This window comes from Solanum dulcamara, chromosome 7, assembly GCF_947179165.1.
Source record: "Solanum dulcamara chromosome 7, daSolDulc1.2, whole genome shotgun sequence".
In the NCBI taxonomy this organism is placed as follows: Eukaryota; Viridiplantae; Streptophyta; class Magnoliopsida; order Solanales; family Solanaceae; genus Solanum; species Solanum dulcamara.
The window spans coordinates 10,564,534-10,632,875 of record NC_077243.1 but is presented as its reverse complement, the minus strand read 5'-3'; the positions used below and the strand labels follow the sequence as shown (position 1 = coordinate 10,632,875).

The window sequence follows — 68,342 nt, the reverse complement described above, 5'->3', positions numbered from 1 at the left end:
AATCAAAGAGGCGAATTAAGCCTAAATAGACATGGAAAGGTAAAATGGTCAAATATAGGCATGACGATTAATCAAGGTTATTATTAGGATAAACTTGTAAGCACCATGCAGGCTACAAAAAGTTCCGAGCATAGCCACAACCTTTAATAAATTGACAAAAAGACTCGACATTGGCACTTAATACTAACACTTGGGAACCTGATTACTCATACCGCCTTTTCATTGGAAGTGCTGCACACTGCAACTTTCACTCCATTACCCAGAGCCTGATCAATCAACCTGTACCATTTAGTTCGAAAAACTTAAAATATGGAGAAGAACAATCATAAGGGAAATCTATTCTGACTCTTGAAATTTTGCCAATATATATACGTTCCTATAAGTCTAATGATAGTGAGTTTTTCATATTAAGATTCTATTGAAGGTCGTGACTGATTTTGATTATTATTCTATAGCAATATCAAATACAACAGATACAAGAGTCTTCAACGCTGAAAACCTCGGTGCCTAGACCCAAGGAGAGAACTTACTGCAGGCTTGTCATATCCTTGAATAGTTGTACTAAGTGCTCGAGACAAAAAGAAGAAAAGCATGTCATCCTGGGTCAGGACTGCATAAGAATGTGTTCATCTCAACTCATTGACTACATACATGATTAATCTGAATTACTGAACCTTCAGCCTCCAGAATGCAGGAGAAAAGCACATTACAGCAGATCAATTTCCTTATGACTAGTTTTTTTTCTGTGGTTACTAATGAGAAAATATGCATGGAGTCAACAACTTGTAGAGCTTACTTTTCAACACCTGGACGAAGTGGTAGCAATTTCTTCTCAATGAGAGCCATAAATAATTCGGTCTTTCGCTTGTGAAGTCCTGCAATAAACTCCTTTCTTTCTTCTTCAGTTTTTGGTGCATTTTCTGGCCAACCCACTTTGTTAAAGTAGGCTGTCATCCTAATATACCCAAGTCAACCACAACAAAATCAATTCATGAAGTCTACACTGTAATTGGAAACACTAGTATCTTTATGGAAGAAATAACTTTACCTTTCTTTTCCACCTCCAATTTTAAGCAATTCTCCATACAAATCAACATCCCAAGTTACACCCAATTCCTTCTGTATATCAATGAATTTTACGATCAAAGGTCATCAATTAAAAATAAAGAAATTAGGGAAAACGAAACTCATTCCCAATTCTGTAAAACACCAATTGATCATTGAATTAGAAATTCTGCATGAATTCAACTGTTCAGTAGTGTAACTATGTAAGGGTACAACTAGTAGCGGAGCTAGTAGCTTTGATCCAAATTATTAATTTAGAACTCAAGACTAAAACTCCGAACATATAAGCTTCAAATCTGGTTTCATCTCTACATACAATAGATTCAAGTGAGTTATAAAAGTATACCTCAGCAAAGGTATCATTGAAAGATATACGGTGACCATCTTTCTCAGTATCGACAAGTACACCATCGCAGTCGAATAGCAGTGCCTTTGGGAGGACTGAAGAAGCAGAACACATCACTACTCCATTACGCCTACTCTTCTTGCTACGAAGAGTAACTGATTTTGTTGTGTCAATCGAAGAAATCGCTGATGATGATGATAGCCGGGAGCTGTTGGTATTGGGTAATGTGACTGTTGATGGTAGAATTGAAGCAGCTCTTCTTTGTAATGAGTGAATGGCTGGAGAAGAAGAAACAACTCTCAACGCCATTGGAATCGTTTCTTCCACTCGAATTATTTCAGAGTATAGCAGCTTCATTTGGTTGGAAAATAACGGTATTCCAACCAATGCGTTATCCGCCCCATGACCCCACAATAACATGAGCCCCAACTAGTTTACTGGATAAATTGACAAGGAAGTAGCTTCGTTTGAATTTTTTCTTTTTTTAATTTATTAATAGCTTAATTTAGCTCAATGTTTTATTGTGAAATTTGAAGAGAAAAAAAAGTCATTTTTATTTTTAAAGTAAAAAAGTAATATTTAAAAACCAAGATTGTATTTCGCCATGAATATAAATTTGTTTTAAACTTTTTATGAGTAATTTAGAGTGAAAATACATTTTTTTTTGTTGTTTTTCAAATTCTTGAAAATTTTAGAAAGTTGATTTTCGAATTTTATGGCCAAATGTATTTTCGAAGTTCAACTCACAAAAAAAATATTAAAAAAATGCATGGTCAAACGTCTTCTTAGATTTGCTATATCGATAGGATTACGCTAAATTGATAAGTATTGAGTACTATTTCTTCATTAATTAGAGATTTGGGATACAAATTCCTTAAATATGGTGTCGTTGTTATTAGGAAGGTTTTACCCTAGTATAAAACTTCCTAACGTGATTTCAAATATAATCAAAAATAATAATTAAATTTATCTTGTGTATGACTTATTAAAGAGAAAACGTTCAAGTTCAACTTTATTCTCCAACAACAACTTAATAACATTTAGTTTAGAATGTTTAGGATATAATTTTATGGATTATAAAAATAATTCTTTATAACATTCCCTAATTTTTAATAAAGTGAAAGAAAAAATTGCAAAAATTTAGGTTCCACCGAGATTTGAACTCGGGTTACTTACAAATTAGATGACATGTGTAATCCTTTTTTTTGGGCCAAGTGTAAAATGGGTAGTATTTTAAGGCTCAAATATTTCGATCTTTCTACAAAATGGAGTATACTACTTTGATATTAATGTTGAGAGTTATTTAAATCTTTTGATATGTGCTCTGAGATTTTTTTTTTTTTTTTGAATCTTTATTAGTTTTATAGTTGGAGGTGTAAGGTCATTTTTTATTACTTTCTGATATTTTTTAAAAGATAATTATTTTATTGTTGTCTTCAGGTATTCATAAAGCGATTAAGATTCGAATTTATCCTTTTGATTTATTTTCTCAAGTAAAAATGTTATTTTTTTTCTTCATGAAAGGCGGAATTGGAAAGCACTCATCTTGGGATGGACTTACTACTTAGATGCTTTCATCAGTTATCCGCTCCGCACTTGGCTATCCAACCATTTATATATAAATTATTATTTTGATCTTGTCAAGACTTTAGAAGACAGCATTTTGGAAATTTTTTAAATTGTTCCAACGAAGTTTTCATATTTTTATTTCTCGTATTTCATACTATATACTTTTGCTTCTGTACATTAAATACCCAAATCCTTATATTGGAATCTCTCTAATCTCACTATTATCAAGTTGTGACATGTACATACAACAAGTCTTATGTGTATAAACTTGATCAAATTTGATTTAGCAAAAAACATGTCTGGAAAATGATTGTACATAGTTAAAAGTGTATAGTCCGATGCAAAGTTGGGAATTCAAACATTTTCCCCTTGGTTTTATGTTACTAAAAATATTTCTCATCGATCATTAGCTGGCATTAAAAACGTTTTATTAGACGGTGTAGTATTTGATTGTTGTTTCTTTGTAAGGATCAAGCAAGTAAAATAAATAAAAAGAAGAATAAAAGTATGAGCAAAATTGTGATAGCGAAAAATCTCAGTATCTCAGTTAATTTATTATCTGAACTAATTATTGTGACACGTAAAATAGAATACTAAAAAATAATCATAATCAAAATACAGGAATGAAAAGAGTAGACAAGGAATGAAAATAGATCCTTGGTCTATGATACAAAAATGGGGGAAATTTAGATCAAATTCAGATTTTTATCTTACTTAACTAACTTAACCTTGGGTTAATTTACTTTTTCTAAAGGGAAGAAAAATTTTCGAATCCCTAATTTTAGTCTGAGGTATAAGTCTGACGAAAATAATATTCTACGACTAGCAATTCATTTATTTTCAAACCAATCCATTTACTATCTATTATTTGATTGACGAATTCTTTATATTGGAATGGATGAAGGGTCAAATGATTTGGTAATTCCTCATATGAATCGAGAGAAATTTTCATCAATATGAGTTTAATCTCCTAACTTGTAATTCTCTCTCCTATTTCCCCTTTCCTTACCCCATTTAAAGAAAAAGGAAAATAATAATAATAATAATAATTGTGATAGCCAATTAAAAACCAAAAAGCATTGAATCATAGTGGTTAATTACCCAATTTAGATGCTGATATGATTTACGTGGTCCTCCTTGTAAAGTAAATATTAGAAGCTGGCAATTGCAATTTTTTTTTCCAATTCGGTGTTCGGAGCTTGTGAAACTCTGAATAAATTCGGATTACGCCTTGCAGGTTCATTTAGAGGTGACGCTTCCAACAATATTTTTTTTATTTTCAAGATTCGAATATGAGACTTCTAATTAAGAATAAAACAGTCCTACCAATCTATGTTGGTTGGCAACTGCAAGTTGCATAGAGCTGGCTAGCCAACTCATTAATTGGATACATATTGACATTTTTGGTGCATTCAACTTTAACAAAGGAAGTGCATGAATCCAGGTTGGTTTGTTTGTTTTTTATGAATCCAAGTTTCAATTGCACACTCCTATCAAATTTCTTACGCAATCAAATAATTTATAAGTTTAGTAAGAAGTATTTTTTTATGATAAACATTAATAGTAATTGATAATACACCAATGGGTTTTAGGTTGGAAGTGGATATTGGCAATCCACATGACTGGTTTCACTATGCTTTTAGGTTGAAAAAATGCATTATCCTTATGGAATCCAGATTGTGTTCACATATATGTAAGTGGTCCCTTCGAACTTTATTCATTCCATATCCGTGACCAAACATAATTTAACTTTTTCTACACTAAAAGATCAGTTCCTTCATTAGTTGAACATCCATGTTTCTTCCCCATACTAAAAAACGCAATCAAATTAGTACGGTTTACTTCACATTCTTAATAGTGTTCAAATTTTAAGAGACAGTTATTAAATAATAACACTTATTTTGAGAAAGAGTGAATTTATCTAAATGCATATTTAAAGAAATGGAGAAAAAATATACTCCATAAAGAGGAGTTCGATCTCCGATGGGAGTGTTATAAGTCGTGTCATAAGAAAATCATAAACTAAAAAGGAAAGAATTTCAAGAACTTGTATAGTTTCTATTGTTTAGATGGTGTCTCTTCCAACATTCAACTAATCTATAAGAATTTAGAGATACATAAAATAATTATTTAACAAGTAACGTAAAAAAATCAAATCAAATCACAATAACTGAATTGCTTTACTTTTCTACAAGTTGTTCTTCTTCCTAAAAACCACTTCTGTATCCAACCCAAATCCATCAATGCGTCTCACCTCAACCAGCTCAGACACTTTGAATAATTCCTTTAGTGGCTCCACACTGTACAAATCATTGGCTGAATATTTATCAGCCCGTCTAGATAACGACACGTGTAACACGCAAATTCCGCCGGGCTTCAACGTCCGTTCGATTTCTCCGACGAATTTCCATGGATAAAGCGCATGATCAAATACATTCGAGAATTCTAAGTCAAAAGTCCGATCATCAAACGACTGATGATGGAAATCGCCTTTGATTACTAACGGAGGGTAAGGCACCAGATCAATACCGACTGAATCGTTAACTCCGACCCGTTTCAATGCCGCTACTTCCTGGCCTACCCGTGCCCCAACGCAAAGAGCTTTCGAATCGTTAGATAGGAAACCTTGAAGCTTCAAATTGTCGAAGAAATCGGAGAAGACTCGAACCTTTCGGTCCCAATCTCGGGTCGTCCAGATTTTTCGGAGTTTCGGGTTGAGCGTCTTGTTGAGCTGGCGCTCGATGTATGCATCGTATGATGAATATCCGGGTCGGATTCGGAGGTCCGGTGGAAGTAATAGGGTGGGTTTGTGAAGAGAGTGATGTGGGGTTTGAAAAGAAAGGAATGCTAAGAAGGAAAGACAAAGAAAGAGGGAAAGGATGAAAGGCTTGAGAGCGAAGGGTAATTTCTGGAGATCTATCTTCATACCTGCATGATATCGATACGTAAAAAGTGAGTTCTGATTATGGAGATTTTTATTTTATTTTTTTAGATAATGTGTGCGTAGCTATATGCAGAATTCTCTGGTTTTGGGTTATGGGGGAGAGGGAAGACAATTGTGTGGAACAAGAATAAAAAAGCATACAGTTGTGATGCTTTTAAGAAGAGTTTTGCAATCCCATATTACTTGGGGAAAAGGTTCTAAATATACATACAATTAGGATTTGTTTTAATATATGGATTCGCTTTATCTTTTGGCTCACAAAGCTCTCATTATTATTTTTCGTTTCAAATAAGGTTTCTTACGAAAATGTACCCCCGCGAATAACTAAAATAGCCACATATATTTGTAATGTTTATAAATAATGTATAATTGTATATGTATATGAATTATGATATATAGTTAAAACAATTCATTTTCAACTAACTAATTTTTTTCAATTCCTACCAACTCAATCCATTATCATCATAACCCGGGAAAAAAAAGAGAGGAAAAAGATGTATAGTAATAATGGTATTGACTTTTTGATAGCTAAAAATATGAAGTTTTGAAGGATATTTAAAGACTGAAAATATAATTAGTAAATAATACACGTTTTTGTCTCAGGTTGTGGCTTATAGGTTCATTGTTGAGTAAAGTGATCAAATCCTACTTGGATGAATTTGACAGCAATTAACTTTGTGAATTTGGCCGGCAATTAAGTGGTTTATTTTGTTTAATTTTTCCTTTCAATAATGTCCCTCTCAATTTGTTTATAGGCTCCAACTTGGCAGATCCATTAAAGAGAGGGACCGAAAGATGCTCAAAGGGCAAATGTAAAAATCCAAGTAGAATACCTCAAGGATACGTTTGAACTTTTTCCATATATTTTTTACCTGTGCCAGTTTAACTATTGGTGTTCAATTTTGTTTGAACAAAGCTTTTCAACGCAAAATATTAGAAATCGTACATTATATATTTGCTAACTTTTTAGATAAATCATACACTACAAAAGGTAATTCGGTAGACTAAAGATAACATTATTATAAGACTCTATCCAGTGAATTAACTTGTCTATTGGGCACTTGTTAAGATACTTTAGACTCTGATTAACCAATTCTACTGATTTAAGTTACTAATGCAAAAGAAATTACCCAGCCACATCCTACTCAAAACAAAATAAGAAACATTAAGAACAAAAAGAAAGTGAGAAAGGTGACATATATAATTTCTGTTGCCTCTCCTCTGAACTGCGTCGCATAAAAATGAAACTGATCATACCTTAAATTGTTCCAATATTGCACTTCACCTTTTGTTCAATCGCTTGGTAATGGAGTTTTTAAACCATGCATGCCCCCAGTTTGATCCAAGGACAAGAAGCATTGCAACAAGTCCGACCACTAAAATTCCATATATGATTACAACAGCAAATAAAGATGGAAACAAATTCATATAAATGACTTTTACCTCTCCCCTGCCGGTATATCCAGATGCCAAACAACAACTACACACAATTCTGCACACTAAACAACTTGGGACACCGAAATCATTAACCCGACAAAACTGTAAAATCAACACACCTTGTCGTTCCTCAATTGGCTCCGCTTCCTTTTCTCTCAAGAGGAGCAGTTCCTACCGTATAGGATCTTCAAAATGTATTTTGACCTGTAAAAGCTAATACAATCGACTTCCATCTCTCAAAAAGGACTCAACAAGCAAATGGTACAAAGCAAGTTAACAATGCCGAATTGACAAAATGATTGAACTCAAAAATGCAGGATTATTGATAATGATCTGTACTAACATCCATATGGAAGACAGCAAGGGTAATGCAGTATGCATTTACCGCTACATTAGATGAACGCAAGAGGCCTAATTTTTACATCAAGAAATATCCATCATACAAGAAACTCAAAAGAAAGAGGGAAGGACTTGGTAGTCCGTGTCCATCCACCACTCCCAAATAAAACAGACTTGGAGAAGGCAACAACGAACAACATGCAGAGATCAACAAGCTTATGTATATGATTTTTCTCATTAAGATGCATCAGATAACCCAAAAGATGGTAACAGCCAGCCTCTTTCTTTGGCATGCTCCAAATAAAATGTGAATTTATCCTTTGCATTCGGGATATCAAGAGCCAGATCTTCAAGCCCATCCTTGATCCTCCCAAAGCCTTTAGTCATCTGGTTTATGGTGATAAGCCCCTCGTTAAAGCATGCTTGCAGCAAATCCAGCATCCTGTCATTCTTCTTCTCCATTGCCATAACCAAAGCTTTCTTCACCACCTCATGATTGAAGAATGGCATTCCGAGATCCCGTATGCACTGGCAAGCTTCACTGAGAACACCACTACTTTCAAATTCCTCCAGGAGCTTTTGTATCTTATCCTTTGCATCCTCCACAGCCCAGCCAGTCCCACCACCCCAACACCTCAGGATCCTTTCTCCAGCATGCCGTGCAGATAGAAGTGATTGAGCCGTACAGACAGTCTCCGCTCCAGTGCTGCAATTTGGTGGCAGCTTGTTCGATATCTCCTCCAAATTCAGAGGAGCAAGGACATCATCTATTAGAGCCCTAGCAAGGAAAAGAGCAAGTTCATTGGAAGCATCTAAAATGTCAAGTGCTGTATCTTCTGAAGATTCCAGTAGCATCACAAATCCATTCACTATGTCTTCAGCTGAAAAAATCTCAATATGAAGTGCAGAAAGCAAAACAGATGCCATTTCCTTTTCCTTGTTTTTCCTGTCCATGGCAAGGGTGATTAGCTTCTTTAAAAAAATGGGGTTAAACTCAGGTTGTCCCAAATCTTCCAGACTTTGGATTAGTTCTGGAATGTCATCCGAGAGAAAATATTCGTGGATTATGCTTACAATTTGTTTCTTGTATTGCTTCAATTTTTCATCATCTGGACCATTTGCTTGCCCATCTTCCCCTGAGGCTTTCAGAGAAGATGCATCAAGCCATCCCTCAGAGATTGCCCGAGGAACAATTGACTGGAATGACGTTTTTGCAGAAGGAATATCCAGAGAAAGATCATCGATGCTCTCAGCCATCCTAGAAAAGCCCTTCACCATTTGACTGGAACTTACAAGACCCTCTTCTGCAGCCTCCTTTAAAAGTTTCAGAATAAGTGGTTCAGCAGACCGCATCTCCACGGCTAAAACTAAAGCTCTCTTGACGACTTCATGATAGAAAAATGGAACTTCCAATTGTCTTATGCATCTGCATGCCTCAACAGTATCTCCACTCTCAACATATTCCCTCAACAGATCAGCAATCCTTTTCTTGACTTCCTCAACAGTGAAATGGGTGCTGCCACCCCAGCGCCTCTCAACAAGTTCTGCATGATGTGGAGCTGAGAGATAGCGCTTCTCAGCAGTTTGCAACACCTGAAACCCCTTAGAGGATTCAGGTACCATTTTTCTGACTCTAGCGATAAAAGCTGGTGGAAGAATGTCATCAACCACAGCACGTGCGATGAATAAAGCAAGGATATCAACAGTATCTGGTATGTCCAGTGCCAAGTCATCAGCAGACTCCACAAGCATGTAAAACCCCTGACTGATCTGGGTAGGGTTGATGACATCGGCATAAAGAGCAGAAAGAAGAACTGAAGTCATTTCCTTCTCCTTGTCATGCCTATCCATGGCCATAGAAACAAGCCTCTTAATAATATACGGATGATACTCAGTAGAACCTAATTCCTTGAGATCAGAAGCAGCCAGTTCCACGTCAGCGGTGCTGAAGTATTCCTCTATAATTGATACTACAGATTTCTTGTAATCATCTAATGGATCAGAGACAGCAGTTCCTACAAGCTCATATGGCTCCTGTTCATTTAGAGCAAGGTGCAGACAGCATTAATATTAAACCCTGATAAAAAAAATTACTGAGGCAGTATCCTACTACATTGATTAATCTAGCAATTACAGGTAAAACAGACTAGATCAGGAATCAATCGGTTCAGGAAAAATGGAATTGCCAGATGGAAAAGTAAAAATTTCTTTAACAAAGATATGTATTTTGTGTCCTCTTCCCTTCATATGGTATTATAACTCCAAGGATTTAAAGTTAAAATACTGTTCATAACCAGTAATATTCTTAGCCTGTTTTACTTGTCTCGGTGATGAATGAACTAACGCGGCATATCCAAGGGGAGGTACAAGGAGATATAAAATTAAGAATGAAGATATTCAACACAAGGTGGAAGTGGCCTATATGGTGGTGGTGGACAAGAAGAGGGAAGCAAGGTTGAGATGATTCGGGCATGTGAAGAGGGGATTCACAGATGTCCGGTGAGGAGGTGTGAGAAGTTGGCCATGGTGGGTCTGAGGAAAAGTAGAGGTAGGCCGAAGAAATATTGGGGAGAGGTGATTAGACATGACAGACCTCCAGCTTAAGGTCGATAATCAAGGTAGAAGGTTAGTAGGTAGTCAAACATTGTCTAGTTTCCTTACTAGTATTATACTATTGCTCTCCTATTGTCTTACTCTTCGATATTTATTATTACATGTTGTTTCCTTTGTTTTGGTTATCATATTATTTGTTATTGCTAATTTTTTTTCTCCATTATTTTCATCATGGTTTATTCACTATTGTATTCTCTTTCCATACCTGCTATGAAATGCTTCACTTGAGCGGGGAATATATTGAAAACAATCTCACTACTTTCATAAGGTAGGGATCCTCCACTTGTGGAATTACACTAGGTACGTTGTTGTTGACCACTGCTCACTACCATTAAATTTAATTTTAACTGACATAAAGAAAAACGTTGACTACATACTTCAAGGGAAATATTGGAGCCTTGGCTTAGCGGTCAAGTAGGTTCCATAGTGGAAAATGTGTTTCGAGTCTTTAGGATTCACAATTATTTGGTATTTTACTTATCAGTAAAAAGCACATTTGGGAGCCACAACAAATCAGTAGTTGGGGAGACGGATGTAAATAGCCAGGAAAGAAAGCAAATTAATAATGGTTCATTGGGAATACATCATGTAGCACTTAGAAAAATAACTTTGCAATCATGATATTTAGACTAAAATTGTTTTTCCTTTGCATTATCTTTCTCATCGCCGATTACCTTCCCTCATTTTAAATTCCTTTTTAAAATTCTAATCCGCAAGTGCATAGTGTATATATTCTGAATGGTTTTAGAACTTGAGGGATGGTTGTGGTCTATTGTACAATGTAATATTACCAAAAAATTATTTTCGTACTCCAATAAAGAATAATGTCACGTGCAATTAACCAAAGTAACTTTCATTACCTAAGAAGTATAGTAAGCGGCAAGACTCACCTCACCACTATCATAGTTGGGATCATTTCTATCAAGATGAGATTCAACATCAATATCGAGCAATTTTCCCCAAGTGCCTTTACCACCAGCACCATCTGTTTCTCACCATCAAATAAAGATAAGCCTTCAGTAGAAGGAGAAAGAAAAAAATACATGGAAAAAACATACAAGCTGCATGCTTTCGCATTCAAGAACACTGATAAAGTATGTAAGAGAAATTGAAGACATCAGTCAGTTTCCAGGCTTCCTTTTTTGAAAAATTCATAGGCAAGGATTTCGGAGGATGAGGCAAGACAAGGAGTATTACCAAAGCCTAGGCTAGTACCTCACAGATCTCTCAGCGAGAGCTGCACACTTGTCAACAAACATGAGAGAGAGATGGAGAGAGATTGGGGAAGACGGAGGGAACCACAAAGAAAAACTCATGCGCCTGAAGAACCTAATGTCAGAAAAATGCTTGCACTATCTATCATGTACCCTTGGGCAAGGATGTACTAACAAACTTCAGCTCTTATTAGTTAGATTTTTGTGTGGTGAACATAAACAGTTTTTTGGCATCAACAGAACACACTGCTCACATATCCACGAAAATTCATAAGAGGTGTCCCCCCCCCCCCACCCACCCAAAAGTATATACACTACTCCGCCTGTCCTCCTTTATTCAACGCCATTTGACTCGGCAAAGGTGATAGAGCTCTACTGCCCTTCTACCTCCCTCGTGTCCCGGATATTACACCCATTTACAAGTAATTAACTTGATATGTGTATTATATTAGTAATAAAAGAAAATGTTGAACGACTAATTGAGCCGAGGTTCTATCATAAACAACCTCTCTACCCCCAAGGTAGGGGTAAGATTTATGTACACCCTCCCCTCCCCAGACTCCACAAAAGGGATTACACTTGATATGTTGTTGTTGTTATTGAAGGACTAACTGAAAACTTGCCAAGATAAGGAAAACATCACCTCAAGTTCTAAAAATGACTTGTCAAATGAATTAAAATCCTTGAAACTCGTTAAAAATCGTATGTGAACATAATTGCTAGTGCAATGGTGTCAAAATACATTGGAGATGAGAAAAATTACTCGGTATTTATAAAAGCTCGGTTTGAATTTGAACCTTGATCTCCAAGTAATTTTCCACTTTATTGATCACTAGGGAACAATCTTGAGCAAATGAGTACTCTCCTGAATTATTGATATTGTGTAGACTGTGGAGTATATAGGGAACATACGCAGAATGCAGCATGAGTTCAACTGAACTCATACAATATAGGTGCTTAGAGGAACATAGGCAGAATGGAGCTTAAGTTCAATTGAACTCAGTTATTTTGACATGAAATGAAAATATACACCAAGTGAAAAGTACTAAAATTTTAACAAATATAAGATTTTGAGCACGTGGTTTAAAAATGCAATGGGCTAAGTGATAATACCTTACAGGTTGAACTCATCAAATTTAAATCCTTAATCAACCTTTCACAGGGAACTCTTGGAGTATTCACGTGAAATGAAAAAGAAGTGTTGCCTTATGTACAATTCTCTGCACTGTGGCCTCTTTTTGAACTATAATAGCCTAACCAAGGCGTGATTGTTTTACACCTAAGAGCAAATTAAGTCCATTTACAAAGTACATTAATCCAGAAATAATGCCAGAAAAGTTCCAAATTTTCCTAATGCATCCCTTCAAAAGGGCGTGTAAATTTCAATCAGTTAGACACACTAACTTCTTTCATCTTAAGCTCAATAAGAAGCACCAGGATGTGGTCAGTTGACTGGGTATTAAAAAATTCAATACAAAAACTTAAGAAGAAGTAAAAATTGATTCATCCAAAAAGTAATAATACTCACCCTTCTTAACCCGGATATGCTTCCCTGAATGTGTACGCCTTACATGTCGGACAGCAATACCAGCCGTGGATGCCTTCCCACCGCCTGGTGCCTTCACATGATGTTCCGACAAGAGAAGAGAAGAGGATTTAGCACCTGGAGATTTCATTGTGGGTGACTTTGGAGAAGATGACAAAACCTCCACATTCTGCGGTGCTATATCCAGCATTTCCCTCTGTTGTTCAGTCAGAAATCCCTCACTTGAGTCCATTTCACCAAAACCTGCACATATCAAACCATCAACTCTCCTCTTAACAAAATCAACACAACTATCGAGAATCCTGTCTTTTTCACCTATCCGTCGTAAAACAATGAATTCCTCTGTTCCTTGGCTCTTGATCGGTGAGCCAAGAGAGGATACAAAATCGAGAATCCGATCTTCAAAACAATCTTCCAGTATACTGATTACACCCTAGATCAGTGAAGCAGAAGAGTAAATTATTATGTTTTGTATGTATAGGTTTTGTGGATTTAGATTGAGAAGCTGAGTTGAAATGGATGAGAATGTAAAGAGTTATTATATAAATAGGGAGGCTATAGTCTAAGATTAAAGGTGCACGTCATCATCCACGTGTCGTTTCTATTTCTGGAGCTCCATTTCAGCCTCGTACGGGTTAGGGTTTGGTTATTAGGAAGTTACATTGATGCCCTTACTTTACTCTACATTGTTCATATAGCCATATTGATAAAGTAAAAAGAAAATAAAAATGTGATATTGGCTTATCGAACTTTGGCATTTGGCTTGGACAAGACAACAGTTCTAATGCCTCAATCCCCATTTCGGAAACTGAAGTTATCAATTATCGGAAAGAAAAACAGATTGGTCGACGAAATGCTGCATCCTCCATTTTACCAGTTGAATACTTTAAAAATTTTCCTGGTTTATATGTTAGATACATTATCCATTTTGTTACAAGAGTTAGATAAAAGGTAAGTGTGATTTTAATTCTCTCTAAGACGTTTAATCATTCTATTTTTTATGTAAGTCGCATGAGCCTTGGAGTAAGGGCCATTAAGGGACAAAGGACAAGGTTAAAGGGCTCAAGAGCAATCGCAGCTTATTCATCGAGAAGCCACTCGCGGCACACGGACTAGAAATCATAACTTCTGATCTTGATCTTACGATTGCAGTCAGGAAAGGGGGCATTTCTAATTTGTGAATTTCTAATGATCGCCGTGTTCTGCATGCTGGATCTTCTACTAGCGCCTTTGCCCTTTTGTTTTCATCCTAAATTTCTTTGCCTTTTGGGAATTTTTGTAAAAGAATGCTGCACTTTTGGCTCCAGACTCTCCTTTATGGTATCATACAATAGCTTCCTCACGAGGACTATGTTCTTCTTCGTAGTTTGACAGCTCTCAGTAATTGTCCATGATCCAGTTTTTCTATCATGCCTTACTGTTGCAACTTAACTCAATTCTATGTATTATTTTAACTCAATGTTTACAGTCTTCTAGATTCGAACTCTCTAATCTAGCAATGATCATTTAACCTATTAAAATCAAAATCCAAAGTTTTTCCTTCTTCACTTTACTAAAGCAATTCACTTTTATTTATTTCTTCAACAATATAGCACATGAACTCATATTAGCGCTCTTGATTAAACAAGATAACTCAGGTCAAAGTAGTCTCTGCAAAACTACAAACATGCAAGTTAATTACGTAATGACCTCAAAAAAAAAAAAAAACTTCAGCAAGCACAGAATTATGTAAATTATCTGTACAAACATCATTCTGGAAAATAGTAAAGATTAAGGTAATGCAGTTTGTGTTCACTACAGGAGAGGAACACCAGAGCCCCAACTTTTACATCAACATCCATCATTTAAAAACTACTAATGAAAGAGAAATCTGAGAGGATTGGAAAGTCACTGTCCATCTACTCCCAAGTAAAGGGTACGAGCTACACTAAGGGAAGACAATAACGAACAACATACACAGATGAAATGATCTAATGTATATGAATCTACTTATCAAGATGCATCTGGTAACCCAAAGGAAGGTAACAGCCAGCCTCTTCCTTTGGCGTGCTCCACATAAAACGCAAATTTATCCTTTGCATTGGGAATGTCAAGAGCCAGATCATCAAGCCCATCCTTGATCCTCCCAAAGCCTTTAGTCATCTGGTTTATGGTGATAAGCCCCTCATTAAAGCACTCTTGCAGCAAATCCAGCATCCTATCATTCTTCTTCTCCATTGCCATAACCAAAGCTTTCTTCACTACCTCATGATTGAAGAATGGCATCCCAATATCTCGTATGCATTGGCAAGCTTCACTGATAACACCACCACTTTCAAATTCCTCAAGAAGCTTTTGAATTTTATCCTTTGCATCCTCCACAGCCCAGCCAGTCCCACCACCCCAACATCTTAGGATCCTCTCTCCAGCATGGCGTGCGGATAGAAGTGATTGAGCCATGCAGACAGTCTCAGCACCGCTGCTGCAATTTGGTGGCAACCTGTTCGTTATCTCCTCCAAATTCAGTGGAGCAAGGACATCATCTATTACAGCCCTAGCAAGGAAAAGAGCTAGTTCATTGGAAGCATCTAAAATGTCCAGTGCTGTATCTTCTGCGGATTCCAGTAGCATCACAAATCCATTGACTATGTCTTCAGTAGAAAAAATCTCAATATGAAGTGCAGAAAGCAAAACAGATGCCATTTCCTTCTCCTTGTTTTTCCTGTCCATGGCAAGGGTAATTAGCTTCTTCAGGAAAATGGGATTATACTCTGGTGCCCCAAAATCTTCCAAACTCCGGATTAGCTCCGGAATGTCATCTGAGAGGAAATATTCATGGATTATATTAACTATCTGTTTTTTGTAGTGCTTCACTTTTTCATCGTCTGGACCATTTGCTTGCCCATCTTCACCTAAGGCTTTCAGGAAAGATGCATCAAGCCATCCCTCAGAGATTGCCCGAGGAACAACTGACTGGAATGACGTTTTTGCAGAAGGAATATCCAGAGAAAGATCATCGATACTCTCAGCCATCCTAGAAAAGCCCTTCACCATTTGACTGGAACTTATAAGACCCTCTTCTGCGGCCTCCTTTAAAAGTTTCAGAATAAGTGGTTCAGCAGACTGCATCTCCATGGCTAAAACTAAAGCTCTCTTGACAACTTCATGATAGAAAAAAGAAACTTCCAATTTTCTTATGCATCTACAGGCCTCAGCAGTGTCTCCACTCTCAACATACTCCCTCAATAGATCAGCAATTCTTTTCTTGACTTCCTCAACAGTGAAATGGGTGCTGCCACCCCAGCGCCTCTCAACAAGTTCTGCATGGTGTGGTGCTGAGAGATAGCTCTTCTCAGCAGTTTGCAGCACCTGTATCCCCTTGGAGGATTCTGGAAGCATTTTTCTGGCTCTTGCGATAAAAGCAGGTGGAAGAATGTCATCGACCACAGCCCGTGCGATAAACAAAGCGAGGATATCAACAGTATCTGGTATGTCCACTGCCAAGTCATCAGCAGACTCCACAAGCATGAAAAATCCCCGACTAATCTGGGTAGGGTTGATAACATCAGCATAAAGTGCAGAAAGAAGAACAGAAGCCATTTCCTTCTCCTTATCATGCCTATCCATTGACATAGAAACAAGCCTCTTAATAAAATATGGGTGATACTCAGTTGAACCTAATTCCTTGAGATCAGACGTAGCCACTTCAACGTCACCAGTGCTGAAGTATTCCTCAATAATTGATGCTACAGATTTCTTGTAGTGGTCTAATGGATCAGAGACAGCAGTTCCAACAAGCTCATACGGCTCCTGTTCAGTCAAGGAGGAGGAAGACAACAACAATATAACAACTTTCATGAGAATTACTGAGGCAGTTTCCGCGAAAAATCAAACAGCCATAAAATGAATCAATTAGTTCACGAAAAATGGAGTTAGCATATGGAAAATTGCAAATTTCCTTAACAGGGGGTATGTCCTCCGTGTATCCCTATAAAACCTAAGATTTAAAGTCAAAATACTCCTCAAAACATTAATTTTGTTAACAGCCACTACTTAACCATTAAATTTGATTAGATAAAATATGAAGATAAATGTGGACTATGACAAAGAAACAATTGTGGGCGCACTCCAGTAGGTTCCTTAGTGGAAAGGTTCATGTGTTCAAGTCTTAGTACAACTTCTCTGTTAAATTACTAAAAAGAGAAAAAAAAATGGAAAGTCATAACAGACTATTCACTAAGGAGGCAGATGTAAGCTGCCAGAAAAAGAAAGAAAATAAACTAACCATGGTGTAAAAAATAGATAATAGACAACTAGGGAGAATAACTTTGCATTGCTTTCTACAGAAAAATACCCTGTTGTTGTGAACCTTCACATTGGCTCTTCCCTATACAATCATGATATTTAAGATTGAACTTTAATCTTCCTTCGCATTGTTTCTTTCTCACTAATGATTCCCTTAACCATTCTTTAAATTGCCTTTTTCTCCGTTATAAGCCACAATTGTGTAATGCAGGCATTATGGGAGCATTCTGGTATATTATACAATGTTACATTGCCAAAAAATGAACTTATTTGATCAATTATTCCAAAATAAATATATGATGAACAATAGTACTCCAATGAAGAATAATGTAACATGTAATATAAGTATATAACCAAATCTAAAGTTATTTTATCACCTAGGCCAGTGTAGTTTCTGTAAGACTCACCTCACCACTATCATAGTTGGGATCATTCTTATCGATATGAGATTCACCATCAGTATCTAACCATCTTCCCCAGGTACCTTTACCGCCGGCTCCATCTGTTTTAGACCATCAAATGCAGGAAAGCCTTCAGTATATGTGCAGAGAAAGAAATGAAAAAGAAAAAACATTTACAAGCTGCGTGATACTTGCAATTGAGAACACTGAAGGCTATATCACAAGGAAGAAAGAAAGCAAAATTACACTAAGGAAGTAACTTGTACTACAAATAAAAAAACAAAAACATTATGTAGATGCAACTAACTCTAATGAATGTAACTTCAGGCTTTGATAGAAGGGGGAAATAAACAAATCATACCCAAGATCCCAACAGGTAAAACCAAATTAACACCACAGGTGCACCAGACAAATAATACTCAATATTGCATTCCCTGTATATTAGCACTTGGTTTAGATTATCCTTTGATGCTTCACAATCAGCTTTGACACTTCAACTTCTAATTAGTTTAAAACAAACATTTACCTGTTGGCTTTTATCTACTAACAACCATTGGATTTCCACAGCTCATATGCTGATATACTTGTCAGACTAATCTCAACAACTTATTAAAATGCAAAGCGATCTACCGAATGCTTCTTCCTGAAAACACTCAGTGCTCAGGACACACCTATTAAAGCTATAACAGCTATATCCTCTTAAATGGGTTTGAATGATTTGCACAGACAGCGTCACAAAAATTGTATGTAGCCCAAAAGCAGTGTGTTGACATCAAAGTATAGAGCCACCAGATTCACAAGGATATCAAGACATTTCTAATTAAAAATGATAAAACTAAGAATTACTCAGCAGTGAAGGATACATTGAAACATTTTGAAAGAATGCTGTAAATGAAGAGCTCCCGCAGTGAATATATCTAAAACTAAAGTTGGAAGAGTTCCTCTAGACATATTTCACTTATCATCCAGTTTTATGAAAAAACACTGACTTAAAGAAAAGAACTGATAAATAAAATGAAAGCAATAATATAGTAACTTCCTTTAACAGGAACTATATAAGCAAATAGGAATTAATGTTTGATTAATATTCTCCTTTTCTAACAAAATACATAAGAAAAGACCTAATCTCCTACTTGATATTATCTATTATATATATAGACTTATCGGGAACTCTTGGAGCATCAAATTAACATGAGAAAGAAGCATTGCTTTATACATAGTCCTCTGTGCTACCGGCCTAGTGGCATAGGCAGGATTTTCGTAAGCAGTGTCGCATTTTAAATGAGAACAAACAAATAAAATAATGTAACATATCATATGATAAAAGGAAGGAAATGCAAATAAAACACAAATTAATGTAGTGAGTTTTTGTTTCTTTAAATGTATTCAAAATTAAATTACCTCATTAAAAGTTATACGAAACACCTTTTTTTATATAGGGTACCAAACAATTACTAAACAAGTCATTATTCATTTGATTCTACAAATCATTCTTAATCAATATCATTGGCGAGTAAGAAGATGAAAGGAAAGAAAAAAAAACATAGCACAAGAACTAATTAGGGAAGAAGCCACATTCTTCTCAATACATCCAAATAGATTTTGTCGCCAAATTTTACTGATACGATTTTGGAGTAATTGGTTCAACATTTTGTTAAGTGTTAACTACCAAGAGGTTAGTGGTTCGAACCTGGATGGTGTATCATTTTGTAGATTGAAGCGCAAAAACTTTTAAACAATAATAAATGTGGCCACCGCGATTAGAACCCGCGACATCTATATTGAAAACTACGGTGCCGGACCATATGAGCTGTGTGGCTCCTTGTGTCAAGGAGTGTCATTTTACTCAATATACCCACTAATTTTTTTTAATAAATGTGGCCACCGCGATTAGAACTCGCGACATCTATATTGAAAACTACGGCACTGGACCATATGAGTTGTGTGTCTCCTTGTGTCAAGGAGTGTCATTTTACTCAATATACCCTCTAATTTTTTCTCTCTTAATTATATATATATATTCAGTCAAAGAAAATCCATCAAAGCAGTGGAACGTGACACCGCTTTCCTTAAGGTAAAGCCTCCCCTGGCTACAACATTTCTTTTCTTCTTCTTTTTTGGTCACCATTAAAGCCTATCCCTTTGTTGCCAAAATTACTGATACTTAACATTTTGTTAAGTATTAACTACTAAGAGGTCAGCAGTTCGAACCTGGATGGTGTATCATTGTGTAGATTGAAGCGCAAAAACTTCAAAACAATAATAAATGCAGCCACCACAATTAGAACTTGCGACATCTATATTGAAAACTAAGGCACCTCACCATATGAGTTGTGTGGCTCCTTGTGTCAAGGAGTGTCATTTTTACATGATATACCCTCTATTTTTGTTGTCTTTTAATTATATATACATATTCAGTAAAAATTACCGACGAAGCAGTGTCACGTGACCCGCTTGGCCTAAGGTGAATCTTAATGAAACAGGGGGGGGGAGATTCACCTTAGGCCTAAGGTGAATCTGCCCCGCGCTACAACATTTTATTTTCTTATTTTCTTTTTGGGTCACTATTAAAGCGTATCCCATTGTCACCAAATTTGCTGATATGATTTTGGAGTAATTGGTTCAACATTTTGTCAAGTGTTAACTACCAAGAGGTCAGCGGGTTTGAACCTGGATGGGGTATCATTTTGTAGATTGAAGCGCAAAAATTAAAACAATAATAAATGTGGACCATATGAGCTGTGTGGCTCCTTTTGGAGTGTCATTTTACTCAATATACCCTCTATTTTGATCCGTCTTTTAATTATATATACATATTCAGTAAGAATTTCCGACAAGCAGTGTCATGTGACCATTGACACCGCTTGGCCTAAGGTAAAATCTTCCCTTGGCTACATCATTTCTTTTCTTTTTTTCTTTCTTGGCTCACTATCAAAGTCTATCCCTGACACGATTGTTTTAAAACTAAGAACAAACTAAGTTCATCTAGGAAGTACATCAATCCACATTCAACGTGTGAAAGTAAGTAAATATTAGCCCACTGTCACCCTCCATAAAGGGATTTACAATGTCATTAGCAATTCAACTACTCACACTAGATTAGAATCACTTCAACAATATAATTACAATAAAAATAGGTCATAATTCAGAATCTCAAATACCAAATTGAAACTTGAGTTGAACTAAAATGTCATCACGATTCAGCAGAGAACACTCACCCTTCTTAACACGAATATGCTTCCCTGAGTGCGTCCTTCGTACATGTCTCACAGCAATCCCAGCCGTGGTTGCCTTTCCACCGCCTGGTGCCTTGACGTGATGTTCCGCCAAAAGTACAGACGAAGACTTAGCAGCAGCAGCACCTGGAGACTTCAGAGTAGGAGACTTGGGAGAAGATGACAAAACATCCACATTCAGCGGTGCAGTTTTCAACATCTCCCTCTGTCCTTCAGTCAGAAATCCCTCATTCGACGCCATTTCACAGAAACCTACATATATCAAACAATCAACATCCAGTAACAACACGAAACGGTTATAAAAAAAATCACAAACTAAATCAAAAGCTGTAATTACCTCTCCGCACTGAGTGGCAACAGTGAAGAGAGAGCGATCAGTTCGAAATCTCCGTCTAACAAACGAATTCCTCCGTCCTTGTCTCGGATCTCGAATTCCTCCGTCCTCAATTAGTGCCAATCGATACAAACAACAGTGAAACCCTAGATCAATGGAAGACGATACGTATAAATATGAATTTGTATGTATAGGTTTTATGGATTTAGATTGAGATTTGCTTGAAAAAGGAAAAAAAAGAAGGCGTGAGGAGAGTGGGGTGGTAGTGAGTGGAAATGGATGAGAACGAAGAGCATAAATAGGGAGGCTACGGTTACATTTACACATCAGCAAACAACTAGGAGTCTATCCACGTGTCCTTCGCGCTTAAGGTGAGACTCTAGTCGAGGAGCTCCATTCAGAGTGCCCCATTAGGGTTTTGTTATTTTGGAAGTTACATTGGTACCCCTCACTTACATATTATTATTATCAAAAGTAGGGGTATTCACGGGTCGGTTTAAATCGATTATTGATCAAAATCAAAATCAAACAAATTTAATCGGTTTTAAAATTATCCAAACCAATTAAAATATGCATTTATCGGTTTGGTTGTTATCGGTTTCGATTTGGTTTGATTGGGTTATTCAGTTCTTAACCATACACAAAAATAAAAGAAACGATTCATTCAAAAGAGAAGAAAAGACAATAATTCATTCAAAAAAAATAAATTGTCTTTGTGCCATTTTGGATCTTATAATTCTTATATCAAAACTTTAATTAGATTTAACTCCTTGCTTATATTGTTAGCTAATTCAATGTACTAAACAACATAACATTACTGAATAATGCACAAGCTAATGATATGATTGTACAAATAAATGACGTATCATACCTTATTATTTTAAATTAGTGTGCTGTATTTTTTGCATTAAAAAGTGTTCATAAAAATAATATATTATGTATATATAATTATAAAAAATATATATATTTATAATTTATCGGTTCGGTTCAGTTATTTCTTCGATTTTTTTGAACAAAATCAAAATCAAATCAAATATTATCAATTTTTAAATATGTAAAACCAAACTAAACAAAAATCGATTTATTTGATCAATTTGATTTGATTTTTCGGTTTGGATAGATTTTTATCTTAACTATGAACATCTCTAGCCAAAAGTGACCAAAAAAACATTTGTCTTACACAAATTCATTTTTAACTAATAGGAATATTTTTGGACTAATGGATATTTTTGTTCAATATTTCATAATTTAAAAATATTTTAAATTTTTTTACGTTAAAAAATAAGGGTGATGTTTGGATCAATTTGAGCACTTCAATATTATTTGATAAAACGTATATGTTAACACTCGGACACATAAAAATAATAAGTTACTTGAAGATTTTTTCTAAATTGACGTTTCACCCATATTTTATTATGACTATTTGTTGTTATGTCACACAATTTAATTGGGAAAATCAAAATGGTGCCTAAAATTATAATTAGATTTCAATAATAGGCTCCTAATTTACGAAAATTATATTAATCTTGGATATATTATAAAGTATTCTTTTGATATTTATCGGATAATTAGGGCAAAAAATTAAATACACGTACACGAAACACATATAGAATTAATTAAAACTTTGTCCATCAGTGTAGTTTGGCCACATATGAGAGAAATAATGATAATTTTATATTTTATATTTTATATTTAAGTACACCACTCCTAATTTTATGTTTAATGGTGAAAAGATAACAAACAAAAATATTATAATTTCTCTACACACATGCACTAAACAAAAGGCCTAAAGTATTTAGGGAAAAATACGATCATTATCAGTACATTTTGTTCTTGAAATAAAACAAAAATTGAAACCATATCTTCATTCTTCAATTTTTTTCATGAAAATTTTAGTTCAATCTCTTCAAATTTCATCTTATAAATCGTTATACTCTTCCATAATCAAATTTTGACATGTGTTTCATAAAACTTTGGTTCAAATTTTTCAGAAATTTGAATAGTTTTGTTGAAGATTATTTCTTTGGAATAACTGTTAAATTTGGAGAAGAAAATAATTTTTTAAGCTTCGATCTAAAGAGGAAAATGGATCTATAAATTAAGAATAGTGTACTTCAAAAAAAAATGGTAAGTTACAATTATTTCTTTTTTACATGGCTGAAATACACAAATATTCAATTTTTTGCCCTACTCATTTCATAAGTGTCCCAAAAATATTTTAATAATATATTCAACGGATAATCAAATTTTGACTATATAGGTATCATAACTTATGGGTCATCTTAGACCCCTTTCCTCGCTCCCCCCTACCCCCTCCCCCCCCGGATTCATAAGCTTAAACAAGCTATTTAGATTAAAATTGAAAAAGCCCATAAAACACTCTCGTGTTAAAATTGAAGATTGTAGTAAAAGGAAAATACTGGAAAGAAATTTCCCAATATATGAAGATATAAAACTTGACTTTATTTAAAATTTAGAAATCATAAAATTCAAATAAAAAGTTAAATTAGTATAATACATTATATTAATAAAAACAATAGAAGATTATGTAGCAGTTTGTGGTGGTCATAGGTTGTATTGAGATTGTGTGGAGTGATGATGATAGTTATGGGGAGCAGCTAGTGGTAATGATAGTTGTAAATAGTGATGAACAACAATTGTTGATCATTGTGGTTGATGGTGAAAATTAATAATTGTGATGGACAATAGTAATACTGAACGATTGAAATATATAGATGTGGTTGATGATAGTGATTGTTAATATTATTTGATGGTTGTAATGATAGTTAAACATCGTTGTAATGATTTAGATAGTGGCTAATAATAATAAAAATTGATTGTGGCGATTGATAGTGATGATGATTGTGGTGAATACTAGTGAAAGTGTATGGAGGAGTCATAAATTCTTATATTTTGTAAAAAAATACTTAGCGATATTAAAATTTTGTTATAGATCAAAATCATTTAAATCTATTTAGACCATTAAGTGATTGCACAATTAGAAAACAAATACACCTGACAATTAAAATTTGAATAACTAAAATACAAACATAATCAATAAAAAAATTAATGACTGAAATTTGAATGATTAAAATTAATATGTTCATGAAATATGGTTTACCTTCCTAAGAAATGTTGAGGGTTGTATGTGAAAATTGTAGGTTGTGAAACATAACATCAATTGGTAAACTCAATTCTAGTTCACGTGTTGTTTTAAAGGGGCATAAATCATTGACAGCCCTTCAAAGTTGTGGCCACCTTTCATTCAGGCACCTCAACTAAAGACGTTTGTTCATTTTAAACATCTTGTGTATGATTTCACTATGTCATTTCAACACTTTTTGCTGACATGACATAGTGAATGGAAACACTCATCAGTCACACGTGAGAGCTTTATTTTGCCAATTTTTATTTTATTTTATTTTTCTTCTCCATTTTTAGCTATCATTTTTCAAGCTTGAGCTCTTTTTCATGGTAAAATAGATTAGACGATGCCACGAACAAAAAGATGGATTCCAACACCAAGAATTTTCCTCAAGGTTAAACACCTTTTCTTATTTTATTGCTCATCTTCCTCCTCAAAATAGTTTGAAAAAAATTGACAGAAAATTTTAAAATTTTTCAAATCATTTTAAAATCATCTTCATAAAATCAATTTTGTTGAGCATATTCAGTAACTTACAGATCCACAAATCATTATCATGTACGTCATTGCAACTCTTAGTGATCACAAATTCATCAAATTCCCCAATCTCATCATCCATTGAAAATTTTTTGTGAGCCACGCGAAAAAAGTCCCACATTTCTCCCTTTTCCCATTAGCATCCTCACAAAAAACTTCAAAATAACCATCGTATTTCTTCTTGACGCATTTTAAATTCTTTGCACATAAGTGAACTGTAATTTTTTCTCCTTCATTGTTAATTAATAATTGATTTTTTAGAAGTAAAAAGGAAAAAAATTCATGCTTTTATAAAAAAAAAAAATCAAAATAATTAAATTCTTTTGAAAGTGTTTTTGGAGAAGACGATTTGGATGGGGAAGGAGTTGGGTTTGGGGTTGGGTGGGTGGAGGATGGAGAAGAATATCGGCGTGGGTGGTGGGGTTGGACAAGTAAATATGGATGAAGGAAGTAACTCTCTAGAAGTGGTTAAATTCTTTTTTTAATTGTTTGGATTAAAATTGTCATATGTCATCGAGTCATTGGTCACTTTTTTTTCACCAAAAAATCACCAATTGAGAATTATTTTTGATATATATGTTATATGTCTTTATTTAATTTGTCGATTTGATACATCATCGATGAGTGTGTTGCACACATTTTATATATTTGGCTGATTAAAGGGCAGTCCGGTGCACTTAAGCTTCCGTTATGCGTAGGATGCGGAGAAGGGCTCGATCACAAGGATCTATTATATGCGGTCTTACCTTACATTTCTGTCAGAGACTGTTTTCAAGGCTTGAACCCGTGACCTTCTGGTCACATGACAGCAACTTTGGCTGATTGTTAAACAAAAATATCAAAATAACCCAAAAAAGTCCGATATGAAATGTTTAAAATAAACAAATTTAATTAGGATATCTAAGTAAAAATTAGTGTCTAACTTTAAATGGCTATCAATGGATTGTGTTTGAAAGGAGTATGAATGTCATTTGACAATTGAATGATTAGAAAACAAATTTTAATTCTTTTAATTTCTTGTTAATGTGACATCCTAAGTTATTTTAATAAGTATATTATTTGATTTGGTAATTTGAGCCAATCCAACATGAACCTTCCTCTTAAAAGCCAATCCAAATTCCAGTGAAGCTGAGAAGCCATTTGTAATGGCGCTCAAACACTCCTTTATCCCGTCTTCTACTTCCTGTACATTACAGGCCAATCACTACTCCTATGCCCTTCACCCATTGAGAATTGGAAGAAATCCCATCTCGCTTAGACCCTTCTCTCAATCATCCTCCCCTTCTTTCTCTAACTCTTCCATTCCTCGGTCTACACCTTCCTCCCTTTTCCTTTCTTTTCTTGAAGAAGACGACGACGACGAAGAAGAAGTAGTAGACGAGGAAGAAGAAAGAGTTATTCTTTCAGAAACCCAGCAGTTAAATCCACCAGACAATGACCCAATTCGCCGGTTCTTCCAGACCCGGACAGCAGACCAAGAATCCGAACCAGACCCAGGTTGCCAAGGCAAGTTATCTCTTCAGGAGAACCGTAAAACATCTTGGCACCTCGCTTCTATCATTGCTTCAACTGAAGACGATGACGACGAGGTTGAACACATTCCAAATTCGCTACTCGAGACACTCCCCTCAACTCCTAGAATTGAAGGGATTGTCAGCCAAATAGTGGGGAAGGCGAAGAGCTTGCCGGAAAATGTGACCTTAGGTGAAGTATTAGGCGAATTTGAAGGGAGAGTTGTACAGAAAGACTGTGAGGAGGTTCTGGGTTTGCTGGGAAATGAAGGTTTGGCGATTGATTGCTTGTATTTTTTCGAATGGATGGGGCTTAATGAGCCTTCACTGGTCACACCTCGTGCATACAAGGTTCTGTTCTTGATACTTGGTAGGGCTGGTATGAGCAAGGAGTTACTAGTTTTGTTTAAGAACTTGCCTAATGGAAAGGGGTTCAGGGATGTCCATGTATACAATGCGGCTATTTCCGGGCTTTTATGCTGTAGAAGGTATGACTGAAAGCTTTTTACACTTGTTTGATTGCGAAGCTCGTTGGTTTTGATGTTTATACTCAGATCAGATGGTTTGATATGTGTATAGTGCCATGTTTTAGTCTATGATTGGTGGTAACTGTCAATTATTTGGAGGTCATTTATGGTGTACCTTATTTGAGTTTCATATTGGTTGTGCAAAGGAGCTGGCAACAGAAAATGCTCCTAGTATATGTTGTCTTTTCACTTAATTTCATTTAAAATGCTTGATATATAAGAAAGTCTTGTAGTTTTGGTGTCCATTTGGTGTGTTAACATCCTGAGAGCAGTTCAGTTTTTCCTTTATAACTTATGTTCCTTTTACTGGCTTAATTTGTTAAAGGTATGATGATGCTTGGGAAGTTTATCAGTCCATGGAAACAAATTCTGTTCAACCAGACCATGTGACGTGTTCCATTATGATTACAATTATGAGGAAACGGGGCAATAGCGCCAAAGAAGCTTGGGAGTTATTCGAAAAGATGAACAAAGAAGGTGTGAAGTGGAGCTTGGAAGTAGCAGGTGCTCTAATTAAATCCTTTGGTGATGAAGGTCTGAAGAAGGAAGCTTTAATTATCCAGTTGGAAATGGAGAAAAGGGGTATATCTTCTAATGCCATTGTCTATAATACTCTGATGCATGCATACTGTAAATCTAGCCAAATCGAAGAAGCTGAAGGTCTTTTTGCAGAGATGAAGAGGAAAAGAATTGCACCTACCTCGGTTACTTATAATACTTTGATGGATGCATACAGTAGGAGACTCCAGCCCGATGTTGTTGAGAAGCTGCTCCAGGAAATGGAAGATGCTGGTTTGGAGCCAAATGTCAAATCATATACATGTCTGATCAGTGCCTATGGCAGACTGAAGAAAATGAGTGACTTGGCTGCAAATGCATTCTTGAGGATGACAAAGGTTGGTATAAAACCAAATTCTTACTCTTATACAGCTCTTATCCATGCCTATTCAGTCAGTGGATGGCATGATAAAGCTTACACAGCTTTTGAGAATATGCAAAGGGAGGGAATAAATCCCTCCATAGAAACTTATACTGCTCTTCTTGATGCGTTTAGACGTGCTGGTGATACCCAAACACTCATGAAAATTTGGAAATTGATGATCAGAGAGAAAATTGAAGGGACAAGGGTAACATTTAACATTCTACTGGATGGATTTGCTAAACAAGGTTGCTATGTCGAAGCAAGAGATGTAATTTGTGAGTTTGGGAAGCTTGGGTTACGACCAACAGTAATGACATACAACATGTTGATCAATGCATATGCAAGGGGAGGACAAGAATCAAGGTTGCCACAACTTTTGAAGGAGATGGCAGCACTTAACCTAAAACCTGATTCTATTACATATTCTACAATGATATATGCCTTCATCCGTGTGCGAGATTTCAAGAGGGCGTTTTATTTTCACAAGCAGATGGTAAAAAACCGGCAAGTGCCTGATGTTGAATCATATGAGAAGCTCCGGGTAATTCTGGATGTAAAAGCTGCCGTAAAGAACAGGAAGGATAAGAGTGCTTTAATGGGAATAGTTAGAAGCAGTATGGGCTTATTGAAAGAGAAGAAAAAGGGAAAGAAGGATGAGTTCTGGAAAAATAGAAAAAAAGGATCAAGATTTCGAGGAGGACAGTAATAGCTATATTATTGTCTTGTCATTACTTTGGTTGTTTCAGTGAGTTAGCTTAGAATTTTCCTATTTCTTTTGGTGGTTATCTTCAATCCTGCCTGATTGAGATGCTCTTTTGTACAGTTGTATTCTATCTTTTGGCAAAAAAGAGTAAAGTTAATTGCTTTTTATGACTTGTGGAACTCTACATCAGCTAGAGTGTTGAATTACTAATAAAGTCTGTTCTGCTCGAAGGTAACGATCTCATATGCAGTCAGAGAGACTCCTAATCAGATGCTTTTACCATGGATTCCTTCCTCTAGTAGATTTATCCATTTCTCGTGCCAACTTTGTTTCTCTGATGTCTGTTTTCTGGGAATTGTCTTTGTCTCTTCTTTGTACTGGTTTCATATACTGATATAAAAATATCTTAGTTTATACCCATTATTTGGTGGCACTCAGTTAGTGGTTAGAGCCTTAGACAAAGTGTTGAACCCGTGCAGAGCACAAGTAAATCATTGCTGGTTTTGTTATATGCTGGAGACTATACTTCTAGTTTACTGCCTATACTTGTTTGTTCATTTGGCTGAGGATAAATGACCTGGTGAAAATGAAAGAGTTTACATTTGGAGTGAACCAAGTTCTCTTCTTGTACGAGTAAAACATTTGGCACATGAGCATTACTAGGTTTAACAGGAAATCGTTTCGAAATATAACAAGAGCCAATACTATTTGCTTCTCTGAGAGTGCTGACGGATAAATTTGAATATACAATTTTAAAATTTTTTTATCTAGGCAATTTAATTTGGGGACAATTTCAAATATATATAATAAACTAATTAGTTTACAACAAATATAATCATATTTTATTTATATTAAAAATAGCCAAAATCATAAGAAATATACAGTGACTATACACTGACTATACAATATAGATTATTTATACTTGATCTATACACAATATACATTATGATACACTCAAAAACTGAATATAGCTTAACTATACATAAAATATACATTAACTATATATGTCTATACAACAAATGATCATTTTATTAGTAATTATTTTGACCGAATGATCAGTGTAATTTGCCCTTTAATTTGTTAGTGCACATATTCAATTACTCGGTCAATTCGATCAAGGTTCGATACTCATGATCCAATTTCACATATATAGACATATCTTTTGGTGAAATTAAGTTCTATTTTCTTTCCAAATAGAGGATTAATTTAGAATTTTTGCTTATTACAAATAGTAGTAGTAGTTTTTCGAGAAAATGACAAAAACTTCAAAACCCCAAGTAATGCGAGAATAAAATAGAAAATTAAGCACGGAGTAAAGTCGTAGTATTTTTGGTTTGTACTTCTACTGCTGTCACCTGGAAGCTCAGTTGAACGCCGGTAGACAAACCCCGAATCTCTGTCAATGAATAGCGAAAACCAGGACCCGACTATTCGGATCCTCTGCCGGAGGCTCCAGATTATCAAGAACGAATCGGGTCTTCAATGGCTCATCGGTTCTCCATTCTTCCCTCGCTACACCGTTATCTCTACCTTCCGATGTATCCACACTACCTACTCCAATCCTCTATCGCCGGATTTCTCTAAAGAATCAGGTAGTCAACGGAGTCTAATTTCAGCTAGTTGATTCCTTCGTTTTTTTTGTTTTTTTTTTGTGTGTAAGATTTTAATAGTTTATTACATTATTTTTGTATTGAAAGATGATATAAGAACATTGCTCCCGAAGGGCTTTGAAGTTATTGGAGCTTTAATTGTCGGAAAAGACTGCAATTTTGACAAAATCGCGGCTGAGGCGATTAATGCAGCTTGTAATTTGAGGAGAAGTTTGTCCAGTGATGCAAATTTTGGGAATCTGGAGCTGATTGGGGCTGTGGTGGATTTGAATAACGCTAATGATATTCGGTTTTTCTTGTCCAAGGATGGAAAATTGGATAGTCTTGAGAGTGTTAGTTCAATTGTGTACGAAGACAATCCTGAAAAGTTTGTTTGGGAAAGAGGTTGTTTGCTTCATTGTACTCTTCAAGTAAAATTGCCTTTATATTATCAGCCAAGCAACCCTAATGGTGAGTGCTTCCTTAATTTTTCTCCCTGCATAAATTCATTGTCCTTTCATATCTCTATATGGTTTCTTGCTGAGAAATATCTAGAAAGATTAGGCAACCAAGACATGTAATTTCTCTATCATCATTTATGCAACTTTTTAGTTCCATTGCTTCGGGTTTCCAACCGAAGAATGTATGAATGAACATTAGCTAAATGAAGAGATCTCTATTGTCTTTATGTGTTTCTTTGTATTGAATATAACTCTTCTAGGTACCTAAAATAGATTTTTATGCATCAAAATGAAGTGATCTTTTTAGGCTTTGGTTTCCTACATATCAGAGGTAGTAGTGTGTGTAAGATGTGTATCCACAGCCTTGCAATTCCTAGTTGCTGACTATAGCTTGTTTTATTTAACAGATGTACATGAGATATATATGCATGCAGCTGATGCTGTTGCTAGTAAATTCAGAGACCCACAAGTTACTTGCCTAATAGAAGCTTTAAATGAAACTTCTGATGCTATTGTTCTTCGTGGTTCAGAACTGAACACAGATAGTTCAAGTTCTTCCTCTGAACTTAAAGATTCTGATACAAAAGCGATGTTATGCTCACACTTCTCTTCAAGGAGCAAAGATATCACCTCATTTTCTTCAATAGAGGAGGTATATTTCACCTCAAAATTACTATTATAGTCCAAGAGCAATTGTGATTTCTTCAATCCAATCAACAACCTATAGAAATTGAATTTTTCAAAACTGGAAGTTGTATTTAATTACTTCAATTCGTTGTGGGCCTGTATACTACTATTTTAAAATAATTTCTATTTAGAGTGCAGATAAAATCCAAGTAAGCTTTCTGCTTAACAAATCCATGAATTCTGTGAAACCTTCTGCACCTATTGCTGAATATTATCCAGGTAATGATACTTTAATAGATAATTTGGCTCGGCTTTTTTTATTTATTCTGCTTTTGTGGGGATATATAGATGAGAATAACTTGGTCTAGTTTGTGGTCCCCTAATCAGTTAGTGAATTGTTTTCTTTCAGCCACCCAAGAAACTCAACTTCTGGTCATAGGTCATAAACTAGAAGTGCTTTGTTATGCGGCAAAAGATCTGTCGCTGGCTTATGGCATTTCAAAGTTGGTCATCCCTGCACTAGTTGACCAGTTACACTCAATGAGGAAAGTTATTATTCCTGACCTTTTAAAGAGGCATCCAGAGGTGATCACACTATGTCATTTCTCCAATCATATTCAACTTTGCTTGAAAACCGAATTGCTGGGTGCTCCAGCTTTAAAGTATCTTCTTCTTTTTATTAATTTGGTGTTGAGGTTGCTTGGGATGTGGGGGGACGACTTGATTCATCACATATTATGTTCAGTGTAGTAACATACTAGCATTTAACTAGGACAGGTTGTGTACAGAGCTACAAAGTTTGCAGCCAAAGGAGATGTCTTGTCTTGTAAACTTGGACTTTCTTTAGAGTTGGTAGATAAATGAATTCCTGTAACATCATACTGTTACTCAAAGCTATACTGTGTGGTTGTCTTCATGGAAAATTCTGCTGTGTAATCATTTTTCCATCGTTCAAACATTTCTTCAGTAAGAAGTCACAATGTTTTAGAAATCTATGTTGAGTTGGATTTTAGATAAAGTTTTCCTTGGGCACTCTGGAATGTTAGTTTTGTATTTGTAATTTGAAAATTCTGAAATAGGAAAAGAGCGGGTCAAAAGAGTAGGTTGGAAAAATATGAGGATAATGTCGAGTATAGAGGAACATAATAACATATACAATTTACTGGGAACTAATTCCATTAATTGCAACATAAACTGGTCAAAGAGAGAACATAAATAACAAAGAGGGGAAAGGAAAATGGTTTATCGATAGCAGCACTAACTTTTTTGGTTGTACTTTATCTGGTTTTATCCTTGTTAATATATTATGCATCTTCCTTGGCACTTCAGAGTCCTTCTCTTAATGTTTCTTGTGACTTTTAGTAATAACTCTTCTTATTGAAAAAGAATTTGTTATTCATTTGAACTTGTGAATTTACTTGTACCTTCAAACAACTTTTCCTGTTACATTGTTATACTAGCAACACTCTTGACTTTCCCAGAAGTTAACTGGTGCTGCTTTTAATTTTTTTTGTAGTTGCATCCATATCACTTCCTTCCTCCAGGAATTTTACATCCGATTACAGTTTTATATGAACTTAGTTATGGTGAGACAGAACTGGAGCAAGGTGAAAGCACTTGAAGCTTGAAAAAACTGTGAATGTTTAATTATCATTCAGCTAAAAAATGTGGTCTGACAAGGCTTGTTTTATGGCAGTTGAAACAAGAAGATACCTTCATTTGAGGCTTGGGTTACCTTTTGATCGCCCTCTTATAAGAATTTCAAATGCCATTGATCTAGTAGGGAAGAAATATAGTAGCAGCTTAGTCCAGAAAGGTAAAGCGTCAGTATCATATATACATATGTTTAACATGACCGTTTGCTCATGCTTAGAACGCTCTCCATCATGTTGTGGCCTTATCAGGTTCTTCTTTTCTCAAGGATGTACATTTGACAATACCGAGTAGTGGTGGTGAGTAGTTGTTTGTTTCCTCTTTTGCCCACCCACTAGGAATTGTAATTTTTATTTATGCTAACATTGTCACACCCTCTGCAGTTTCTGGAGGTGTGGCTTCTCTGGTTCAAGGTTCTTATGAGTACTACCATTACCTCCACAAGGGACTTGATGACTCGGTAATAATTTTTTTGAAGGCCTCTGTAGGTGAAATCTTTTACTGTGCACCCTCGTATGTTGAACATTATTATACAATTTGCTTGCTGTATTTTTTGGTTCCAGAAATCTTTTCTGTGCATTGTATGCAAACTTATGTATGTTTGTACTTCTTAGTTTTAATTTGTATATTGTTTTCCTTGGTTCTAAAGCTTTTCATTCACTTCCACTTTCTTCTTCTTGTTTTTTTTTTAAAAAATAAATCTAATTGCATGTTGTTGCTTGATGAATTGAGTTATGCTACTGTTGGATTACAGTTTTGCTGGGTAGCTTATTTAATAGTCACCATTATATTTAAACTAACATTATAGTACCTTACAGGGTTGGGGCTGTGCTTACCGCTCTCTGCAGACAATCATTTCATGGTTTAAGTTGCAAAATTACTCTTCAATTGATGTCCCATCACACAGGTATCGTGTAGATCCTTTAGCTACAGTGATTAAAGTGCCTTTTTTGTCAAGTTCAATTGGTTTGACTGACTATATTTCTTTGATGCCTTAGGTCAGTACTAATTATAAATGCTTGTGATTCTTGGCTTGCTCAGTGTTTCTCCTTGGCTCACAGCTCTACTTTCAGAACAAGAAACTGCTAGATACAGATGTTAACACACTCTATTTGCATTAGCTTCGAAATGAATAGCTTAATTAGAACACTAAAATACGTCCTCGTTGATTTGATAAAAAATGTAATTCAAACATTTTATGAACAAAGGGGTGATTCAAAAGAGAAAGTAAAAGGAGAATCCCCAAAGAAATCCATATGCCCTATATAGCCTCCTTCCACTGTACTGGCGAGTACAATGTGACTTATTATCTTGCAGATAGCATCTCTGTTCCCACAAAGGCTCACCTATTTCTATATCCATAAATATTATTTCTTCTATTTCAATCTATGCGTTTTTCCCCCTTATTTAGTCTGTTAAAAAGAATACCACTTTTTAATTTAATACTCCATCTGCCCCAATTTTGTGAAGATGTTTGACTAAGCATATAAAAGAAAAAGAAAGACTTTTGGAATATGTGGTCTATATCAATCCATTAAAATTTTTGTGGCTATAAATCATTTTCATTAAGGGGTAAAATGAGAAGTTTAAAGTTAAATTGTTACTAAATATAGAAAGATGTCATTCCTTTTGGGAGTGACTCAAAAGAAAAGAGTTCTACACAAATTGGGATAGAGGGAGTAACTCTTTAATTTCGATATCCTACATGACTTGTGTAAGACCACAAGGTTGACATATTTGGTACATTATATACAGCTTTAGTTTGAGACCACAAGATTCGAAAATCTTCTATACATTCCTAAACTCCATGCCAGGTCACACCAGGACACATAAAATGAAATGGAGAGAATACATATTAAGCACAACGGGTCCACCTTCACAACTTAGCGAAGCCATAGTGGCTACTTTGCAGTGAAAATAAACAGAGGTGATGAGTTCCAATGTCTACTGAAAGCACCAGCTAATCTATAGTAATCACTCTGCAATATGTGCTTATGTAGTCATAAATGAACATCCAATATCTTCTGTGAATTAATCACTCTGCAATATGTGCATATGAAAAAATTTATTGTTCTGAAAGTGAATTGCACATTCTTTCAGGGAAATACAACAGGCACTTGTAGAGATTGGTGACAAAGATCCTTCATTTATAGGGTCACGTGAATGGATTGGAGCCATTGAACTGAGTTTTGTGTTGGATAAACTAATTGGAGTAAGTTTGAACCCATCTAGAAGTGTTTATAAAATACACAGTGAGTTTTGTTTTGGATAAATTTTATGCTTTATCTTTTTCATTCTTTAGCTGTCAGTTGTACTCCCCTTTAAACTTTTCAATTTCGTGTCTTTACAAAACTTGTTAAACCTTCTATACAATCCCAATTTCACGGGCCTATAGACACACTTGGTGAAATATTTGGTGTGTAAAAGGTTCCCCATGAAACTGGGGTGTATTAAAGGGATTTAGCTACAAGCTCAGGAGTAAACTATGTATTAAGCCTTTAAATTACTTTTGTGGATAGGCTAGTTGCAAAATCATTAATGTCAGATCTGGAGCCGAGCTTCCTGAAAAGTGTCGAGAGTTGGCATTGCATTTTGAGAATCAAGGAACTCCTGTCATGATTGGTAGGTCATACAGTTATTGTAATATGCTTTTGGTTGTACATGGGGTGTTTATTGTGAGACCTACTTATGTCTCAATTTTTTTTCAGTAAACAAAATCAGAAAACTTAGCATTTTAGCATGCCTGCAGGTGGGGGTGTTCTTGCCTACACTCTCCTGGGTGTGGATTACAATGATGCAAGTGGAGATTGTGCTTTCCTTATACTGGATCCTCATTATACTGGCAGTGATGATATCAAGAAAATAATAAATGGTGGATGGTGTGGGTGGAAGAAAGCTGTTGATAGCAAGGGAAAGCACTTTTTCTTGCATGATAAGTTCTATAATCTTCTGCTCCCTCAGCGGCCTAATATGGTCTAGTTAATCTTGAATATACAAAAAGACCATGTTCAGATAGACAAACAGACAGAGCCAATCTCTCTGTGCAAGTGTGTTGGGGGTTGGCTGGACTTAATTGATCAACCTGTCTTTATTTTGTTGACCTTAAATGAGAAGTTCCAATCTGGAGCTTTATGTTCTTCGAAAGTACTGGAAAGAGTAGACAAGGAATTATAAACTATTCCCCACCAATGTATTTTGACATCCCACAACTTCGACAAATCGCTTGGCCTGATTTACAAATAGAAAATCTTGTCTTAGATGACAATGAATGATAAGTCTGAAATTAATTACTCTTATAACCTTTCTTTTTCAGTCAAATAGAATTCCTTCCCTGGTATAATTAAAAGCATAAATTTTGTCCTGTTGTGGGATCCAAGTAAACATTTGATTGGGTTCACTAAATGCAGGACTGCCTTTATTGGCAATTAACTGATGTACTGTGAGCTTATGTCGAAATTGTTGCAATGTCCAAAGTTTGAAGGAGATAGTGTTGTATACAATTTCAAAGAATCACTTCAGAAATAATTGACGGGACTATGTTCTGGCAAACAATCAATTTAACTCAACTTGGATCAAGATGTGAAGCTTTTGAAATAGGCATTATATAATATATAAGTATTTTTTAACTTGACTTCATTTGACATCTATGTCCTTCAACTTTGAATGTGTATGAGTAGATACTTCAATTTATATAAGATTGAATAAGTAGATACGCGTCGGATATTAAATTGTCATGTAGGACGCTACATAGAATGAACGTGTCTATTTGTTCAATTTTATACAAAGTGAAATGCCTACTTGTGCATATTCAGAACTAGAAAATATAGATAACAGTTGAAGTCAAGCTGAATGCACGCATAATACAATTTTTGTATTATGCCTTTTAAATACGTGCAACCTAAGATATATGATGAATAGAGAGAATTTTTAAAATGTGCCTTCTTTTTGTGAGACAAAAAAGCGGGTGTCGTCTCTTTGAATTCAAATGAAAGAAAATGGCATGTGGGAAAATTGAAACTGTCTTTTTAGTTGTTTTTTTTGGTTTGTTTTGAGTGCAATTTCTGCTTGTAGATACTATAATAGGAGAAAGTATAATAAGATGAAAAAAGCAAAACAAAGTGAAATATACCATCCAAGAGGAGGGATATCCGGGATTAATATACCATCCAAGAGGAGGGATAACTTATCCTGGTACTATTTCTTAATACCGGGATAAGTTATCTTGAACTTGTTAACCAAACACCAACTTAAGTGCCACTATAATTTAATTTCGGAATTATTTGGTGTTATCCTTCACACCAAACAACCTCTAAACTTCTAACTTTTTACATGAAATGTTTAAAATCTTAAGAATAAATGACATTTAAAGACATTCTATATATTTTTAATTGCAAAAGTCTTGTTATTTTCTTAAATTTTATATCAAATTAAAATCACACAAACAAATTAAAAAGGAGAAATATGTTTTACACACCTATCCAGGTGAAAATACTGGCGGAGCCACTTGAGGTGAAGGCGTTCATCCGAACCCCACCAGGTAGAAAATTATATTATTTATACATAATTAAAATATTTTTTTTATGTATATATAGTTGATATCAAATCTCCTTCGATTAATTTGTATACCTATTTCTACAAATTTTAAATTCCGTTAGTTAAAATTTTGACTCCGCCACTGAATGAAAACACGAGACTTGTGCCACATGAAAATTTGGTTACAAGTGGCAATTGGAATTTCTAAGTAAAAATTACCGTATAATCCTTCAGGCCTCAGTTCACTTATAATGATTAATATAAGTGACGATTTTAATTGCTAAAGCTTGCGTCATCCTTATATCAAAGATAAAAGAAAATGGAAGCCATCATTCACCAGTTAGTCAATTTTCATTTTTTGTCATTCCATAAAAAACCTCTAAGTGTTCCTTTTTTGAGATTTTTTTTTTTTTGTATATATAAAATATTTGGTACCTTATGTTTAATTCTACAAAATTTAACATTTTTTTACTTGAACTTCCTATGAAATCATAAAAATTTAAAACGAAAGAGAAAATACTAGCAAATATAAAATTGCTGATCCCACAGGCAAATAGAGTCAAAGTTTCCATGAACTGCATGTGATTTAACACCCTGCAGTCAGACCTAATCGACCTAATCATATATTAAAATACTATTAGTACTGACCTCTCACAAATTCTTAGAATTTCAAGACGTAAACATTTGAATTGCTAGTTGGCAAATATTTAACTAATAAATAAATAATGGATGCGTACAACAGCTTTTTATACCAAAAAAAAGAAACAGATGGTTTTTTTTAAACAACCGAGAATCCCTCACACGGTCAATTCCAATTTCCCAATCACTTCACTTAAATATTCAAATTCCTCAACTAACCATCTGTAAAAATCATTGCACAAATTTTCTCAAAATAATTTCAAGAAGAAAAAAAATATAAATAAAATAAAGACACATAAAGGCTCCCCCCCCCAAACGTCCCCCTAAGAATCTAATACAATTTACTTTAGGCTTCCTGAGAATTTTTAACAAATCAAGCCATCCATTTTTATGATTAATTTCAGTTTTATGGTGTAACACCATGAGGTGAACCTCTAGAGTCTTGAGGTGTTTGGCCTTCGGAACCTTTAGAGGGATCGTCGGAGGACTGTCGAAGACCATCATCCGTATCACCTCTATTCATTTCTTCGATCATCCTAACCACCTCCGTCATGGCAGGTCGTTGATCTGGTACGGTAGCAACACATGCCATTCCTATCTGAAGTAGTTGTACCATCTCTTCTTCCACATTATGGTATCGCATTAGCTCAACGTCAAATACCTCTGCTGTCCATTCTTCTCTTACAACGCTTTGAACCCATCTAGGCAAATCGATGCCTTCTTCACCTAGTGAAGCTTGGTTAGGAGCTTTCCCCGTTAAGAGCTCCAACATTAACACTCCAAAGCTATACACATCAGATTTAAATGTGACTTTTCGAGTTTCAACAACTTCAGGTGCACGATATCCTGCAACACGGTGGTTAACTGGTGCTGACGTGGAGAAAAGAGGGTTCAATCCGTAATCTGATACACACGCATCCTGGTTATCTTGTTTAAGGAGAACATTCGAAGCCTTGATGTTTCCATGGACAACTTTTCCTGAAATATGGAGGTATGCAATGCCTCTTGCTGCACCTAACACTATTCTCATTCGACTATCCCAGTCAAGTGGCGTACGCCCTGATCCTCTACTACCTACAAGAATTAACCAAAAGTAAACATTTTAATTAGACAATAAACCAATGACAATCAAACATCCTACCCTACTCAGAGTGGGATAACACAGGTTATGTTGTTGTTGTTAACAAACAAACGTCGATGCAAATTAATAGTCTTTATGTAATTTTCAGTCAACAAGTTGGATCCAAATTCAAAGCAGTTGAACTACTCAAGAGGACACAATGTATTATTAGCTTTTCTTTTCCACTTTATTTACCCAAAAAAAAAAGGAAGAAGAAAATGGATGACAGCAAAAATCAATGGACAATAGAGTAAAGCAGCATGTTATTTCACCAAAAGAGGAAAAATGGGGGGACAGCAAGAACCAATGATGAATAAAGTAAAGCAAAGGAATTAGATGAATAATAATCAGACAGTTATAACCACCAAATAGCTTAAAGCCAAAGTAATGTAAGCTTTTTAAGTCTACAAGTAAGGTTTAGGCTTATAACAATTACTACTAACATCATGATTTGAAAATTGTGGGGTTAGAAAACCCAATAGTCTGATATTTAATTAATATTTGATATCACCAACTCCCCAACACTTTGTTATTCCCTCCCCCATTTCCCTTATGTATAATAAAAAATTTAAAATATATATAACTACAATAATACAGGTAGTTTGTTGATTGGGGCAAAATTGGTAAACATGCATGAAATAGTTGGGGCAATTAGGGAAAAGCACAGACTTTAAGGCATAGATACAAGCAATGTAGCAAAATAAAAGGTAAATCTTTAGACAAGAAAGAAGTCTTCTTTTTCCATATTTTTAATTCATTTCATCATTTATAAAGGAAGGTATGTTGGCAGGGAATCATGGTAGTCTGTTGCATTGTAACGTTGGTTTCATAAAGAAAAAGCAAAAGTACTACTAAAAAAGTAGTAACATATCTACAAAATGTCACTGTTCCAACATAAACAATGTAATCAAGTAAAGCATGATAAAAAATGTCATTGCTCCATTTCTCTAAAAAAAGAATGTTCTGTAGCTTAAGGAATTATAGAAACAAAATGCGCAATTTGCGCTTGGCTTCAGAATAAATGTACTAAAGAAGTAAATTAAGTGGTACCAAACTTCAATAATTGAGTGAAACAATAATGCAATGCCAGTTCAGAAACGCTGTAAAACTATGGTTACAATGTGTACATGATCTGCACGTGTATAGATTGAAGCCAATTCTGCCAAAAAAAGAAACAAAATAAAAATTCAATCTTTTTCATGTCCACCTAACCCATAAAGACTTTTCAAGAATCAGAACAAGGTCCCAAAAATCTAGCAAGTGATTAAATGCTATACTTATCTTTATTGCCAATTAAAGTTCAAGACTTCAGTGAAAGAATGGAACTCAAATGCTTAGAACTGCAAATTTGAAATACTGAATCTTTCATAACAGCAACCAGAGAATGCATAAAAATATAGTAATATGAACGAACAAAATTGAGTTAATTAAAACTAAAATACTAAGAAAACAAAGGAATTGAATAATCATACCATGAAGAAGAGCAGATAAACTTCCAGCAGGCATGTAATCAGAGACCAACAATTTCTCATCTTTAGAGTAGTAAAATGCTCTTAAAGGTAGCACATTTTCATGTTTCATCTTCCCCAATACCTCTAATTGTTGCTCAAATTCTTTTCTTGGAACCACAACATCTTTAAGCCTTTTCACCACAACTGTAGTACCTTCTTCAAGAACAGCTTTGTAACTTGTTCCAACACTCCCCTTTCCTAGTACCTCTGCAGAAGCTCTCAACAAATCTTCAAGATCAAAGCTATACCCACCTCCATCAAAGAATACAAGTTTATTCCTCTCCCCTTCACCCGAACCACCCGTTAGATCATCTTTAGACGATGATGTCCCTGCCTCTCCTGCTGCTCCTGTTACTGCCACGGCGCCTCTTGATGCTACCGGAGGCTTTTGTGCCGTTGATGTGTCCTTTTTTCTTCGACGTAAACAGCAGAAAAGGAGTAACAACAGGAGAAGAACCCCAATTGCTGAACCCACAGCAATTCCAACAATGGCAGCTGTAGAGAGCTTCTTGGATTTCTTAATTGACGGAGGGGTTTTTGGTTCTGTGGAAGGTGAAGGTGAAGGAGAAGGAAAAAATGGGGTACATGGAGGCAATGGGCCTCCACATAAATCAATGTTACCAGCAAAAGAGGAAGCTGGGAATTTGGAAAGTGCGGTAGGAATTGACCCATTCAGATTATTATTCGACACACTGAAATCCACTAAGCCTGGTGAATTAATACTCGGAAGAGTACCAGTAAAGCTATTGTTCTGCAATAAAAGTCCAGTCAAATGGGTCAGATTGTTGATAGAGAAAGGGATAGTACCAGTGAAGTTATTCGACGAAAGATCCAGTCTGCTTAACCGGGTCAACCCGGGAAGACTCCTCGGAAACTCGCCGGAAATCCCATTGTTTTGGAGATAGAGACTACGAAGAAGCTTAAGGTTAGAAAAATCCGAAGGGATTAAACCAGATAGACGATTGTCGTGAAGACTGAGAACTCGAAGTTGAGTCAGCCGGCCTAAAGTGTTAGAAGGAATTTTTCCGACGAGACCAACAGCAGGAAGCCTCAGTGAATAAACGAAAGAATTATTCGGGTCACATTCAACTCCGAACCAAGTACAAGCAGAAGTAGAAGAATTCCATTGAACCCGATTCGCATGTCGGATCTGAGAGAAGAAAGCAAGGAGAGCTTGCTTATCCTGTGTAGGCTCCGACAAAACCCGGTAATGTGTAAGTCCGAGCAAAGGAAAGAATAAAGCACAAAAAACAAATCTTAAAAACACCGCCATTAATGAAAACCCTTTATATTCTTGTGCCGACCGTTTTACTCAAGAATGTGAATTCAACTACTGTTAAAATATAGTTTCCGGCGGGAATTCTTGATTTTCCGGCGAGAAGCCATGAAAGAAGATAAATTTTTTAGAGAGAGAAAAATCAGTCACTGTCTTTTTGATAAATGTATGACTGTTTAAAGGGGAGGAAAGAGTGAGTGTGGAATGTGGGGCTCGGGTGTCATTGAAAAGCCACTATATTCCTTCAGAGTAATTTCATTTTTTAAAAATTTATTTATATACCAAATATTTTTACCTAATGAATTAAGTTGAATTTGTTATTATAAAATAATAATAATTAAACTATAGTCAGAGGAGATATTATTTAAACTAGAATATTCCTTATCAGTTCAATGTGATTAGCCACTATATATTATACAACGCTACTACTAAATTTTAAAGCCATTTGGCAGGAATGTTTTTTTCCTTATTAAAAGAAGAATATATAATGAAAATAGTAAGAAAATCTTAGGGGAACCATTCAATCCAAAATATTTATATTTGTTTTAAGTACGAAAAAATTAATATTTGTTGTATTTAACGTAATCATACTTGCCATCTATGGAAAACAGAAGAATTTTAGGAGAAATTCTACTATGTAATAAAAAGCAAAAACAGATGTTTATGTCTTTATTTAAAGTTTGTTTTAATATTATTACTTGCATGAATACTTTTAGTAACGTTGGAAATTAATAGAGTAAACTTTTTACAAAATGGTTAACGTTGTGCCGTGTCCTACAAGGTATAACTGGTCCCTATATATGCAATAATCACTCTATCAATTTTTTATATTACATTTCACGTTTTTTATTGTATTAATAAAAAAATAAAAATAAAAACTTGACGCCATTAGATATTTGGAAACTCTTTATAATTGACGTAAAACATACTCCATTTTGCCCTTAACCCCCAAAAGAATAATACTCCCAACTAAAAAGTGAGTCACATATTGTGTTCATGTGAATTAGTTGTACTTGTAATAACTAAATACTATCAAGAGGGGACCTAAATAGTTGAACCAAAATAAATCAGGAAAAGGATTTATATAACAAAGATAAATGGACCACTCATTTGATATTACTGAAATGAGCCAAGAAAACAAATAGACATTAGTTTATAGACCACAGAAACCACAGCTTAAATTTGATACATATATAGTGAAGGAGACCAAGATACCCTCAGACTGTATATACACAGTTAATTCAACAGTTACTCTGAAGAGGAATACTGTGAAGGAAAATGTCGGTGAACTTCTGTTAGTGCTAAGTGTAACTAAAAATGCTTACTTAAATCATGAAAATGGATCAAAGTTATCTTGCACCATCATTTGTTTTCACAGTTATGTTATATAGACAATTGCTAGTTTGCAGCAGAATAAGGTAGAATCCATTCTTGGGGTTGATTTTCATGTTGATGTCTCAGCTGCAAAGCCTGCATTCATCAAGCATTATTGGTTAGTAGTCTGAAATTTCGGATGTATGGAGATGTTGATCTTACATATACTTCTAAATTATAATTTCAATCAGCAATGTAAATAGCAAAGGAATCAAAATGGTTACGCCAAAATATATGTGGGAAAATGTTTTAGAAGGAACAATTAGATGCAAGCATGCATCTACAGAATGTTTAATAATAAGGTACAACGGTTACCTTCCTGAAGGGTAATAGAGCAGTTCTCCAATACGACCTTGATTCCTTGGAACTGTTGAAAAAGAGAAATGTGACGTTCTATACTTAAATTTAATGTTGGGAAACAAGAACATAACATACAGGGCTTAAGTGGTGACATCCTTCTTGACAAAAGCAGTTCAAATCCTAGAAAGATTCATGCACAAAATAGTTAGGCAGTTGGAAGTTTTTATTAATCAGGCATTGCTACAGACTATGGACTACTCTTTCATTGAACAGGAACTTTGCAACCATGAACTAAATCATATATTTCACTTCAGGATTTCTCAAAATAAATTGCCTAACATTCAACAAGGAATCATGCAGGTCCTGGCGCTCCTTATAATACCTGTCCACTACCAATTACATATTGAGATTTATGTTACAATACCAGTATGAATTTGGCAACATTTGTTGTGGGTTTTACACACATGTAATAGCAGACTAAAAATTGAGATCACAAATAGATAACTTTTCGAAGGAAGATCATACATAGGATTATTGAACAGTACTTGTATTAAGAAAAAATCTTGGGAAAATTTATTTTGAGATGAAAGATACTTACAGATCTGGATTCCCAGAAGAGCGATTATTTAAACTGCTGCAAGGATTGTGGCTTTGACAAGGTGTCTTGCAGGGAATGGATAAAACCAAATTGCTTTGTGGTTCGGTAATCGAAAAAGTCATATGAGAAGCATTCGATGACCTTGATCTCTTTAGAAGTCCTACTGTTCTAGGAAAACAGCTTGGTTTTTTCTCTGACTCTATGGTAAATAAATCCCGGCATCTGCAAGTACTTCTCTCTTTCAAACAATCTGTTTCTAACTGATGTGTTTGCAGGGAACCATCTGTTAATAATATCTGAGGTGTATCTGATCCAATGCTTAGTGCATTTCCATCACTGTTTCTTATGGTCATAATTTCTCTACCATGACAACATATTTGAGAGTTTTGAGATAAACACTCAGAGGAACATGTTTCAACAACTTTATCCACCATTATGACTCTTTTAGAAGCAGAATCAGAGTTCTCCGATGCATCAATTCTACGTTCCATCTTGGAATGTGGTTTACCAAATGAACAATTAAAAAGTCTATAAGAAAGCCTTTTCACTCTGGAATACTTTTTTGGGAACCAACCGGGTACAAGACTGACTCTGATCTCCACATTGCAACATAGTGTTCGCTTAAGTGCATTCGCAATGGGTTTCCACAATTTCTCAGCCTTTGACATGTCTTTGGGGCAATAGAACTCCAGTTCAGCAATTGCCAAACCTGGACCATGGATTGGAACAAATTTATGACTGAAAGAAAAAGGTTGAAATGTGTAACCGGACATTCAATAGACTAATAAAGCATCTGGTTTTCTTGTAATAAGTATACTATTTTGACATCGTGAAGTTGGAGAAACAATCAAAGAGGAACAAAAACTTGAACTCAAAACTATGCTTTACTCGCAATACCTATCTATTTTCCCTTCCTTGGACTCAAGATTTATGGTCAAATGGAATTACATAAATATAAAGAATTAGGTGAATAGGAGGCTCAAAGGCGTCAAGAGCTTGAATATGCTGTCAAAAGGACAAATGGAAACAGAAAAGCTATAGGGATCATTACCCATGGAAAGCACATTTGGTGCCTTGGGAGCGTCTCCAAGTGGGAGTAGTGAGGAGGATAGAAGGACAAACGTGATCCATCTCTTAAAGATATAAAATTCCAGCTCAATTTTATTACAGGAAATCATCATGGAGGAGGTCCAACTCAAAAGCTGTCCCATATTGAAACTTCTTTAGATTAAAGGTGGTTTACGAACCTCAGTATTTGAAGTATCAACATTTACAAAAATACGACACATATTTGGCTAAAGTTATACACGGGTTTGAAGAAAAGAATGTAATCAGGTAAAGAGAGACCTATGTATTCACAGAGATGGCAAAGCTAAAGATACATATGATGCAATAAACAAGTAAAGCAAGGGAACTGTTACCTTGCTTAAGACAAATAGATGACAACTTCCCTCTTCTCAAAAGGTTTGCAAGGGAATTGGATTCACAAATTTCAGTAGTTTTATACCATATAGAAGCCAGAGTTTCTTTATCATCCTGCATTCCCCTTTTGCAAGACTCCATGCTTTCACAAGCGCAACTTGTAAGGTGCTTTAAACTCTCACTTGTTGATGATGTACTACAAGGATGACCATCAGGATCTGACACAACGAAAACAAAATTCCACTCCAATTAACTTGATGAATATAAAAATTAGGCTTGTCCCAAACACGATAAGTATAGGAGAGTGTCACGCAAGTCATCGCCACCTTGTTCGTATATCATTCTCAAGCACGAATTTCCATCTTTGGTATCGACTGAAGAACCCGCTGAGCTTAATTGTAGAAGTGCAGCAGTCAGCCATGTTGTTTGATTTTTTGACATTCTCAATTGTTTTTCTGTCTCAGAGAGTACTTTGAGTGCATGACCAAGTTGCTGTTTCTCAGCTTCAGCTAAGATATTAGGTAATAAAAATGCAATATTTTAGATATAACAGTCTTCCAAGACAACGAAAAAGTGGAGCACCACCATAGAGAGATTATTTAAAACACAACCTTAAGACTTTCAGAATAAAAAATGTCGAGTTGAACGGTTCGAATTTTTTGTTTCACACCTATAAGGTATAATTAGTTCTAAACTTTTAATTAAAGAACATCATCACATAAAGTAGATGAGTAAGAGCAAAGAATTATCAGACAATAGGGAAAAATAAAGATGAATCAAGCAGCAAAACGAAGATTACAACTCTGAATTATAATGAAAATGGATAGAATTAAGCAGATAATTCGCTTGGTTCTCACTTATTCAAAAACTTTATCTGCCAAATTCCCTAAAGTAGTATTAAGGTAGCAAGCGGTCCACCAAAAAGGATTTTAGTCAAGAGGTACACTCTGGTCACTATGATAATTTGCAGAATGGGATAGAATGTATGCTTCAGCACTGCTTGAAAATATTTCACACCAACAGTCTATATGATCACACAATTTGCCAGATGATTTTGGACGGAAACATTAATTTTAACACTGAATGAATATGACACTTGCAAGATAAATGTCCATTTTCATCACAAAACTTAAAAAATGAAGTAGGTACTGAAAGCTAAGTTAAACCAAACTATTGAAGCCACAAGCAACCTTAAAGATGATTTGGAGCTAGTACACCTCATCAGTGGCCACTGATCCCAGATGATACCACTCAAGTAATCAGCCATCATCCAAAGAAAAAGAACTTATTCGCAAAAACGAAGAAGCAAGTAGGACAATAAAACTGGCAAAATATGCTTTGCAACACATGAAAGAACGAATAACAATAGAACGTTATACTTACAAATGTGTTCGCTGAATAGCCTGTCTTTGACTTCACAAGTACTTCTCTGACATTTTCCAGCAAGAATGTCCATTATTAGATTAGCCAGCTGTGACACCAATTGCATGGGATCTATTCTTGATCTCATTAGCTCTCTGGCTCTTTTAACTGTATTTGAAGTGTCAGATGACAATGCCAGATGAAGCAACTCCAGCAGTTCATCATCAGATACAGCTCCAATCTGCAGAGAAGATGAATGGACAGCATTAATTCTTGTTACTTCAATAAAACTAGGATATAGAAAAGGAAACACAGGAAAGTAGCAAATGAACACCTACTAGCTCATAGACTAAAGGCATCGTTATTCTTTTCCCAAGCAAACTTAGCTGCTCAAGCATTATCTCTCCATCTCGAAGTGAACCATTTGATTTACAAGCAATGAAATCCAAAGCGTCCTGGTTAAAATCGATTCCTTCATCCTCACAAATTTCATGTAACCTGTTAGAAATATCTACTTCTTTTATTTTGGAAAAATGATATTTCTGGGACAGGGATACAGCACTTCGAGGCAGCTTATCAAGGTCAGGGGTGATCATTATGAAGATCACATTCCGAGACAATTCTTCCAAGTGATTTAAAATCCTTGTCCATGTTTCCTCTCGCAAGAAGTGGCACTCATCAATTATAAAAATCTTAAATTTGGATGAAACCGGAGGTGTCAATGCATTCTTGACAAGTAATCTAACTCTCTCCATTTTATTGATTTTCAATGAATCTACTTCTTTAACATCCCTGCTTCTTCCTGAGAAATAGAGAACGCAATCCCTGCAGAGGCCACATGGTCTCTCAGCATCAGGAGAAAGACAATTTAATGCAGCTGCAAATATTCTTGATGCGCATGTTTTACCCGTACCACGAGGACCATGAAACAGGTAGAATGGATTTATCCGCCCACTAGAGATTGCATTCGACAGAGACCTTGATACCACATTCTGTCCAACCATTTCACTGAATGATTTTGGCCTGAACTTTTGACTGAGATTTCTAGGACTTTCTGAATGTGAAGCAATTCCATTATTATCTTGAGCCGAGCTTCTTCTTTGTAAGGCTAATAGTCTCTCACCTATTCCTGCAGACAGAAGTGGACGCTCTTCCATATGTGTAAGAGGACTTGATCCCCTAAACTTTGGGGTGCCTAACCAGCAGGAGCTAATTCCACATCCACCATGATCAGATTCCACATTGTCAACATCTTCATTACCATACAATGAAATGACATGGTTTGAGCTTTCGATTGGAGCATCACTTACAGAAAAGTAGGGACTACCTAAACGACCCAAGACATCACCAGCTGTTGTTCTAGATGATCTAGTATGTTTTTTATGTTTGCAATTCTTTTTTGTTGCATAATAAACTGCATCTTTTGCCTGCACTGCACCTTCATTTGATTCTTTACTGGAACCATTGCCCTCCTCCCAGGCGTTGGAAGGTGTTGTACAAGTCATTGCCATTCCTTGATCCCTGTAAGGATGACCTAATCTTTTACTTGATGATCTATTTCCTCTTTCCATCTCATTTGGTTGGCATATGTTAGACATTTCGACGTTCCCATTCCAAAGTTCCATTTGAGGCGAAACCAACTGCGATTTGAAATTCCCCATATTGCAGTTAAGCTCCTGATCCCCTGCATATTCCTCCCGGTTGGCATACAAAACAAAGCCATTTTGCCCTAGGGCACTGCTATCCTCATTATAGCCTACTTCTTGTCTATTTTCAAATCCTAAAGTAATTGCATTACTTGAATGATCAACCATTGTGGAGAACTTGCTGATTGAATTCGTGGTTGGATCCCTAAGTGACTTCACTCTTCTTAGTGCAACCAGCGTTTTCGATATGGGAACATCAACTGAATGCCTTCTCCCATCCATCACTCAAAATTTATCAATATAACTGAAGATTTTCGAATTGCGCAGAAAACAATGCTGTAGTTTTTACCTAGAAATCAACAAGAACAAACAAAACTAAAGTTTTTTCTATTGCTTCACAATGAACTAAAGAATCAAACTTTCCGGTATATACAGGAAGAGAAAACAAGCAAAAGTGTAAAGTCCCAAAAAGGGTATTCAAAAATTGATAGAAACAGCATCTTTCAAACATCTAGAGAGAAAGAAAAAAGGTGCTTTTCAATACCCAAACAAAATATTTCAAAATGATCTCAACTCACAAAAATGAAGTACATTGTAGTAAGTACCTTTCAACTGTGACAAAGACCTCAAACAAAAAGAAAATCAAAACTCCATTTCCCATTTTCACCTGTAAACACTAAAACAACAGAAAATAGAAGAGAAATAAGAAAACATACCTTTAGTATATATTACAAAGAAACCAAGTAACAGTCAACATGAGCACATTCCCATACGTATACATCGAAATACTCATACCCTTTGAAAAGTATAACCCTCTTTCGCTCAACCCAAAACAATACTACTTTTATATAGAGACGAATCTTTCAGTTCAAATTAAATGCTTAAACAAATACTTTTATAACCCAAAAAACGACAAATTTAAAAGAAAACAGACACATGAAAACACAGAAAACCTGTGGATTGAAGAAGAAGCAAAATTTAAAAAATATGGGCTTCGAAGTTCACGAGATTTGACCCATTGAAGTCCAGAAAAACAACAGAGAGAGGGAGAGACTATTGGTTGTTCTTGGGATAAGGAGATGAGTGGCAAAGTAGTAAATGTAGTTAATATATAGGGGTGAGTTGATAAAACACGCCATCACATTGAATAGAGCAGTGGAAAGAGAGGCGACGTGTACAGAAGCATGTCAAATAATTTTTCAGAAATTCTACTGTAACTCTTTGTGTTTTGCAGAGAAAGAAGGTGCTGAGAGGGGTACTTTGGGTATTTCCTACACTGACGGTTTCAGTTAGTTTGGGGCTTGGTGGCTAAAAGCTGTTGCTAGTATTACTGTAGCTGCTGCGTGGGACAAATTTCTTTTGTTTCGGCGTCCGTTCATTTTTATCTCTAATAAAAGGAAATTGTTATACAAATAAACTTTTTTAAATTAATAATTATTCTTTAAAGATATATTTTTTATTACATCTATCTATTTTTTCTCTTTCTCTCTCTCCCTTTTTTTAAATAATAATAAATTATCCTAATTTAAAACTAATTTAAATAGCATCAAAATATTTAAAATTCACATATAATACTTATAATATATTTATATTCAAAATATTTTAATTATATATTCACCATATTTATTAAAATATGCCTATACTATGTATCATAAATTGATTTCAAAATCTATTATAATTATTTTTTATTTTTTCTCTGATTAACAAAATATATTATTATATTAAAAATATTTTAGTTATGTATTCATCATATACATTGAAACATCTCTATAATATGTATAATATATTAAATATAAAATGCATTACAATTAGAATTCAATTATTGTTATTTCAACAAATATAATACATTTCTAACAACATAAATTAATTTGAATAGTAATAGAATATTTGAAATTCACACATAATACTTATAATATATTTGTATTAAAAATGCTTTAGTTATATATTTTCACCACGTACATTCAAACATGTCTATAATATATATAATATATTGAATTCAAAATGTATTACACTTATCGTTTATATTTTTTTTAATTGTATTAGAAATGCATTATATATGTATTTATATAAAAGAATATTTAATTTAAAAAAGAATAAAAGCATTATTGTTATAATATTTAATTTAAAATTAAGTTTAAATTAGAATAATTAATTATTATTTTTAAAAGAGAAAGAGAAAAAAAATGGATAGGAAAAATCGGAAGAAAAAAAAGAGAAGAAGAGAGAGAAAAGAAAAAGAGCAAGAAAAAAAAAGGGCAAATACGGAATAGAGAGAGTGGTTGATTTTTTACTCTTTTTTTTTTTTATTTCGAACAAGAAAATTACTGTTGTTTTTTATAAAGGTGTGACATGTATTAAAATTCATAATTAATCATATATACTTTATTATTTAAATAATATAAAATGATTTACAATAACAAAAATATTTATAAAGTCTACTTTTTTTATAAACATTGTATTAAGTCAAACGATACTACATGGAATAGAACTAAGGGAGGACAATATTTATATTAATTATAATATAATTTTAGATTTTAATAAATAATTTGACAAATAAAGTAATTAATATCAAAAATAAAATACGAAGAATTTTTTTTCTTGATATATTAAAATTGATAAGCAAAAATAAAAATATATTTTTCAAATACTAGACAGGAAAACTAAAGTGAATGAAGGGAGTATTTAGTGATTTATTTAGGGAAAAATTACGCGACATGGCAAATTCGTCTGCTATATTACACATTTAGAGTATGATTTGAAAATAATTATGGCTCGCAACAAACATAGTTATTTATATATGCGGTATAGCAAATTTTGCTTGCAGATATACAAATATATATGTATATATCAGTTATCATTATACAAATTTTCTGATAAATATACATATACAATTCACATCTCTTTCGCCTTTCTCCTCCATTTCTCGATCTCGCTCGCCTCTCTCCTCCCCTCTCTCAATCTCGCTTGCCACATAAATACATATGTATATTAGTTACATATATATAATTTTTTGATAAAATATACATATATAATTCGACAGAAATATATATAAAATTCGCCTCTCGCTCGCCTCTCTCCTTCCTCTCTCCATCTCACTCGCCTCTCTCCTCCTCTCTCTCAATCTCGCTTGCCAGATATACAAATACGTATGTATACCAGTATTTGTATATTTTGACATACAAATAATTCGTGAATATAACGTTTGTATAATTCGCTATATCATTTGTATAATAGCAAATTTTTTATTTACCATTATAAGTAATTAGAAAAATTATCCCATATGAAATAATTATGCTTAAAAAGATTTATCATATCTGGAAATTCTCTTTATTTATTGGGACACCACTTTCTAGATTTTGAAAAGGAAAAAGAATTAATGTATTACTCTCGTTTCAAAATACTTATCTTGAGTTTTATTTATAATAAAAATTATTACTTACTTAGAAGGGGAATTGTACTATTTAAATTTTATTAATGTATTAAGTTAAAAATTATTTTTATTAAATATTTATTTTATTGAGATCTTTGTAGTCATCATGAAAAATTAATCAGTTTTTTTTTATTCTTAAAAGATATTATTTTTGAATATTACAAACAACTAAATAAAGTAAAAAATTAATGAAGACAAACACTCTTTTTGTTTATTTTTAATTGTCATGTTACATTTTTTAAGAGTCAATTTGACTAACTTTCAAAACTTAGATTACATAAATTTGATTTCTAAAATAAAAATTTAGACATTAAAAAAATATACGAAAATGACTATAAATTACCCTTTTTCATATTTTTATGATAAAAAATACATCTTAAAATATTTATCAAAGTTAATATAGTTTGGCTCATAAAATAAAAACTATGACAAATAATAATAAATAAAGACAATACTCCCTCAATTACATATTAAGTGAATTTGTGAGGGATGCACACAAATTAAGAAAAACAATCAAGGACATAATTTGAATCATACTTTATACTATTACTCTTTGTAAAATTATAAATATAACTTTGCAAGTAGTGTGAATTATTTTCTAGAAAATATAAAACTTCAATAAATGGAAGGGCAAATATGAAAAAAGTTTCAAACATCTCTTTTGAACTTTGAGCAATTCAATTATTTTGAACAATGAAAATATCTCAAAAATTTACTTAATATAAAATAGAGGAAGTATATCTTAAGACATAAATAAAAATAAAAATAATTAAAAATTTCTCCTAACTAATATTTTTAAAGAAGGTGTAAAAGATATGATAGGAGTAGATAATTTGAGGAGGAGTACTCAAAATTCAAAACGTCAATAATGGGGTAATTTACACCCTAATTAAAGTGCACTTTGTTAGGTGGGCTATTTGTTAATCCCTTCCACCTTATTTATGTCATAGTTTGATTGGGTATAGAGTTTAAGATTAAAAGATTTTTTAAAAAATTTGTGATCTTTTAAGAATAAAATAAAAAAATTAAACTAACTAATTAATAAGATGTTACTTTTTTTTTAAAAAAATACATAAGAATGTACTAATATACATTCTAATTAATGTGCACTTTTTGATTTCTTGATTTCACATACAGACATAATTAAATGGTTTTTGATTTTAGATAAAATTTAAACTATGAAAATGAACCTATAATATTGTAGACTTGCTTTACTGCCAAAAGCTTACACAACCTAAAACAAATTAATTTTTGAATGCTTGTTATATATATGGGCTTAGCTAGAATGCTAGATAGGATTCACTTTTTGTAGTAAATAATTTACTTGTAGGATATCATATTTTAATGAATTGATGTTTTTCTTTTGTTGTCTGCACTTTTTTCATAATAATAATGTTTCTTCACCATCAAACTATGTTATTCATTAAGTCTAATATAAATAATTTGTTTGATACTTTTTTAAAGTCTAAGACAATACAAAAAAAAAAAAAAAAAAATATGTACGTAATAAAAATAAATCAGAATTATCCTTTTTTTCTAATTAAATTTTCAATATTTTTAAATCTAAAATAATTACTATCTTTATTTTTAAAAAGTATTCGAGAAGGATCAAAAGAATAATATTAACAAATTATCCTTTAAATAATCTCTTTTTAAAAAGAGTATTACACTCTCTCAATAATTAATTCATTTATATAGACTCGAGAGAATATTATTAAAAGATCATATTAAATGACGACAAATCAATATTAAAGAAAATAAGTCGAGACAGGAAGAAGATGGAGGTTAAGGGCGAGTTGGACATGCCATCGGAAATTATAATTTCAAACCATAATATAAAATTAGATTGATATGAAGTTACACTTTATTTGAACGTGCAGTTTATATTTTTTTAAGTTGTATTTCTCATGAATATAAAATAAATCTACAAAGTCGTGAAAATTATCAAAAATTTCTCATTTTTATACAATATTACTAAATGAGCAAATAAAAGTTAATAAACTAGATATCGAAATATTTTAAAATGTCGCATTGATAACTCACATATTACCATTATCCTTTTATAAATAAATATTTGCGATTACAAACTTTTGAATACACATAATTTTATAAAGCTTCATCAGTCAATAATAATAATAACTAGTTGTTCTTTAATATAATTCTTTCACATAGTACATAAAATCTCTTTACTTTAAACATGAATCTTTTTTTTAAAAATAATTAAAACAATGAATTTTTTTATACAAAATATAAACTTATAGATCAAGTTTTATATTTTTTAAAAATTAAATATCAAATTATTTTTTTTAGAAAATTTAGAATTTAAAACATGACTAAATTATATATTCACACATTAATTTGAAATAATAATTTGATATCTTATGTACAAACAAAAATGAAAGCTAAGTTTCAAACACCTCTAATTAAAGAAACACAAAAATAGAAGTGCAAGAGACATTTAGGCTATTATTCCCTGAACTTTATGAACACCATGTGCAATAATGATAGAAAACACAAAAATCACAATTTGACGAACAAATCTTATCAACGTCAATTATCATCTACATTATTATCATTAACAGTAGATTTAATTAATTGTAATTGATGGACCAACCATAATTAACAGTCATTGCCATTGTCTCGTTTATGAAAGAACGATCCAAATAGGACAAATTCATGTTATTATTTGATTTGACTAGCTAATCTCCGGAACTAACTTAAATTAGACTAATTTAATATTTTAAATTTAAAATGTAAACATTAAAAAACTATAAAAAAATACTATATGTTGTGATTCTTCTTTAATATTAATATAATTTTAAAAAATATCTAAAAATATTAATTAAAATCTATGTAGCTTGACTCTGAAAAAGTAAAAATGTAAAATAAAAGTGAATGAAAAAAGCATGATATAAAAAGACGTGATGATGGATAAATATTTATTGTATACAAAAATTACACCAAATCAACTTATTTTTAGTATAAATAAATAATTTAGTAAAGTAAGAATATATATTAATTAATTATGATTAATAATTAAGTGATAAATATGCATATGATTAACTAAGGTCTAGAATCTAGTCAAAGGCAAGTATAGATATTTTTTGACTATATTTATTTCATGCCTTTTTGTTGCTTTCTCTGTCCATGTTATTTTTTCAAAGTATTTCTGACTTGACATTTAAAGTCTAACCCCTCCTACAGTAGCCTCGGGAATCATCCTGCTTTTCCCATATTTTTTGCTTTTCTTATTCACAAATGTCAAGTAGGGTTAGAGCTAAGGTTATCGATAAAGATTTAATTTATAAATATATTAAATTGTTAAAAAATATTAAATATTAATTAATTGATTATTGATAAAGTTGTAGGATTAATCATTAATATTATACATGAAAATTTATCAAATCACTTACAAATAAAATCTAATAGAATATTTCAAAAAAATATTAAGTAATTTTGCACCTAAATATTAAGTTACATATAATTGATTGACTATAATCTATCAGTTTAGAAATAAGTATTAGTAGTACACGATGTTCGAAAGATTAATTGCAAGTAGAAAATAACATGCATAACATCCAACACAAAAGAAATCAATCGATTTTATATTATATGCACAACGTACCCTAGATAATATAATATATATAATGAATCTATAAAAATTATCCTCAGATATTCGTGAGTTATCGATTAAGACATTAAAAAAAAACTATAAATCAATACCAAATTAATAATTCAATAAAAAATAAAATCTAAACTGTTAAATCAATAATTGTACATTCTTTTACTCCAAAAGCCTTTTTTCCCTTACATTAATGTGTTTAGGCAACTTTTTTTCAAAAAAAGAAAGGAAGAATTCAAGTCGTTTTTTTAAAATTTCTTCTATTTTTTTAAAATAAAATAATCTTTATCATAAATTTATATTTATAAAATTATCCCTCTTAAATTAGCGCATAACTCTTTTAATTAAATACAAAGATCAAATTTGGAATTTACAAATAACAATTTCTTATCACCATTCACCACCTAACTTCTCTACAATAGAATAACGTGACTCAATATATTTACAGTGCGATTTTGAACGTACTGTTATGCCAAGTGAAATATAGAAAGAAAAAGACATTACAATATAGAGTATAGTATATACTAGTAATAGTTGATGTTGAGAAATTAATTTTGGGCGGCCTATGGAGTGTGACAATTCGCATAAAACTAATTCAGCGGTTGATGAGAATTTATTGGCAGAGGCGCCTTCACTGCGCTCTATTTCTCTACCTCACCCCTAATTTCCTGTTATTATCGATGTTCGATATTTATTTGGGGATTGTATGTATACCACATGAAGGGATTTTATCAAAGAATAATTAGTTAGATTGGTGAATATTTATAAAATTATGCATATTTAAAAATTTATAATAACATGTAATTATAAATATTTATTTATGAAAGGAACGTGGAGATATGTAATTTATTTATTCGGCGTGTTAAGACTTCAAATCATTTATAAAAAGAACATGATAAAAAAAAAATATATGATTTACGAAATTCAAATCACTTCATGTTCAAACAAGTCCTTAATTTTTTTGAATTTCTTCTATGTTCAAAGATCAAACCCGTAATCTTTAATAAAAAAGATAAGAAGTTTCTTGTTCATTCGACCACGATACTCTTTTCATATCGTTGTGCTCTTTTATTATAGTATGTACGATGGTTGGTGGTGAAAGAGTATTATTAGGTTACTTATTATGAAGAAAGCGTTAAGTGGGGAACCAATTGTACACTACTTATCAAAACAAACATGCATCTATGTAGTCCCATTTTACAAAAACAAAAGCTCATCATAATTTTGAACTATAGTACCAACTATATGTGTACAAGGAAAACAAAAGTGGAAAAAAAGACAATAGCATGCGAGTGTCAATTGAGCGGGTTGGTTTAAATTTGGATGAGTCATAATGGGTCAAAATAATAGATTTAATTTTTTAATGAGTTGAAATGGATTAACCTAATAAATGGTTAAGTTAATAACCCGCCCAAACTTAAATAGGTTGGATGGATTGATACCATACCCGTCTAACAAAAAAGGTAAAGTTGTGTCTTTTAATTTTAACTTGAAATTAAGCTTAATACATCAACACTTCTCACTAAATTTTATTTAGATAATCGGATTAAAGTTTGTGCCAATTGAATATTTGAACACATCATCAAATGTTTTTACTATTAACTTTCATTTCATTTTTTCAAAAAGAAGAATTGCGCAAATTCTTTAGTGTCAATTACCGACAAGTTTTTGAAAAATTCGAACTCATAATAATTAATAAAAACAATTCATCATGTATTTGAATGTTTAATTAGAGCAAACAAAAATTTAAACGTCTAAATAAAAATTGCTGATAGATTTAAAAATTATTGTTATATTAAACCTTGAAATTATGACTGCAGTATTATAGTCACTTTAGACTCATGCTATTTTTGACAAGTACGTAGATATTAATGGTAAAAACATAATACTTTTTTACAATGATATACTGTCTATATTCAAAAATTACCCCTGCACCCACTAAAATTATTTTTAAATTCGCGCGCTGATCTCAACGCCCACCCTACATGATATCGATGAGATACCATATACTGATGGAGTATCACAGAGAATTAAGCTCAGTCCTATATGATACCGATATGGTATCAATATACCGAGGGAGTATGACAAAAAATATATTTACTAATTAGTTTAATGAATAAGATTGTGATTTTAATGATTTTTTCTTAATTGTTTTATTTTTATTTCTTAAAAAAAGTGCTCAATCTTATATGATACCGACAAGGTATCAATATATTGTTATGGTATCATTGAAGATTTTAAAAGTGTCTCATTAAGAACTTTCAATATTATGATAATATACGAATATACTGTGGAGTATCATTCATGTAATGTCGAATGACTTAGGAAAAACTTTATGATACCATCACAGTATATATATATGAAACGATCCTTAATGATATCATTCAACATTTGTATGAAACGATCCTTAATGATATCATGCCGGTATATGATGATTTCATGGAGATGTAGCAGAACGATTGAAATAGACATCAATGCTACTATGACAGTATATAGATATACTGTGGTGGTATCATTAAGGACTGAAGCAACCTCAATGATATCGTGTCAGTATATGATACTGCGACGGTATCTTGGTCGCGAATCTCATACTTTGGGGTATGAATTGTAAAGGGGTATTTGTTTGTAATTATTTTGTTTTTATAGGAGCATGAGCTTAGTTTAAAAAGAAAGTTCAATTCATTGATCGACTTAAGAGCCCGTTTGGATTGACTTATAAGCTGATTAAAATAAATTAAGTAAAACATGCACTTAACCGGTCCATTTCAAAAGTATTAGTGCAAAGTTCAAGCCCAATAATTCTAATACAACGCTACTCCTGGTCTGGCCCAGTATGAGCTGCCGCTAAAAGTCCATGTTTAAATGGGCCAGTTCTTGATGTAAGTTTAACTCATATAGCCCAATCATCAAAATGGTCTATCATATAAATACAAGGACTTTCACAGGGGTGTCCTCTTAAGGTCCGGTATTCAACTTTTGACCTCGTTAACAAAAGTAGTGCAAATATAGCTCATCATCTTTTCTTTCGATCTTCTTCATATGTGCTGTGGAAAATTAAAAATCCATTACTTATCGATGATTGGTTGGGTCGAAAAAACTATAACATTGTTCGAATTTGATGAGTTTGATTGTTGAAGAAGACATTGTGGATCGACCTGTTGATTTTTGAAGGCCTGAATTGAATTTGACTATTATAAATTGTTCTGATTGGTGTTAATTAGAATATTGAATAACAAATTTGAAGTCATTTAAAATTTTTTAAAGGAAATATTTTTTAGCAATTTATGGAAATCCACCAAGATTCTTTTCCCAACTAAATTTTGATAATCTGTCATGAATTATGACAAGACAACTCTTTAGATGACCCGTCAGAAATTAAACTCCAACTTTTGGTTTAAAGACTATTTTTGCAAAACCTTTTTGGAGGGGGTTCAAAAGTTAAATTGCAACGCTAAATGATTCTATTTGTGTAAATCTTAAATAAGTGAAAATGGTATGAAATGTAGTTTAAAAAATAACAAATTCATAATACGGAAATAAAAGTTGAACAAAATTCTTTTAGCTACAACATGGAAAAACTTCACGATAATATGTTAAGAGTTCAAAACTTTTACAAGTGAAATTTCAATGCATTGATTTAAAATGAAAGTACTATTTGAAAAATAGTAAAGTAGAAAGAAAGGGCCGGCCTAGGCTCATCATTTTACATTAAAATGCAAAAAGGATTACAAACACGACTAAAAAATCATTATTTTCATGATGGAAAATATTTAGTGACTATTTTCACTGATATTTTTATTGAATTGATGAAAAAAAAACTAGTAATATTTTTTCCAACTATTTTCAGTTATAATCTGTTTTTTCCACAATGCATTTGGAAAACCTTTATTTTTAGTAGTGAAATATGAAACAATCATGGTAAATGGTGCTTAGGCCATCTATAACACTCAGCTCTTTTATCAAACATGGCTGTGGTGTAATGATGAGGCTGATTCATTCTTAAACAAAGATTTCGTCATTTTGGATTCGAGTCTAGTATAAAGAAAATCTTATTGAAAGCGCCGCCTCATAATAAATAATGCAGTACATAATTTAAATTAAATAAAGCTCTAATACAAATATCAAAGACACATTGAGCTCTTTTACAGCACAAATATTTGACTTTTGAGCTCCGAGATTCCTTAAATAGTACAGATTTATCATAAGTAAAATTGAGGTTTAGAGACAGCTGGAAAAAGAAATGATTTACATTTGAGCTAAAACCATATGACAAATAATGATTATTGTGTATGCTTTGTTTCTCTTTTTGCTCCTAGTGGAAAAAAGATTTTGAAATCATGTCATTTTATTATTGTCGTCTACCCCTTAATTACTCCAGAAAAGTAACTCAAAAGTACAATAAGTCATACATCAAATTAGGGCTAGTTGGCCCTATAAATTCTTTTACTCATATACTTCAAAGGTTAAAAAGAAGAATATTGGCCATGGTTTACAGAGCTAGGTTTGATAATACTTGATTATTAATAAGAGTCAATTTGAATGAACTCATTTTAGATAATTTATAAGTTAAAAATTACTTATAAATTAAAAAAATAAGTAGGTGCAATTAACTATTTTTTTTGATTTATAAACTGTTTTACACTTATAAACTGATTAAAATATATCCATTCAAATAAGAAAAAATTATAAAATAAAATATAAAATATTTTTCTTCTCTCACTCCATTACTTTCTTTCGTCATACCCCTCCCTCAAAAATTGAAGTTGTATTTTTATTTTTTAAATTTCTTTTATAAAAGTTTTTTTTACTTACGTCACTCCCTCCCCTTCAAATAATAATTTAGATATTATTTTAATTTTCTTAAAAATTCTATCCCGCTCCACCTAACCCTCCGCATCCATTTTTTTTCCTTTTGTGTTAAATATATACATATGATTTTAGAAAAGTATTTTTTACTTGCCACAAGACTTTTATTGCCGTTATATTCGGTACGCAAAGAAAAAAATATTTTCCTAAAAATATATGTACATATCTAACAAAAATAAGAAAAATACGTATATAAAAAATTAAGAGCGAAGGTTAGACGGGGTGAGTATAATTATTTTCTTAAAAAATAAAAATCATAATATTTTAAAAAATAAAAAAAATAATAACATTTTTCTAGGAAAGTACGGGGAGGAGGTGAAGTATAAATTTTTAAAAATATTTTATAAAAGAAATGTAAAAAAAAAGGATGAGGGATTATCGGTGTGAGGGAGGGGGGGGGGGGGGAGGGGAGAGGAGAGGAGAGGTGGTGGAGTGGGTGAGAAAAATATTTTAAATTTTATTTCTTTTAAAAATAATTTCTTTCTTTTTAAAATAACTTCTTTTTTTGGGATAAAAATACTTTAGTCTTTGATTTTTCTAATATTATAGTTTATTTAATTTTTATCACGATGGAATATTTTATCCATGTGAAATACCACGTGACAAGATTTTTTTCAAAAAATAAAGAGAGTATATTACACACGGGCTCTAAGAGTGAAAATGTTCAAATATGTCCCTGAAATATCCAAAATGATTTAATTTCGTCCTTTATAAATAATAAGTTACGATCAAATCAAATACATCTTTCTTAGCGCTTTTGATCCCAAATTTTTAAATATTCTTTGTAAGTTATTTTTGAGTGAAGTTTCACCATACATTTGGCTATAAATTTTTTCAGGATTATTTGATTGTTTCAAAAATATTATTTTGTACCCATAAGTTTGTATTATCATTTTATAATGAACATGTTCCGTTAAAAAAAAATATAACATAATTGATAACAATCAACAACAACAAAATAACAATATATGCAAGAACAATACATTAATCCTGTTAAAAACAAATTGCTCTTTTTTTTTTTCTCAATGTTGTCGCTCAAACTATTCTTTTCTGGAGGAAGTAGATAGATATGTTATTTGATTGTGTTGGTTGATCACGGTAATGGAGTAAGTTGGTAGATAAATATTAGTTGGAATTAATAAATGATGGACGTTTTTATAAAGTATAAAAGTTTGGTGTAATTTTTAGTTTTTTAAAACTTTTCAAGTTCTAATTTTTTCTAGAACTTGGAAACTTGAGATATTTGCCAAATATATTTTCCAAGTAATGACAAATTATATGACCAAATACTAGTTGCTAGCTGATTTTGTTTTTGGGTATGATCAACTTATAAGGGAGGTTAATTCGTCTGTTAGCCCATTAATTTGTCCTTTTCTTAGATCTTCGCGTACAATGTATGAATACACTAATATGGATGTTGGAAGAAGGAGAATTTTTCACATTAATAGAAACAACTATGGTCAATAGAGAAAAACGTTCTTCGTTTTTCAATAGAGCGTATGTATTTATCTCATAAAATAAGAGCACATTTCGTTATGTCATAAGATAACATTGTACAGATGATATTCATTTCATGTGTGCAAATGTCGATCAAAGGTGTTAATGTATGTTCTTTTCGCTTTATGAAATTCAAGCACTTTTTTTATGTGTGACTGAGAGATGTTGGAAATACTTATTGGGTTGGGTCTATTCTTACGAGATGATAATTAGTTCGCTAGTCCATTAGTTTGTCCTTCTAAACCCTAGCCTACAAGGTATAAATACAACTTTATGAGTCATATTAGAAAAGCACAAATATTCTATATTAATTAAAGGAGATTTTTTTTGTATATAGCCACTCAAAAATATCTTAATTATACTCCATAGCTATAGTTTGCTAATTATAATTCGTAGTTATAGTTATAACATTGTTTGTATAATTCGTGCAACATTTGTATAACTTTGTATAATTTGCTATAAAATTTACATTTTTTGTATACCGTTTGTATATTTCACTACACAATTCATGCTCAACATTTGTATAGTTCGCTATACAATTTGTAGTGTTTATGTATTTCGCTATACAATTCGATTCGCGTACAATGTTTGTATAAATTGCACGAATTATACAAAACTCAACTGTATAATCGCGCTAATTATATAAAACTCAAACTGTAATTACAGATAGATGTTTGCCGCGATTCATAGTTAATTCAAGCTATAACTATATTAGTTAATTAACTAGTATATATTTATTTATCCTCATAATTTTTTCTTAATTAAATGATGACTAAAGTTGTATAGAGAAAAATGTTCTTTCTCCGCCAATGAATATTTAGATTGTAGACAAAGAAAATTCTTTGGCTTATTCTCAATGACCAATAACATGAATGTAATCATCACAAATCTGCTTATGCTTCGAAAAAATTCATTAAGTCATCTAACAAGAATTAACTCCATTACCAAATGAGTTTAAATAATTTTGAATACACTTGGGGCTGGCACGTATTTTCAAGACCTCAACTTGGAAAAATTTAAGTCCATCCCCTTTTTTTTAATAGTTACGGTAAAACCTTATTAAATTAATATCGGTAAAAAAATCACTCATTTCGATAAGATAATAAGATGATATATTTTTAGAAAAACTCCTATATAAATATATGGTCCCATTAATATTATAAATTAATAATTCTTTATAAGTGTAAATATATCTAAGACAATTTAGTAAAATATGATTCTATTGTGTTTTATTTTTTGTTAAAATTTAAATCTAATTGAAATTCATCTTTAACTTTTCTTATTGCATCCAAAGGTTTTGGTGTTGTCACGACTGCAATATTTTTTTGAGTACACGTGGAATAATCTCTTTTGTACTCACATAATGTTTTACGTATTTGATCTGTCGTTGTTGATTTTGTGATACCTTTTAAATGAGAAACCATTTTTGGTTATGATTTCAAGAAATTTCCTATGTTACTTATATAATTTATTCTCTCACCATCATACGTTGAATGATTTTAGTAAAGATATAATGAATAATATTTTGATTATTAAGAAACAATGAATATTATGTATACTGAATTTATTTTTACAATGAATCATTGAATTCTTGAATTTATTTTACAATGAATCATTTAACAAAAAAATATATTACAATGAATCATATACATACATTATACTTTATGTATAATGATTTTTTTTTAATGAATTCAATAATATGATACATAATTTAGTAAGATACAATAATTTTGATGTATTCATTGTGCTTTATGTATAATAAATTTATTTTTTATGTGAATTCAATAAATATGATACATAAATTAGTAAGATACAATGATTTTGATGTAATCAAAGTTAATCTTCATTGAATCTCAAAACATTTTTTAAATTAATAAATATTAATTTGTCGATTAAATAATATTTTTACAAAATAATAATATTTTATGATTCCACCTATATTATATTAATTTAGTGAGGTTTTATGGTATTACTTTTTTTTCCCACTTCAATTAATAATATGATAATATATCTCCATACCTTACTTGTGGAATTTCATTGTGTATGTTGTTGTTCAATTGATAATATGCACCATGAGTAATGTGATTAGCTTGATATACAATATCAGTTGTGTCAATATTGCTTCCTTGTTCAATTAATAACATAAATAAATAACGTAAGTAGTTTTTTATTTTTAATTAAAAATTTCAAGTTTAAGTACTCTCAAATTCGTAGGAAAGTGTTTACTCCAATATCAAAATTTTTAACATGATTTAGTTGGATCGCAACACAAATATAGTATATCAGATAAAAAAAATAGAAATATAATATACTTATAACTGTCATTGTAAGAAATACATTTCATCCAATCATGAATCTATCGACACATAACTCGTAAAGCAAAACTACGTCCAAACAAAAATTAACAAATTTTAACTAGATTATGCGAAACAGCCTAAAACATGTAGCTATTACAAATGAAAAATCTATTAGTAGGGCATGGCTTTTGGTTCTAAAATATATATAATAACCAGAAAAGGCTCTCTCAAATAATGGAGCTATAATCTCAACTAGACCAAGTTTCTCCACTTGCACATATAATTAAGGGATTTAAAGCTAACTGTGTCAAGCACATGGGCTTAGAGGAATTAAATACATTAGATAAAGATTTTTGAAAAGCATGTCATGATTCCACCAAAAATATTTCCAGCCAATGAATCATGACTTCTTGGAAATTAGATTTGGAAAATTTAGGCAACCTTCATGACACACTACGACTACAACCCAATTAGCCCATCTTTGATAAAGAAAATTAAATTTGGGACTAATTCAATTTTTAAAAAGAACAATTACATAAGAAGGTAGATATGTGATAACTGATATGTATTCATTATACATAATTATAAATTTAAAAAATTATGATTTATAGCTATAATTAGAATTTTATAGCAAATTTCTTTCTACTCTCTCCCTCGCCTCTATTCTCCTCTCTCTCTCTCTCAGCACTCTCGCTCACCTCTCTCCTCTCTCTGCTCTCTCTCGCTCGCCTTTCTCTTTTCTCTTCCCTCTCCCTCAACTCCTCCTTTCTCTTTTTGTAATACAAATGGTAACAATCAATGATACATATAAAAATGATAACATATAAACATGGTAACACATAAGTACAATACACAAGGCAACATATGAATATAAATACAATTTATTACGAATTATAACAACAATACAATTGTATTCCTCGATACAAATTATATTTGGATACAAATTGTATTCATGATTATACTTGATACAATTGATTTGCATCAACAAATTGAATACAACAGTATTGATATATTTGTATTCGTTGATACAAATTAATTATATTTGTGATACAATTATCGGTTACATATACAATTATCGATCAAATATTTAAATCAATTGTATCTCTCTGTCCTCCCTCCTTTCTTTCCTAGATCTCCTCGCCTGTCTCCTCTTTCTAGTAGCTAGTTCTCGAGACAAATCAATTGTATTCATGATACAATTATCGATCAGATATACAAATCAATTGTATCGCTCCTCTCTCTCTCAGATTTTGCTCGCCTCTCTCATCCCTCTCCCAATCTCGCTCGCTCTGTCTGCCTTCTAACATGTAGCTACCAATCGTAATTAAACAAATTATAGCCAGAGAGCATGATTATGTTTCTAGTCTTAGCTATTTTTGAAATTTCCTCCTTTAGAAACTAACCCAAAAGGAAGACAAATGCATCTCATCCTAGGATATAGGACTACTAACACTCTCCGCACACCTAGGCTTGATAACTAGAACTAGACAAAGATAATATGGGCCAAGTGTGAAACAAGAATTTGTTTAGCTTCATTCTGATACCAAAATTAAAAAAAGAAAAGCTTTGAACTTAACTCAATTCAAAAAATTAGCTGGACAAGAGAATATGGGGCCAACATCGAGTAAATAAGAATCAAATGGTCTTAATCCATATACTATGATAAATCAAATAGGCATTGGCCCTAACTTAATCTTAAAAGTTAGTTCAAAATTAAAGATGAAGACTATTTGAAGATCATATAAGAAGACAACTTGTCATTTCTCCCACCGTTGTGTGACTACTAACACCCCCCAAACGCCCTTGCCTTACAATTCGAGCTAGGCAAGATTGTTTGAGCTTGACTTTGATATCAAGATTTAAAAAATAGACTTCAGGCCTAATTTGATTCCATCTCACCCACGATGTGTGACTACTAACACATCCTCATTCCCACAAGTATATACAGAAAACATCTATCTTTATATTTCAATTTTTGGGCGTTTATATTTCATACCGTCATTGTTATAATTAGCAAAAAATGAAAAGAAAAGGTAATGTACAACCACTTGGTCATTTTCCCTTTGGCTTCTTAATTTGTCTTTTGATCATATGCATATATATATAGAAATATTCTCTTCTTTCTTGTCCGTGACATGCAACTTCTTGTTCACTCTACATAATTCTTTTCTCTAATTGATAATAATAATTTTATGGAATTAACAGAGGAAAAAGACAATTAATTACATCAAATGACTTGAGGTGAAAGATTCTGACTTTTTCTCCCGTAAAAGTGGAGAAAATCAGGGGACTGTGATTTTTTGTTGAATTACTATCACAATTGGACAAAAATGAATATTGAAAAATTAGTATTAGAGTCAGGCCAGATTAAGACTGTTAAATGGGCGGATCGAATGGAATTTTAGCGGGTTAATATAGGTTACGTTGATAAAGATATTAATCCGTTCAAAAGTTATTTGAATTGAAATAGACTAGGTCAAATGGTCTAAACAATGAGCCATAACCTAATCGACCCAACTATTAATTGAGTTGGACTTGCGATCAAGTTATAATATGAATAACGTGCCCACTGGCATGTGCAAATTTGTGGCATCTAACGAAGATAAGTGTTACATCAAAGAATTCAAAGGAGAGGAAGAGGAAGTTATGAAGTAACAATCAAGAATGTCACTACCCTATCTATCACACCCAACCCAACAATGCAACTTATAGACCTAAAAAGCTAACATGGCTATGCCATTTACTTGAACCCTACCAAACAGAATAAAAATGACCTTCACGTTAGTGTTGTCCCAAAGGATTCCCCTAAAAGTATTATCCACATTTTCACTCACAACCCATTAGATGATGGCCGTTTATATCCTTTAATCTAAGGCTGTTATTCATCCCAATCCGCCCAAAGAAGAAGAAGAAGAAGAATCCGGTGCTTTTCGAGGAAGCAAAAAATTGATATGATCACTGTCGTACTCGTAGGTAGAATTTTTTGTAATGCTTTTAATATTTAAAGAAGTGAATATTGTATATTAATAAATTACTATAATAACAAAAAATGTTATTTTAATATATGTTTATACCCAATTATTTTATTTTGCTAATTATCTATGTGAATATACTTATAACAGGTTTGATCAAACTTTTAAAATTTGTTTATTATGAAAAGGGAAAAGATTCAAAAATGCTCTTAACGTATTAGAAATGGTTCAAAAATGTCCATTTCCACCTATTAGATCAAAAATGTCCGTATCCTATTAGAAATGGTTCAAATTTGCTCTTTCCTCTACCTATTAGATAAAAAATTCCATTAACATGTTAGAAATGACTCAAAAATTTACTAATTCTAATTATATGTGTCAATAACTTTTTTAACAGTATTTTGACAATTATTTAGTTTTTTTATTTGTATTTTTTTTTGAAAAAATCTTGCTTGTTTGTCTATCTAATAGAAGTATTTGTTTTACATAAAATATATGAACTAACGTGTGAATTAACCCGAATGTATGTTGTATAAAAATACTATCTTAGTCCAAAAGGAAGAAGAATTTCATTATGTATGCCCATAAAAAGATAATTTTTGTTGAAATTTTTTCTGAGTGTAAATGCAATATCAGTTAACATAATTTATACAAAAATTTCAATAGTTTTAAAAGACTAAAATTGTTAGATAATGGAAAAAATATATAACTAAGATGCTAATAGAAGTAAAAAGAATTAAAAAATTGAGTTTTAATTTATTCAAATTTGAAGGCTAAAAAGATTTTTTTAAAATATTTTGATGTTATGAAAATATTATATTTATTAATAAAATATATTCAGATTGCACGAAGTGTGGGCATATTAAATAGTTTA

At 32.9% G+C, this 68,342-nt stretch overlaps 8 protein-coding genes across 13 annotated transcripts in view; 2 read left to right on the top strand and 6 right to left on the bottom strand.

The window, feature by feature from the left end:
- Window positions 1-1,822, bottom strand: part of LOC129895026 (CBBY-like protein) — a 4,105-nt gene extending 2,283 nt beyond the window's left edge. The window contains exons 1-4 of the mRNA XM_055970654.1: window positions 1,412-1,822; window positions 1,049-1,119; window positions 797-955; window positions 213-279 (exon numbers count right to left, since the gene is read on the bottom strand). Of these exons, the coding sequence (XP_055826629.1) occupies window positions 213-279; window positions 797-955; window positions 1,049-1,119; window positions 1,412-1,768 (654 nt within the window). The 5' untranslated portion in view covers window positions 1,769-1,822. The remainder of the gene's footprint in view (window positions 1-212; window positions 280-796; window positions 956-1,048; window positions 1,120-1,411) is intronic.
- Window positions 1,823-5,023: 3,201 nt separating this feature from the next.
- LOC129895181 (uncharacterized) lies at window positions 5,024-6,220 on the bottom strand. The gene has a single exon (XM_055970859.1). The coding sequence runs from the start codon at window positions 5,904-5,906 to the stop codon at window positions 5,169-5,171; it is 738 nt and encodes a 245-aa protein (XP_055826834.1). The 5' UTR covers window positions 5,907-6,220; the 3' UTR covers window positions 5,024-5,168.
- A 1,440-nt stretch (window positions 6,221-7,660) lies between these two features.
- On the bottom strand, window positions 7,661-13,577 carry LOC129894309 (MA3 DOMAIN-CONTAINING TRANSLATION REGULATORY FACTOR 1-like). Of its 3 annotated transcripts, none has more exons than XM_055969935.1 (4): window positions 13,389-13,577; window positions 13,056-13,316; window positions 11,204-11,298; window positions 7,661-9,734 (listed from the first exon to the last, which is right to left on the bottom strand). In XM_055969935.1, the coding sequence occupies exons 2-4, from the start codon at window positions 13,303-13,305 to the stop codon at window positions 7,938-7,940; spliced, it is 2,142 nt and encodes a 713-aa protein (XP_055825910.1). In that variant the 5' UTR covers window positions 13,306-13,316; window positions 13,389-13,577; the 3' UTR covers window positions 7,661-7,937. The 3 variants fall into 3 exon arrangements, with proteins under 3 accessions (XP_055825910.1, XP_055825912.1, XP_055825911.1); XM_055969937.1 differs by having other exon boundaries at window positions 13,056-13,294; XM_055969936.1 differs by lacking the exon at window positions 13,389-13,577 and having other exon boundaries at window positions 13,056-13,382.
- A 1,191-nt stretch (window positions 13,578-14,768) lies between these two features.
- On the bottom strand, window positions 14,769-21,612 carry LOC129894142 (MA3 DOMAIN-CONTAINING TRANSLATION REGULATORY FACTOR 1-like). Its single transcript, XM_055969683.1, has 4 exons — window positions 21,332-21,612; window positions 20,977-21,246; window positions 17,765-17,859; window positions 14,769-16,862 (listed from the first exon to the last, which is right to left on the bottom strand). The coding sequence occupies exons 2-4, from the start codon at window positions 21,233-21,235 to the stop codon at window positions 15,066-15,068; spliced, it is 2,151 nt and encodes a 716-aa protein (XP_055825658.1). The 5' UTR covers window positions 21,236-21,246; window positions 21,332-21,612; the 3' UTR covers window positions 14,769-15,065.
- A 4,460-nt stretch (window positions 21,613-26,072) lies between these two features.
- LOC129896558 (pentatricopeptide repeat-containing protein At5g50280, chloroplastic) lies at window positions 26,073-28,903 on the top strand. Of its 2 annotated transcripts, XM_055972494.1 has the most exons (3): window positions 26,073-27,009; window positions 27,374-27,630; window positions 27,721-28,903. In XM_055972494.1, the coding sequence occupies exons 1-3, from the start codon at window positions 26,156-26,158 to the stop codon at window positions 28,674-28,676; spliced, it is 2,067 nt and encodes a 688-aa protein (XP_055828469.1). In that variant the 5' UTR covers window positions 26,073-26,155; the 3' UTR covers window positions 28,677-28,903. The 2 variants fall into 2 exon arrangements, with proteins under 2 accessions (XP_055828469.1, XP_055828467.1); XM_055972492.1 differs by having other exon boundaries at window positions 27,374-28,903.
- A 1,023-nt stretch (window positions 28,904-29,926) lies between these two features.
- On the top strand, window positions 29,927-36,302 carry LOC129896560 (probable Ufm1-specific protease). Its single transcript, XM_055972496.1, has 13 exons — window positions 29,927-30,265; window positions 30,371-30,733; window positions 31,131-31,375; window positions 31,542-31,629; window positions 31,760-31,935; window positions 32,867-32,957; window positions 33,047-33,166; window positions 33,255-33,302; window positions 33,387-33,463; window positions 33,822-33,910; window positions 35,104-35,215; window positions 35,523-35,625; window positions 35,753-36,302. Exons 1-13 carry the CDS (start codon window positions 30,076-30,078, stop codon window positions 35,980-35,982), a joined length of 1,932 nt encoding a protein of 643 aa, XP_055828471.1. The 5' UTR covers window positions 29,927-30,075; the 3' UTR covers window positions 35,983-36,302.
- Window positions 36,303-38,240: 1,938 nt separating this feature from the next.
- LOC129896559 (probable inactive receptor kinase At2g26730) lies at window positions 38,241-42,296 on the bottom strand. The gene is made up of 2 exons (XM_055972495.1): window positions 40,768-42,296; window positions 38,241-39,249 (listed from the first exon to the last, which is right to left on the bottom strand). The coding sequence occupies exons 1-2, from the start codon at window positions 42,077-42,079 to the stop codon at window positions 38,582-38,584; spliced, it is 1,980 nt and encodes a 659-aa protein (XP_055828470.1). The 5' UTR covers window positions 42,080-42,296; the 3' UTR covers window positions 38,241-38,581.
- Window positions 42,297-43,176: 880 nt separating this feature from the next.
- On the bottom strand, window positions 43,177-50,069 carry LOC129896557 (protein STICHEL-like 2). 3 transcript variants are annotated; one of them, XM_055972491.1, is made up of 9 exons: window positions 49,738-50,069; window positions 49,390-49,460; window positions 47,477-49,133; window positions 47,160-47,379; window positions 46,103-46,285; window positions 45,776-45,994; window positions 44,355-45,063; window positions 43,772-43,823; window positions 43,177-43,552 (listed from the first exon to the last, which is right to left on the bottom strand). In XM_055972491.1, the coding sequence occupies exons 3-9, from the start codon at window positions 49,064-49,066 to the stop codon at window positions 43,481-43,483; spliced, it is 3,045 nt and encodes a 1,014-aa protein (XP_055828466.1). In that variant the 5' UTR covers window positions 49,067-49,133; window positions 49,390-49,460; window positions 49,738-50,069; the 3' UTR covers window positions 43,177-43,480. The 3 variants fall into 3 exon arrangements, with proteins under 3 accessions (XP_055828466.1, XP_055828464.1, XP_055828465.1); XM_055972489.1 differs by having other exon boundaries at window positions 49,390-50,069; XM_055972490.1 differs by lacking the exon at window positions 49,390-49,460 and having other exon boundaries at window positions 49,501-50,069.
- Between the last annotated feature and the right edge of the window lie 18,273 nt (window positions 50,070-68,342).

Excerpts from the sequence above, each read along its gene's own strand:
- LOC129895181 (XM_055970859.1), bottom strand. The coding sequence starts at position 5,906 with ATGAAGATAGATCTCCAGAAATTACCCTTCGCTCTCAAGCCTTTCATC.
- LOC129894309 (XM_055969935.1), bottom strand. The coding sequence starts at position 13,305 with ATGGACTCAAGTGAGGGATTTCTGACTGAACAACAGAGGGAAATGCTG. Across the intron at positions 11,299-13,055 it reads GCATATCCGGGTTAAGAAGG|ATGGTGCTGGTGGTAAAGGC; the intron begins GTGAGTATTATT and ends GGTGAGAAACAG. Across the intron at positions 9,735-11,203 it reads CCAACTATGATAGTGGTGAG|GAGCCATATGAGCTTGTAGG; the intron begins GTGAGTCTTGCC and ends CTAAATGAACAG.
- LOC129894142 (XM_055969683.1), bottom strand. The coding sequence starts at position 21,235 with ATGGCGTCGAATGAGGGATTTCTGACTGAAGGACAGAGGGAGATGTTG. Across the intron at positions 17,860-20,976 it reads GCATATTCGTGTTAAGAAGG|ATGGAGCCGGCGGTAAAGGT; the intron begins GTGAGTGTTCTC and ends GGTCTAAAACAG. Across the intron at positions 16,863-17,764 it reads CCAACTATGATAGTGGTGAG|GAGCCGTATGAGCTTGTTGG; the intron begins GTGAGTCTTACA and ends TTGACTGAACAG.
- LOC129896558 (XM_055972492.1), top strand. The coding sequence starts at position 26,156 with ATGGCGCTCAAACACTCCTTTATCCCGTCTTCTACTTCCTGTACATTA. Across the intron at positions 27,010-27,373 it reads GGGCTTTTATGCTGTAGAAG|GTATGATGATGCTTGGGAAG; the intron begins GTATGACTGAAA and ends AATTTGTTAAAG.
- LOC129896560 (XM_055972496.1), top strand. The coding sequence starts at position 30,076 with ATGAATAGCGAAAACCAGGACCCGACTATTCGGATCCTCTGCCGGAGG. Across the intron at positions 31,376-31,541 it reads CATTTTCTTCAATAGAGGAG|AGTGCAGATAAAATCCAAGT; the intron begins GTATATTTCACC and ends ATTTCTATTTAG. Across the intron at positions 33,464-33,821 it reads ACAAGGGACTTGATGACTCG|GGTTGGGGCTGTGCTTACCG; the intron begins GTAATAATTTTT and ends AGTACCTTACAG.
- LOC129896559 (XM_055972495.1), bottom strand. The coding sequence starts at position 42,079 with ATGGCGGTGTTTTTAAGATTTGTTTTTTGTGCTTTATTCTTTCCTTTG. Across the intron at positions 39,250-40,767 it reads TTTATCTGCTCTTCTTCATG|GTAGTAGAGGATCAGGGCGT; the intron begins GTATGATTATTC and ends TAATTCTTGTAG.
- LOC129896557 (XM_055972489.1), bottom strand. The coding sequence starts at position 49,066 with ATGGATGGGAGAAGGCATTCAGTTGATGTTCCCATATCGAAAACGCTG. Across the intron at positions 47,380-47,476 it reads TGCCTTTAGTCTATGAGCTA|ATTGGAGCTGTATCTGATGA; the intron begins GTAGGTGTTCAT and ends TCTTCTCTGCAG. Across the intron at positions 46,286-47,159 it reads GCTATTCAGCGAACACATTT|CTGAAGCTGAGAAACAGCAA; the intron begins GTAAGTATAACG and ends CTAATATCTTAG.